The following is a 60,948-nucleotide window of genomic DNA, read 5'->3' as shown; positions in this document are numbered from 1 at the left end:
TGTCCCTCTGACTCTGTGACCCCTCTCATTTCAATAGGCCTGCACCTCTCCCCCTGAGTTCCTTCTTCCTGCTCTCAGTGATGAGGAGAGTGGCAGTGTGGAAGACCCGGTGACTCCTCATGACAGCAGCTGTCAGTCTCTCATATCAATTACACAGAGGGAAAGAAACTCTCCTCAACCCTATTTGTTGCTCTTATTCACCCTCTGGGAATTACCCTCCCCTGACAGCAGCACCAAACCTTTGCTCAAACCAAAACAATCTTTCCATTTCCAATTTTCCCTTAGTGGTAAAAGGGTTTCTTGGATTGTTACTGTATTCATCTTGTTCTCTGGACAGTGCAATGTGAAGGTGACTTGTCTTGGGGGTTTAGACCAAATCTCCCATTAAAAAGTCTGTTTAGCTTTAATTCTTCTCTGATCCCAGCTTTGCCAGATTTCATTTGAGTCCACCCGAAGGGGCAGTCAATGGCGTGCAGTCTCAGAGACGGGATGTCTGGCTTGGGTTGGAGATTAAAGAAGCCTCCCTCTGGCTAGCTAGAGTCTTCAACTATCTGAGAGACTCTTGAATGTGTGTGTGTGCTCTCATGCAAGTTTATGAAGCAATGTGTAGCTTTAGATCAGACAAATGGAGACAAGTACCTACTTGTCTAGGGGGCACTGGCCTTTTTTATTTTTTAGATTTATACACTTTGCTTTTACTTATTAAAAGTCTAGCAAGTAGCAAATATTATTAATCTTCAATTTGCTTTGCAATAGTATTCATGCCTTTAAAAAAAGGAAGAAAAAAAGAAACCTTTTTAAAATGTGTTGTTCCCAATGTCAACTGGGAAAGACTCCAGCAAACCCTGTGACCATATACGGCAAAGGTGTACAACTTAAGGCTCAGGGGTCAAAATCAGCCCATCATTAGGCCCCTACCAAGTGACCGCTTTCTCCGCTGGAACTGATGAGAACTGACAGGTGAAACAAAATCTGTAAATACTACTCGTAAATGTTGCAAATATTGGCTGTTCAACTAACGAGTAAAATTATGGTATGTTCACACCAAACACGCTTCTGGCATCAAAATCGTGCCTCATGCACATAGTTGGACACTTGTGGTCATTGAATCGGTCGCTTTCAGCGTTACTTCCTTCTCTCCCGTGAACAGTGTGACGACCTGCTGACCCGCATCGGTGCTCGCTTCTTCCAGAACACCAACTACAGTCTCTCTATGCCCCCAGAAGAGTGCCTGTTCATCTGTCTCTGCCTCCGGTTAATGTTTTTTTCTCATTATTCTGGCCACATTGGAAGTTCCAATTGCATGTCAAAAGCATCCGCCGAGTGAAAAGCTTCAAAACGCACCGCACAGGAGGTGCGGGACACGCAGCGGGACCTTTGACGCTCCCTAGAAGTGCGTCCACCATATATTGTCTATGTTAACCTGATGCTGTTGATGCTTTGGATGCGTTTGGTGTGAATTACACACATAAAGATAATACAGTGCCTTGACACAACTATACATTCACATACAGAGTTAAGGGGGGATACAGTTATTAGCAACTATCATATTACTATATAACTATCAATATGTCAGTCAACATCCTCCTGAAGCATACAAGTCTCACAATCTAAATGTTTGGCTTTGTTACCATGTTACTATTTACCAATAGCTGCTATCTTATTAGCCTTGGGTCACCTGAAGGTTTTTCTAGCTAGCTAATGTAACAGTTTGTTTTATTAAGATCCCTATTAGCTGTGGTAACGCTCTTATAGCTTGAGAAGAATACAAACTATATAATATAAGACAACTTACCCAGCAGTGCAGGAGCATGACTGGTCCAGTATGTTTTCGCTTTGATAGTTGTAATGTCCCCTTCCTTGTTTATTTAATATCCCCCCACGGCATATTGTAACCCCTCTTGCCTGGATCTGGAGGATGTCGCGCTGGTAATGCTCCAAAAAGAGTCACTAACACACACCGGTAGACTTCACCCAGCCATTACAGACCAGACCAACTCAGGAACATGACGGACATAGCAAAAGTAAATAAGGGGGTGGGGCTTTTGCGAAAGAACAATTAATGCTGTAAAAAATCATGACTGACACAATTAGTTTAATTGCATATATGGAACATTTAGTTTTCAATATCTAATCTAATTAAAGTTGTATATCATCACCTTGTGTTCCTTTCTTGATTTTTTACCATCTCTTATATTGGGTTTCTCGTCAAGAACAATTACAGCATAATTGATCAATGGTCAGCTTGAAGAGAATAACAGAAGCCATTTAACTTTGTGAAACCTTTTATTCAGAATAATGGATCATCCACCACTCCCTCTCCGCCCCCTCCTCTACTGGTTGCGTAATAGGCCGTACCTTGTGAGTCAGCCATGGCGAGGGGAACACTTTGTCCGGAAAGAAGGTCACTGCCACAGTGTAGAAATCAGTTTCAATCCAGGCTCAAGATACAATACACCACTGTTCACCCTCATACAAAAGGTCTCCACGGGTCAACTTTGTGCAAACAAGAATACAAGTTTCAGCTGAACATGTCACACCTGTCTGCACAAAATATTAACCATTTGTAAAATCATTACTTGCTTATTATCTTGTCTTCCTTTTCGTGTGAGAACTTCTACTTCCCTGTGTTATTGATGCCGCTCCAAGTTACATAACCGCACCTTATGCCACAATAAAGGATAAGACCAACTTTGAGAAGATAAGCCTTTGTCTTAATAATAAGCGGTTTTGGCACAGAGCTACTTTTCTACAAAGTGGCTTTTTCCTTTATGTATCTCAGTCACTTCCCTTAACTGTCACACCAGGCAGATGGAAGTGCTTGTTCTTTGACAAGTAATCTGAAATAGTCTTAAAGTTTTGTATTTATTTATTAGATACTTGTCCTTGTATTATACTTTGATCAAGTTACCATCACACTTCAGGTCCCTCTATTTTCTTACGAAATCTTGTTTTCCTCAGCAGATATCCTGTTTATACGGCACACAGTGGTAGAAATGTTGCGGAAACCTAAATACAAAACACACTTGAGCCATGTAAGAAATGATTAGTTCTCATAAATAATATGTAAATATCACTTATATCAAGCTTTTCTTCAGTTTGCACTGCTTGGATGTTTTTGTTTCCCTGAGGTGTCTATTTTTTCCTCTTCTATTGTTCTATCTGTGTGAGTACACTTGCAATCACATGTTTCTCTCTCTGTATCTGTGTGTACACAGTGTAAGTCGGAAAAGGGTAGGACCCTGGTGGTTTAGGGAACTGGGAAGGAGTCTGGAGGGAAAGGCGTAACTGCAAGCTTGTCAGCCTCTACTTCCACTGCCCTTGCCAGGGCTTCCATAAAACATAGGCTGGACACAATTTCCAAGTCACACACATCAGACACACTTAAGGCTGACAAATCAACACAGAAACCGCTAGTGATACAGTTCAGATCTGACAACGGCTGGAGCTACACTTACCTCCTCTTGCAAAATTTACAGCTAAAAACCCTCGAGATATTGGCCTAATTTTTACACAAAATGGGAGAAAGAAACAAACCGAAATTTTAATCAGACTGCCAATTCGTTTTGGTGTTTGTGGTTCAAGAATAAAATCATATTCAGCACACTATATTTGCATTTAGAACACCCTATTAGTGTAGATTAACCCATTTAGAAACATGATTAATAAAGCAATGTATTTCTAATGCTTGGGCCTCAAATTGTGGTTACTGTTTTAACATCTAAGATGATTACTTTACCCTTGCACTTTGTGCCAGTTCCTGGGCCATACTGAGTGGGCAGTTAAATAAAGAAGACAGTGCAGATAATTCAGGATGCAATATTTGGAATGAAAGGAAGAAAGGGAAGGAATTTAAGACAACGACTGCTTGATATCATCCTCTTTTTGGGATCTTTTTGTGTTGTAAGAGAGCCACAGTGTTCATTTTGACAAGAAATTTTAATTTTGTTTTAGTCTTAGTCTTTTGACTAAAATTCCTTTTTAGTTTTAGTCAAGATTTATTCATCTGATTTGTTTTTATTTTAGTCGACTAAAATACCAAGCAATTTTAGTCGACTAAATCAATAACAGATTTACTAGACTAGGAAACAAACTAAACCTACTGTTCACATCACAGAGATGGTACTTCATTGACAGACATTTATTTGACATTTATCAGCAAACTTGACAACGAAAACTACATCCCTTAGTTTCTCCCAATGTTATCTCTTCTAATACAATTACAGGAACGTGTGCCTGTGTTGACTCTGAGTGACAAGTGAAAACAGGAGTAATCTTGAGCTGCTACTTAGAGGTCATGGACTCCAAAGTTTTCAAGGAAAGATCAATGGTTTTATGTAAATGAAGACACAGAAATTGGATGTATACATTCTATGTATAATACTATTTTCTCACCTCAAGGTTTTTCAAACAGCAGTGAACAAAGATGAAATAAATTGTTGGTGTGTGCAAGTTTCAAGTAGCAATGGTTGACAAAGCTACAGTTTTGAAACTGGATTTTTCATTGTACAGCTTGTGTAATAATATATGCCTTATTGTGGATCTAAACTGGCATTGACATTAATATGTTTCCAAAAAAGAAGTGCCAACACTGATCCACTCTTTTTGAAGCACTTTATGAACACTTAATACTTCTTAAATACGTTTGTATCATTCTCACTTCTGATCATGAATGAAGTATAGTCCAAAATATGCAATTATATGTATATACACAACATTGCTTTGACTGCGTCATCTCTGACGGGAAAGCTTTGAAATGATGTCTGTCTGAATATTATGCTGTGTTGCATAGCAGCATAATGCAGCTGTTCAGGCATTGATAGTTACAATTTATTCATTACTTTTAATTGTAATGTTTGGTACAGATCGTTCCAGTGAAATTGAGGAAATAGCAAATAGAAAGAGGATGGCAGGATAATACTTTATGTGGGTTTTGTGAATGTGAGTTATTATTGCTAAATGTATAGACCATTACAGTTCTGGAATTAAACTGCAGTAGATGTTGAAATCATTAGTTGTTTTAATGTTCTTCAGCAGAGTTAGACTAAGCCTTCGACAATGAGCATTATCATTGCTGTCAGCTTCATTGAGCACCTTCACCTTATCTGATGTTTCTTTGGGAGCACTATGTTGTTAGTTCCCCTGCTGAGCTTTGACCCTCCCATGTTTTTGCATTGATATGTCAAGCACCTGGTGAGAAATTGGTTAAGCATTACAGACTCAAACATGTCATTTAAATTTAACTCACAATCCCTCCCCCCCGGATACTGCTCACTTTGATCAGTTAAACATGGCGCCACAGGGAAAATGTCTTCTGTTTAGCCATATGTGAAATTGGTGTGGATACCGTAAGAGATCACTGCATGAAAACAATGGATCCATTTCAATGACCTGCTTCAGATTTTAGGGCCAAGCCATCAACACATCAAAGGAAAGTGTTTATTTATAAAAGACCCACTCTGTGCCCCTGGACCCTTCAGTTCTGATCTACCGCACAGTGGCACCCTTCCTCTCTTTGATACCCACATTGTCACTGTGTCCTATGGAAGTAATCAGGCATGCTCTGTCCATGCCTGATCACAGCAACAGTGGGAGTTTACATTATGACCGCCATGTCATGTACGCCAATGCTTTGTGGGTCATTGGAGACGACTGAGTTCATTCAGAGATTCACACAATTCACTGTTGGGGCTCCTACAAGAACCAAAACATTGATGCTTGTTGAGACAGTACTCTGAGAAATTCTGTATTTTACAAATGTATGTGCTATTTAGAGCACTTTCCAACAACCTGTATACAAAAATGTAATATTGTAGTCATTAATTAATTAAAGAATACAAATAAATAGGTGAAAATATGTTGGATATGATGCATGCAATTTCTTAATTTCTAAAGCTTTTGCCCAGTCTTCCTCTCCCCTCTGTCTCCTCCCCCTCTCCTCTGCCCTCATACCTTTTGCTCAAGTCACACTTGGAAGATCGTTAAGAATGTCTTCAGTACAACCTCCAGTTGAATGAAGGAGAGCTCTAACATTACACTTATAATCATTCCATGCTTGTGGATATGGAGTGCAGATCGGAGGGATTGAATCTGTTGGTTGTAAATCAATGTTCTCAGCCAAACCCATACGCCAGCCAAAAACAACCTTTTTCCATGTTGTGTTTCTACTCAATAATTAACTGGGTGCCCAATGGTAAAAGTTTCATTATACAAACATTTCAGCCCCTGCTAATTCTTCACGCTCTCTGGGAAAAAGGAGCAGGTGTGACCAGTAACAACAGGATGACAGGGTTCAACACCTCTGCTCTCCACAGACTTCCTCTCACACCCCTGCTACACATTCAACCACACCCAGACAGGCCGCAGATACCATCCCTAACTCTAGAGTGTGCTGAACAATGATGAGTGTGTTTTCTGTGTGTTGGTGGTTTCTTGCACTGTTTTTTTTCTACTCCTGGATACCTCCACTGGATTTATCAGTTTAACTGTGGTACTGCTCATGTTGTCAGACCATTGTAGTTAACCCCAAACAGCCACTGATAACCTCACAGCCTAACCTGTGACTTATGACCCCAAGCTTGGGGCCCTTCAAACAACACATTGGCCTCAAGGGATTCAACTCACATATCTCAATGGCTTTCTTTTTTTCTTAAATGTTTTTGCTTGGAGCTTTGCTGGGTTTCTCTTTGCCATTTCATTGCCACTTTATCTTGTTCACCTCTCCTTCTCTGGTTTCTGTTTAGGACAAGCCCAAGAGCCCAAGGTAATCCTATGAGTCAGTTCCCTTAATGCCTCTGACTTTTGACAACACAGTACAGGCTGATGAAGCGTTCACTTGAGGTGTAAACATTGTTCTGTCTGTCACTCAAAAATCCTACTAGTTTACATTCATGTACGGTATGCATAAAACGTGTTATTTTACTTCATTTTTTGTTTTAAATGTGAAGAAAGTGAGCTAAATATTGAAATTATCTTAGCCAGAATATTGTTACTGAATTTCTACATTCGGTACTTCATACGTGAACTGTTTTGTGGCTAAGATGTTCTTATGTCAAGGACGTCTTGTACAGAAAAATACATGTATGACCACGTGGCTTATTGAACTTAACTCTGACTTGTGAGTACTTAACTTTACAATCCCTTAGAGTCAAAGAGATTGTGACAAAAATAAGCCTGTTTGGATAACGTGTTGGCTTTTGTGTGTTTTGGTGTGCATGTGCAATGTTCAGATTATTCAGACCAGAGAGTTTATACAGGTTGTTTGAGCAGAATGCTTTAACCTTTGATCCTATGTAAATGCTGTTTCAGAGTAATACGTTGTATCACGTTTTCGATGTGGAAAACACAGACAGCAGCTCTAGAAGATATGTGGACTGTGTATGACACCCTATCAAACACAGTGTGTAACATTACATTTTAGGATATAGTGTTGTTATGGATATTAATCAAATACAGCCTTTATTCTTAAATGATTGTCCACAAAACTCCAGTTTGGCTTTTGCTTTCTCGGTGCCTTTGAGGCCTTTAAGTAGTTTGAGTGTGTATTAAAGGGTCAAACAGAGTGATAGGAGGTAACAGTGGTAATAATACTAATTGGTGGTAATCAAAGTGCTTCTAAAGTGGTCCATCTTTGTGAGTAAACAGAGGCTTCGTTCTTCTCAATGAGCTCAGCCAGAGTGTTCTTTCTTTCTCACAGCAGAGCCTAGCAACAGTCTGTCCTTCCATTTTACTGAGTTTTGACCAAATAACTCAGCTGGCTATCCCAACTCCTCAATGGTCACTCATCCCTTTGTCCTTTTTCTTTTCTCCGTCTGCCAAACATGCCAAATCTGCATGTGGTAGGGAGAGGGGAGTTGCACGTGACTGTCAAAGAGTAGAATAAACTCATGCTGCCTTAAAATGATCTTCTCCAAATTGTCCTTTCAGCTCTTTTTTTGCTCTTGCTTTTGAATTATATTTAATAGAAATGCTACATCAATTACTATTGAGAAAGGTCATTTTGTTGTTTTTAGTTGAATGACTAAAGACAACTTTATCAGTTCTAAAAAAAAAAAGGTAACATACATTTGGAGGGGATCATCTGATGAAATTCCTACAAATTTAGGACCTCCAATTTTCCGTGTTTTTGGAAAATCGATGAAGCAAACGGAATTGATATTCTGAAATTGAAAAAAAACTGACAAGTTTCTTTTTCTCTCTCTCTTTATTTTGTAAATCATCTGAAGCATATAAAATCATTTAGCATGTTTGGTACGATTCGGGAAGTTTAATGGCCAGTAAAGTCATCTAAACAGGGAAAGATGATGAAACAGGAAGTAGGAGGAAAAGTGAATTGATGTGGATGTGACATGGAAATTGGTAAAACCTGAAAAGTCTCCATGTTAATGAGCTTGTTCAAAATACAACCCAAATCAATTTCTTGGCGACTACATTAATGAATTGTTATATTTAGAGCTATAGTTCCAACTGTGATCATTTCGTGGATGTTCTTTGAATCCTGGAGAACGTTCATGCCTTAGAAATGCTCCCACAAAAAGTCAACCAATTACATCAATATATTGACATAAAACACATTTTTTTCAGCCAACAATACATGTCTTTGGACTAGGAAAAACTATTATGCTTGCAGTCTCTTCTGTCTGTGTTGATAATCACAGTGCTTTGAAATCAAATCCGTAAGAGTTGAACATTTACAGCAATCATCACATCAAACTAATCATACTTCACACATGTATCTCATATAGAGACAAAAGTATTCCCAACGTGTTCCCAATTATGTTAGTTTAATCACCCATTTAAAATATTGCTCAATATGCATGCTGCTCATTATTCCTAATTTCAGATATGACGTGCGGCCCAAATGCCACACACAAGAGCGTCAGTCTCCAAAGGTTCCCCAATAACACAAGAAACTAGGCCTTGGCTCAATGGTTTTTGGGGCCCATGGGTGCCTTGTTTAACCAACAGCTTCAGTGCTGCAGGGTAAGGCAGGATGCATTGTTATGCAACATTTTGGTGAGAATGAATAGGCTTCAGCACAGGGTTGGGGGCTGCTGGTGAAAATGATGGGAATGGAGAAGCGGCGAGGTTAATCCGAGATGGAGTCCCCTGAGGACCTTGCCCTCACAGCCCATCCATGTCTTCTTTTCAGTCCTAAATGTGCATCTTAAATGTGTTTTGAAGACAATGGAAAATTAGAAAGCTGGGTTATGTGCATTCAACAGGAAGGCATGCAGCTTAATCCTTGCAGCTCCAATTTGACAAAATTGGGGGTGTTTATGCTTTTTCCCCTCAACCTTTCAACTTGTCGTCTTTTTAGTAACATTTTTCCCTTCCTTTTTTCCCTCTCCTCCACTCTTCTTTTCTCCTCTGCTCTCCTCTTTCCTTTCTCATCTCCTTTCTGCAGGCATGCCTGTGGGCAGTGAGCCAACCGCTCCACTGTTTCACAGTGGGTGACATCACTAGTTGGCATTGGCAAGTTCAAGGGAGGAGGGAGTAATTAGGTTTGGATTATTGTAGGTGTGTGCGTGCGTGTGTGTGTGTGTGTGTGTGTGTGTGTGTGTGTGTGTGTGTGTGTGTGTGTGTGTGTGTGTGTGTGTGTGTGTGCGCATTTGTGCGTGTGTGTGTGTTGTATGTGTTGAATGTGTGGTTGGTTAGTTGTACTCAACATGCAGCACGTAGACAATAACCATTTGCAGCTCAATTTAATTGTTTACGAGTAGTTGTTTTTTACATTTTGTTTTACAAAATAAGTAACCTGAAGTTCATTTTACAATGATACAATGGAAACACAATAACTTGGAGAGAGAAATAAAGCTCAAATGTGATGTATTATGGGGCTTGGAGCTCAGTGTTCTTGAGTGAAGATGAAAAGCTGGAGGCCATGCTTTAATAACTCACCACAGACTCCATACATGACCACCCCAGCAAAACCCATTCGTTCACGGCTTTGTGTACTACATACACAGCCTATTCAGGGTGCGGGCTTTGTCTGAAAGACACACTTTGTCAGCTTCTATTTAGTGGCTTCTTCACGACAGACTCGGCCCTTTGAATATTAACTGTGTGATCACTCTTGCCACACAGGCAGCCACTCGGGACCCCCTGTCAGCATAACCCAGATCCCCTGCACTCTGCTCCAGAGCTTTCAGTCACAACCAGGGATCCTTAATCTACCACAGAGAAACACTTTGTTGACATCAATGCAACAAACTTGATTCTATTTGTTAGAATGTTTTTACAGGAGATGAATCATCAAATGTATGATTATGGACAGATGAATGGGAAGATTGGTTGATATGTCAGTTTCATTCCGTCACAATGCCATTGAGAACTTCTTGCAAAAAGCGACTGCAGCTTAGACCCGAGTAATGACCGTAGCAGCTGGGACAGGAAGGCGACAGAGGGTGGGATAGTCTTCCCTTGGTGTTTTTGTAGGTCCATAATCCCTTTTATTGAGCCTCAGGAAATCCTAATTGGAGTCGGAAGTAGCTCTTGTGGCCAGATGTGCTAGAAATTAACTCCACCCCCAAGTAACTGACCAAAAGCACCTCAGTCTTTTCTTCATGCTACTAAGATGAATTAAGTCTTGGTCTTGACTAGTTCTCAGTGCATTCTGGTCTCGAGCAAGTCTTAGTCTCGGATATTGTGGTCATGAGTATAACACTAGGATGCACTGACAAATGGAGTAGATTTATTGTATTGCTTGCACAGAAAGTTTGTGTATATAGGACAAAAGGAAGTAGATAATGATGATGAGGGGAATACTGGAGGAAAGACTGATTACCTAACTGAAGTGTAATGTACAAAGAAGCACCTTTACTTTGTAGGGTAGGTCAGCTTCTGATTTCAAGTAAGCATTCTGTTAGAGAAAGATTGAATGAAAGGTCATACATTGAGAAAAGGCTGTCTTCAAGGGTGCTTTCTGTGCATAAATCTGTGCTCTTCCAGAAGGTTATTGGTTTTTTCTGAGTATCTCTGGTTTTCCTCAACAGTACAGACAATGTGAATATTTGCTTCTGGTTCAGGATTAAGCATAAGTGAGCTTGCCGACCCTGCTACCTAACAGGTTCATAGGGGGCAGACCTGCAACTACTCTAATGTGAAAGCATGTTTAACAAGACTCATTATCTTAAGGCTCAAACATACTGGGGCAGCAACGAGGCCAATTAAATGCAAAGCTCAACAGAAATGCAAAGCGGACTTCTCCACGTTGTTGGTGTCACACAAAACACTGCTCGGCATTGTATCGACCGGCATTAAATGTAACACCGACCTGCATTTCACCCTCCTGGTGAAACAGAGCAGGAGAGATGAGCACAAGCTTAGAGGAGAGGGTGGCAGGCAAGCTACGAAAGTAGTGACACCTTTAAAACATGTCCTAGAAGAACAAGGACTACAGAGAAGCGCTAAAGATTCATGGGACATGTAGGATTTTAATGGAAACTACTACGCGTTGGTGCGCCCGGGTATGTAAGCTCTGAGGAGAGCGGACAATCTGTGCAGAACCCGGGCGGACCCCGGGCATGTTTGAGCCTTTACACATCACAGCGATGTAGTCCTCTGTGTGAGTGCTATCAGTAATCTATCAGCTCTATCACAGCTAGAATGATGATGTCATGGTGACCGTGGCCCAGGTGGTAGAGAGGTAGTCTTCTGAACGAGAAGCTGAGAGTTCGATTCTAAGGGTACCTGTCTAGGTGACGAAAGTTCTTGGAGAAGACAGCAGTAGATTACCACATAGGGTGGAAGCTTTGTTCCATGAGTGGGTAAATGTGTAAATCACTTTGGGAATAAATAGAATCCTAAGCTACTGCACACTGGGGCTGAAGGGTGATGTCAAGGGTCAAGGAGTCATTTGTGATAAAAACAAGCTTGAAGGGCTGCCTACTATAGACTTGTTCCAAGAGAGCACCTGTACGTAGAAAGTGAGTTCCATCTAATCATTTACTCTGTTTGCTGTTGACTGAGAATGACAGTTCGTCATCTCAGCAGTTCCTGCATTAAAGGATTTTCTTCAAAAACAAAACCTAAAGGTGACACAAAGGAAAGACAAACGCGTCGCCATTGTGTTTGCTTTGTTGCAGCACCCTGAACTTGTTACTAGCCCGACATCGACATCTCAAGCTGCGAGAGAAGGGAAGACACCAGACTCCCTGAAAACAAGTGCCGGAGATCTTTGTGCACTTGCAACATGGCCGTTTTACTGTACGAGTCTAATTGTATGATGACAGATGATAAGAGCTGCGACACATACGACTTGACTTACGCAGTATCAGAAGTTATGACATCACGGTTTTGTGTTTATTGCCATTATATTTGTGGATCAAATATACTTTTCCTTTCTTTTCTGACTGCATCCAGTCATAAGCCTGATATATGGTTCCGCGTCAAATCGATACTGTAGCCGCACGTAGCGTTCTACGTAGACCCCCTTGCTGTAATCTGACGCTCGCCTCCCAAAAATCCTGACTACACGTTGAGGCGACGTGGAAAGTAAGGGCTGTGATTGGGCCGCCTCAAACCTCAGGCCCGGTCACTGCCTTTTCCAGTCAACACCGCCATGTTTTAACTTTGACGGCGTGATACAAGAGTTGTTTCTACAGTGGAATGAGTCAAAGAGAGAACCGAGCTGGACAAAAAGTGCCAGAGTTTTATTATTTCCATTCATTGCTGCAGCGCACGTAAAGCACCGCCAAACGGAGTCAATCATAGACAAAAGGTGTGTGTTTACGATCATTTTTACTACTCTGCCTTGTCTCTGTACCGTATGTATGTGGTGTTTCATGAACAGTATAGATACCGACATGCTGCGGAGGCTGCCAGTGGAGCAGACATGACATTTTCTTTAAAGCGAGTTTTACACCGCTGCCCCACTCTCAACTCACCACTTCCCGGGGCCGTAGACCAGGTTACTTCACTGCTCTCATTCTGCTCTATGGCAGGGTCGGAGCCCCTGGCCCTCACCCCCCGCGTGACTGTCGACCGCTCACCTGCACGTTTTGACATGGTTATGTAGGTAAGTAATAATCCAGAAATAAATAACATTTAAGATGCTTAAAAAACTGTGACCGGAAGATAAACAAGTGCTTTTTAACACCCTTCTGAAACCACACACACAACCCTCTAGTCTAGCGGCATAGCAGCCAATTGCATGGCGATGCGTTTCCTTGACGCCGAAGTACAGTTGACCAAAGGCATAGGTCCTGACGCAGAACCATATACCAGGCTATAGTCAGAGGGTCACTGTTTATCACAAATGACCCCGTGACCAATTACTTGCAATTGCAAAATTGTTTATTTGGGGTTAATTAAAGTTCCATCATAATATATGTCCCTTTACCGTTTACCAAGTTAGACCCTGATAATTGAAAAATGGTACAAGAGGAGGAATATGGGCTCAACTTGACCTGAGATACAGGGATAGTATTCCCATGTTTATGTTAACCCTAAATTAGACTGGCACAAGTATCCAAAGTTTATACTGCCTTTGATCTTAAGTCTACTTAGGCTGCTGTTGTCTATGACTCTAAGCATGTGGCTGGAATATCCAATAATTTCAGAGACTTTAAAATACAGAACAATTAAGACTAAAATAATCCCCCAACAAAAATGCAATGTCCAAATAGGCCAACTTTAACTACCAGCTAATCTAGGCAAGTTGAAATGTCTTGTGCAATGGGTATCCCCACCGTGTTTGCGCTAATATACCCAAAATAATACATTGTGAGGCACAATGACGAAGCGCTCTCAAATATGTGAAAGTAGCACGTGATTAAATATCAGTCAACATTGTAGTTTTTAAAGAGAGAAAAAACAAAACAGGTTAAGAGTTTCCTGTCTGCTGGCTTCATGTGATCTCAGTGCAGCTGGACCTCTGAGAAAGGTCTGAGGATGCTGGGTTTGATTAGGAAAACCTCCTCAGACTTACTGTCCCTGTTTGGAATCCGACCATGGTTGTGTGTGCGTGTGTGCAGTTTTCCTCTGCGCACACACACACGCACACGCACACGCACACACACACACACACGCATGCACACAGTGTGCTACTACCTACTTTCATGTTTGTGAGTCCCCTGCACAGCCAGTCACACTGACCTATTTACTTCAGCATTGAAAGGACCAAGACCCACGAGGCAAACCCCAGAGGATGAATACCATTAGACCCCCTTTCAACAACATCAATATTTCCACATCAAATACTTTTCCTGACTTTTTTTTTTACACGCTCCATAAATGGGACATCTGGGCAAAGAATCAAATATATTGATTTCTTTACATCGGTTTTTTTCTAGATTTGTATTCCTGTGGTGTGAAAAAAATACCCCGATTGCAACATTGGCTCCTGCATAAATTGTGATCCAAGTAACATGAGCACCCTGTGAAATTACATGTCGGCTTTACATATATTCTTTGTGGTGTTTTGTGATGGACTTAATGGGGCTTATACATATGATGTGATTTATAATTACAGAGCAGAGTTTGGCCATTGATAGTCAGAAAAAGACCTGTTCAGTCAGTTGGACGAGAATAACATATTTACCTTAACAACATCTCTACCTTTGTATTGTATACGCTTTCTCAGCTTATAAACAATGAAGTAGCTACATAGCATTTATACAATTTAGTATATTTGCCAACTCCCCATCAAATTACCTACTTTTTCTGGGAAAAAAGAAAGTGTTTAAGTCAAGAGAGGAGGGAGTTATTATCCCTCAACTTTATGTAATTCCTTGGGGACTTCAAAGCAAGATTAGGAAGGGAAAGGCCAATGGCTAACACTTGGCCGCATGGTGCCAGGAATTATGTCCTGAACTTCAATTCTCCTTTTAGAGGAAAAATATTGAATATTTTGTTGAGGAACGTCCCATTGATCATCAGACACATTTGAAACATTATTGTAGCTACCTGATTAAAGAAAAACACTACTTAGCAAAATTGAAGGTTATGTGTCGAGACTTAGTGAGACTGGCACGCCTGGTATACATGAACACTTTCATGCACGCTCTGTAAGCAATGGATCAAGCAAAACACATGTTTTGAGGCTCAGTGTGGACAAACAAGGAGTAACACTTTAGCAGGCTAAAACATACAAAATAACCTGAATTAACCTTTTACACTTACTTTAATCACCTCCAATGACAATGCTGATGGTTTATATGGGAAACTGTGCATGGCTGCGCAAGCCCTCTGTGGACTATTGAAGTCCTCAACAGTGGCATTTCCTTGTATTCTGAGGGGTACTGTACTCTGAGAAGTGAGTCACTGAATAGAAAGAGAAGTTTCCGGAGAAAGGTTTATTCTGTCAGAGTATGCTGTAACATGCCTCAGTGCTCGAGCACAACAAGAAGTCCAAACTCCGGGGTCATAGCCTCCTAATTACTGCAACACCAGATGTGATGATGAGCGCCTGTCAGCATGGCCTGAGAAGGAGGCCACCTGAGCCGAACCAGGGAGCACCAGGTGACAAGGGGCTGGAGTGCTCCAGCACCTCACATCAAAGGTCTGTGTTATAACTCTGCATCCCTGAACCTTGGCCTTTTCAGCACCTGAGATGAACTTCTAGCCTCTTGGTTTTCACCTGTGCTGTGCTTTTGGTTCAGGGAGGAGATGCAGACATCATTTCCCATGTCTGATATCCATCTGCTCCCCCTCTCAGGTTCTCAGGAGCATGATCCTCTGAGGATGATCAAGGCCTTCTGCACCAATCACAGATCAGACCTGACCAGGTTGATGATAAGTCTGAAACTGAGACTTTTCAAGTTTTCTGCACTGCTCAGGTCAGAGGACAAGCTCTCATGTACAATCTTGACTTTGCAAGCACAGTTGTTAAACCACAATGTAAGACATCATGCCTGGTAAAACAAGCCCATCCTATGTAAGAGGTGTGCATGGCTGAATGAAAATATACATTTTTTTTATCATTATTTTCTGTTATTTCATTATTACTAAACATTTCATGATACTCTTACACGGGAACATGACCGCAAGGTTGAAAAACCCTGGTTTGGGGCACAGAAAAGGGAATCTTATAAGTGCATGTTGTACACTTTTTACCATAGAGCCATATGCCTGGTCGAAGCCAACATCCTATAATGTGTTTGTTTTGAGATCCCCCACTTTATTCACTTTCTATACATTATCTGCTCATATTATTTGAATTGTAACAGTGGTGCCAAAGTTATTTTTTACCAAGAACTTTTTAAACGTCATTTGATAGAATATATATATATATAAAGAATGATTTAAATAAAATTTCTGATAAATGTGATGTATGCACTTTTTTTGGTGAGAATAATATGGAGGTAGATTTGTGTCTTTATTATTAAATTTAAAAAAAAACAAAAAACTTAAAATAAAAAATAAAAAATCACTTCAATAAAAAACCCATTCCAATCAAAAATGAATATTCTCAACCAAAGGAAAAAAAGACATGTATAATACAAAAAAAAAAAAAAAAAATTGAGATCCCAAATAAATGCATTTTGAACACTTTTTTTCTTTGATTTAAGATATCATTTTTGATTGATTTTTTTTTTCTGTGATTGAAATGTTTTTTGTTTTTTTAATTTAATAATAAAGACACACATTTACTACCCATAATATGGCCCAAATACAAAAAAAAAAGAAAAGAAAAAAGAAATAAAGAAATCAAATCAATCAAAATTAACATTTTCAATCAAACAAAATGTTGAAATTGAATATATATTTTTTTAACTGAAGTAAACTTTTTTTTGTTATTGAAGTGTTGTTTTTTTCAACTGCATTTAAAAAATAAAAATAGAATATTAAAGACACAAATCTACTTTCATAGAAAAACGTGTAGGAAGTAATGTTTATCATTTTGATTTTCTTTCTCCCTGAATAAGCAAATCCGCCCATGGGAAAACTGGGAGGGAACAACTGCGGCATATCAGCGTGGGGTTGCGCGCCTGCGCGTTCACGTCGATTAGTGTGAGCAAGTTTCCCTGTAAGTGGAAGAAGGTCAGGACAGAGACTTGTTCTAAGTGAAGTCATTTCAACCAAGGAAAGTAAGTTGTGGACGTGAAGGGGAGCGGGTTTGTTGGAGTTTAATTAGAGAGGAGCAGCGGCTGGTGTCAGCAGGTGAGTGGGAGGAGGATCCGATTAGAACAGGAGTCAGCGGAGCATCTTTAACACACGACCACTGTTATACATGTAAACTGTATTAAAGCGGGTTCAGCTGCTCCTATTGCCACACAAAGGAGGGTGTGAAGATATTAAAATGTAATTTAAGCAGCTCTGATATTGATTTAACTTTTTTTTTCCTTGTAATTTTTTTTATTTTTATTTATTTATTTATTTATTTTTTATTTTATTCATTCAGTTTATTTCCGACATGGTTACATTCACTTTTTTTTTTTTTTTTTTTTTTTTTTTTTTTTTTTTTTTTTTTTTTTTTTGTACATGCCGAAAAAGGAGACGAGAGAAGCAGTTTGCTTTATGATTAATTTTTAATTTTTTCAATGATTAATTTTTGCAGCTGTGATTTTTCTTGAAATGTTGCAGATGTAATGAAACGACCCTGCAGGGTGTGTTTGTGACAGCCAAGTGCAAAGTAGTAATCATTAGGTAGTTCTACTGTATAGCCTCTGACTCACACACACACACTGCACAATACTAATCCTGCTCCAAACCTGCCAGTGCAAGTGTGTTTTCAAACCCGTTTTCAAGTCGTCATCCTTCCACAATCAAAGCAGGGATTTCTGAAGGTGGGCAGCCTCATAGTTCAACCACTGTGAGTGACTCTGCGTCATTGTGTGAGAGGATGCAGTGATGAGTGTGTGTGTGTCTGTGTGTGTGAGTCAGAAGCTACTGGTTCATCTTGGCTTGAACTTTTCTGAAAAGTTAAACTAGAGGTGTGCTGTGGTGTCTGCCCAATGAAAGGAAATAAGGCTGTTTGTCAAATGGGTAAAGGCGAGGCTCTCTGATTGCTTAACTCAGGGGTGTCCAACTCATTTTGGCTCAAGGGCCAAATACGGTACAGTTGAGCTCAAGTGAGCTGCAGATTAGTAAGAAATAAAGTGCAATTTTAACACTTCAAAATGGGCTCCAGTCTTCACCTCTATGTATAAATGTAATACAGTTTGAAAGGTGCCGACAATATGGAAAGCAACAACTGACGGATATCAGTCCCTGCAAGATCAACACTTCAAAAATATTTTATTTTGTGGCCATTTTTTGTTAATTTAGAAGAGTTTTATGGGAATATGCTGGATTTCAGAAAGTTATGTCCAGAATTTGCAATGGAATACCGCAGTCATGTGATATAGGCACAAACGCCCCTGCAATAATTGTGTATTTAAAGGGACATGTAAAGCACATTGAGTTTCCTTGTGTATGAAATGTTATACAAATACATTTGCCTTGCCTTGCTGCTAATTACAGAGTTTTTGTTTCTTTATCTTTTCCAGATGAGAATCACAGATTGATCTTCAAAACTACAAATGCCATCAGCCAGCGGTCGCCCCGGGTCACCTCTGCATTAATCACCTGGGCTTTATGCACATCACCCTGACCTTAAAGGAATCTTGTGCCTTTCATGGAACCAAACCCGCACACTTCCACACGGCTGCACCTGATGCTGTGGAAGTGACATCCATGGAGTCCCACCAGGTGCTGGTCACTCCTCCACCACCTCCCTTGGCACCACCGCCCCCTCCACCACCTCCACCTCCCCCACCGCCTCCACCTCCACCTTCTTCCTCGCCTTTCAGCCGCACAGACAGCACTCGTCGGAGCCGCCTGAGGAAGCTGAACTGGGAGAGCATCCCCAAGGAGAAGGTGGAGGGGAGGAAGAGTGTGTGGAGTGGGGCGGCCCCCGGTGAGGACGAGTTCCCCATAGACCTCCACTCGCTGGACGAGCTCTTTGGTCAGAAAGACAGCAAACCCCAGGACAGAGCCAGTACTTTGAGACGCCGCTCTGCTCTGCTCAGATGTAGATCTCCACAAAACAACGTGGAAGAGGTAAAGTAGTTCAAATATCAAAGTGGTTTCCAAGTTTTTTGGCCTTTTATGTTTGAGAGTTTTTCTATTACTCTTTACAGGTCTCCATTTTGGACTCAAAGCGGTGTATGAACATTGGGATATTTTTGCGTCAATTTAAGATGTAAGTCACATGTTTTTTCTACAAGTGTTTATAAGATAATGTCAAGTGCAGAGCAAGCATTTGCCTTTATGCTCTTCAAGCATGTGCCATAAAACCACAATGTATTTACTGTCAGAGATTAAGTCATAGATTGACAAAATACTGAATTATGGGTTGTTGTGCTCTTATGCAACTGGAGTGTGTGTCACGTTTTGCATCACATGTGCTGTAACTCAGAGCGGTGAATAAGTATAACAGGATCTATGTGTGGGATTTTACAACACTGATAATTGAATGTAAATGGTAAAGATGAATGGACTGTAGAAACACCAGAAGAAGGCATTCATACATGGAAGTAGTGATTGCATCTCTGGTTCAGGAGGGCAGCAGTCCTGCACGCTGTACGCCAGGTTGGCAAACCTAGCTTGAAAGATAAAACTAAAGCAAAACAAATATTTTAACTTGGGATGGACATTTAAAAAAAAAAAAAAGAAAAAAAAAAAAAATTGTGACCAATAACTAACACTCATTAATAATAATTAATAGGGCCTTGGATTATCCGCTTCTAAACTTGCCTCCATTCCGTTTCATTGTATACCTAGTTCTGTATTTTCTGCGCAGTTTACCCAAATTTAGTTTCTTTTACTCTTACTTTTATGACTTTACTGGCTATTAAACACGCCAAAATCATGCCAACCATGCTTAATAGGGGTAATCGAGTCAGCTACTCTTATTATTTCTATGTTTTATGTGCTTCAGATGACGCTACGGAAGCTCAGAATTCCAATCGAAGTCACAGCTCTGACGTAGACCTGAGTAAAAGTTTAAAAAAAAGTCCCTCAAACATTATGAATGGCTCATATGCAGACAGAAAGCTGTTAATACGGGCAGACGTGTGGATGTTTGAGGAAACTCACCAAAATAACGAGGTTTTAGTCTGTTTAACGCAGACGACGATGACGCTGCCTCGCAGTGACGACGATCTGTGTTGAAGCACAGTTGTGTGACAACAAGTGCTTCACACAGTCTGTTGTTTTTATGGAAACATACCATGGAAATTAAATGGGATTAATAAGTTTTATTTGCCATTTGGTGATTGTGAAACCTTTAACTACCGTCACCCAGTGAATCACCCTCAAGTTTTGCACAAAATCCCGCACAGCTGTGTGATTAAAGTGATGGATTAATCCGCGTACCCTTCGTTCTTTGGTTATTCCCTTTTAAAACCAAATCAAGAAAACAAACAAACGGTGTTGTTATTCTGCTTTACTGACTTAAAATCTAAATTATTATTATCAGTTTGTGTGATAATTGGATATTTACGGGAAACTACGATGAGAGCCCCATGTTTCAAGCTCACCACACAGAGAGGACCCACAGGCGGACTTTTACTGCAGGATGAAAAAAGGAGCAATAAGTCACATTACTGGTGAATTGAAATGTTATTAATACATTAATAAATCAAAACAAAAACTGGATGTTACAAAAAGCATGCACATGATACGTGATTAAAGAAACTAGAGGTGGTATAATGCTGGTGCTACTCACGTCTTTGTTAACGGCTGCCGTTAGTGGCTCACGGTATTATAGTTTTATGACGAGCGAAATAAACATTTTTACTGCCCTCAAAAAAGCAGTAATTTTTTTTGCAAAAATGTCAAATCGTAGAAGTAACATCTATTGTTCTTCACACCAGCCTCACAGTCAAAAGTCCACCTGTTTATTTGGATACTGTTTGGACCGTAACACTGTTAAGATCGCCTACACCATGAACGAAAACTACAGCGTGAGCAGATTTTTATGAGCTAAAACATCCACAGACTGCATGAAAACAGGAGCAGGACCTGTTGAAAACTGCTGAAGTATATCCTATTGTGTGCAGAGACCTGGTCCAGGACCTGGGGCGGGAAACCAGGTGCAGCGAACTTCAATTCTCGCTCTAATTTCCCCGTAAATATCCAAATATCTCACAAACAAAACAAGATTTTTTTTTTTTTTAAACAGAAAATCGCTGCTTATCTGGTTTTTGTTTTTTCTGTATTTCTGTTTTGGTTGTAAGTCAGTAGAACAAAATAACCACACTGTTTATTTGTTATTTTGTTTTAAAACGGAATAACCAAAGAACGAAGGATACACGGATTTGGATTCTCAACGGAATTATGAGCAAGGTTTGACATATTTGTCTTGTTTGGTACATTTATTAAACATTCAGTCACCTGTTTTCAGGGAGAAAATGGCATGTAAATACGTGATATTGTCCCAAAACATTCATGTGAGGTATTGCTGTATCATATTGGCGTGTGATTTATGAAATCAGTACACTGACATATGTAGCTAACTAAAAAAAAAAAAAGTTATTTACAGTGGAAACTTTTTTTTAAACTTAGTCAGCTTAACTGATTGGTATTTTGACACCTGACCTCCAACAAAATTATTCTAAACTACAATAAAGACGTTTAACAATAAAATATAATTCTTAGGATAAATATGATTAATCTCACGGCAACAATAACAAAAAACAGAGACTATGATTGACTGATTCTGTAAGCACAGTTTGATTTGCTTATATCTACAAAATGTTTTGTGAAAAGCTGTATGTGGCTTGTTAGCCGCAGGTTAGTCACGCCTGCTTCAGGGGTAGATGCAGGACTTTTACCATCCTTGTGGTTGAAAAACTCTCGTTCTGTTTATCTTTACTGCTATTGGTAACACCACAAAGCATGGTTAGGATGACTCCAGCAAAGGTGTAACATTTACACCCGTACATTAAATAGTGTGACTGTAAGTAATGAGGAAATATCAACCTGTAAACATGGAAGATATAAAAGACATTTTTAGGACATTTAAATCAACGGGATGATAAAAGTCATGAGCAGAACTGATTTTTACAAATTGATTGATGAGTTCTTTTAGAAAAAACCTTTTCTGTTTGTGTTATTCACAATTTAAAAGATTTATATTTTATGCCATAATTGTGTTATTTTTGGCTAATATGATCACCTTGGACTGGATTTTCTGCCTTTTTATGAATTATTATTTTTTAAACTACAATGTTAATTGATTATGTTGACAGGTCATGAAGTCACCATTCACAAAGGATCTAAAATTTATTGCTGACACTCCTTAGTGCTACAGTCTACCACCAGCAGCAGCTCTGTTATATGCTTTTTGTCAAGAGGTCACTGTCAGTCAAAAGTGGGGCCAGTGTTAATAGCAGGAAACTCTCAGTGAGGCCAAAAGAGCAGTATTTCACTTTTTCACTGGAGTTCAACGGGAGAGTCTGTCCATATGTCAGAAGTAGACGGGTGTTGGTTTCAGGAGTGTGAAGCCTCGTGTCATTAGGTGAGGGAGGTGATATCTGGTGTCAAGGAAGGGACAGCGTCCATTGTGGGTGGGGGTGGGCGGTGGGGGGCACGGCGGACCCTGGGCAGCTGGGTGGACTCTTGCAGGGGCTCAGTATAGATCTTTAGGAGTCAGAGTGGACACCTGCTGATGGCCTTAAAGAGCGTCTAATCTTAAAGCTTACCACCCACAGAGAGGAACCCCACTAGAGGCCTGTCATTTTTGTTATCTTTAAAAGCCCCTCTTCCCAGTTTGCCCAACCTAAACAAGGCAGCACCTTTTCTTAATTATAAAAGGCTGCTTTAGAACAGTTTAAACACACATCTACATACTGATTAACATCTGAAACACTTGTCACATGTGCAACGTTTACTAGCAGTGAGACAACATGCATGCAGACAAAAGAGGAGGAGGGAGGAGGGGGTGCTGAGCAGTCATATTGCCAGCATTGGACTCAAAAGATGAGTCGTTTTTTTAAATCCAGATTTGTCAAGACTTGCAGATGAAGCTCTAAAATGAAAACATGTCTTTCATCGATGTCTCGTTCACTGGGTTTCAAGCTTGTTTGCTTTCTGTTTTAAAAGAAGAGCTTTTCTTAAAGCTTGGGTGAAGTTTAAACTAAACCATGCTTTTGTGTTATCAAGTGTATTTAAATAAACATGTTTTGTATCCCTATTTTTAAAGGATTTACTAGAAGTAACAAAGAGTGCATCCGTTTTGGAAGGAGTTTCCCAGAAGATGATTAACTTACAGCTGTGTGAGATGTTTTAACAGGTAGAATCTTTAATGGTGTATGTTAAACAGGAAGATGTGGAAATGAATAGGGCTAAATTTGTTTTTGAACAAGGAGTGCACATTGAGGTATGATGGACTATGAGGCGAGTGGGGGGGGATTTTAATAGAGGACAGATGTGTCACTCAAAGAAAGTAAGTCGGAGGTCAAACAACCAGTCAGCTCAGTTTCTTCCTTTTCACCTTCAGAGTGCATGTCTGGCTTTTATTTGCCCGGTGGATTATTGTGTTGCAGCGTGGCATCAACTTACCCTTCCTTCCTGACACACAGACTGATAAGAGTGTGGTAAGCTTTGTTATTGTATGATCATAGCAAAGCTAGAGCTAATAATACTCTGAATGGGTTTTATTAGCCAAACCTTGTTTAGCTGGATGTTGACTCATTGGACCCCACTAGCTTGTAGTTTATATGTTGTGACACAGGTTGTTTTTTTTGGTTTTTTTGCGCTAGATGGCAGTATTGCAGCTCAACTATTGACTGTGTAAACTGATTTGACAGTTTCTAAATGTATAAATCAATCTTAGTGGCCAAGGGGCAACACCAAACATAGTATACCAGAGAAGCTGAATTAATAATCCCATTTCCCTAAAATATCTGTGCCTTTTTGACAGTTAACCGCAATACAGTTTGGAAGTTGGTCACAAGCACTAACGTAAACCAGTCAAACCACAATTTTGTGAACAATAAATAAGCTAACATTAAAGGGGAAGTACACACTCCAACAAGCACCCTTGATTAGGACCATTGGGGTCATTGTTATTAGGCTTTACATTGATCTGATTGGCTATATCGGATCGGCCGATATTTTCCATTTTATGCAATTAACGTGATTGGCTCTAATGTCTTAATTCGCCAATCCGATTAATGACCTCATTGTCGTGATGAAACTTTCTGTAGATGCTCCCACGACATTGTTTTATTGTCTCATTTACACTGAAGAGCAAAAATGTCTCCGTTAGATCGGAGCGGCTGAGCGCCGGACTTCTTCCCCAATCTACGGCTCTGAAAGCGGGAGCAGCATCTGCTGTTAGCGCCTGTGTGTTTGTATGTTTGCACGCTTGTTTTGTTTATTCTCCCGTTTACTTTTGCTTTCATACCAGAGACTTCTGTCCGTTTCAGCTGGTGGACACAGAAGCGTGTGCGCGCTTGTGTGTGCGCCCCACCTCCGCTGTGCACCGGTGAATACAGACTATAAGCAACAGTGGGTTTTGTGATGCCAAAGTCAGGAAAAATGTCTTTACTCCACAAATGCTAATGCTGATAGAGGCTTCACGTAGTTCCATTGTGGTCGGCCTCCCCAGCTTCATCTCCAACTCTCTTGTAGTTGCTCCACAGCAGTCATTGAGTATGATGACATGGGACTTCGGTTCACTTCAACAGCTGCACGTTTATTTTTGCCAATCACTAAAAACGGCGTACAGCTTATAATTCATCTACTCCAGTCTCACACGCTCCCTCACTCAGGGCATTTGTTCGCACTCACACAGGTCCTACATGGAGATTCTTCAACTCTTCAACTCTCTCACAGTCACAAGGCTGCGTTTAGGTCCTGAACATGGTGCTGTTTGATTTTCCGTGAATCTGTATCAGGTAGTACCAAAGGAATTAGGTCGGTACCTAATAAAAACCAACCTAATTGTTTTTTAACTCACAAATCGGTGATCGGCCCAAAAATCCTGATCGTGTAAAACCTATTTGTTATACAAAATGTGTAAGTATTTCCTTCATATAAAATATATATATATAAATTACCACTAATAATCTGTACACCGTTCTGCCATCTTGACAGTGAAGTCATTAGATACTGTTATTTCTAAGAAGCATTGCACCGCACTGTTCCAAGTGTGTGTGGGCCTCCATTATCCCTTTTGTAGCAGTCACATGACCCAGCGATTTCCCCCCACTCGCTCCCCAGCTCTCCATGCTCACCTCGAGCACACATGAGCGATGGGCAGCATCCATAAAGCGGCATTCCCTGCGCTCTGCCCAGTGCACCGTTTACAGAGTCTCTGCCCTGGTGATCAACAAAAACGCGTAACAATGACACAGTTGTTGACGCCACACACAAAATGGTGGATTGCAGGCTAGAAAATTACAATTTTCAATAAGCTAACATCAAAGCATAAAGCAAGGTGTGTGTGTCTGTGGCTCAAATATATTTGTGGTTCAGGGACAGACGGAACTCTTTCAACATGGCTGCCTTTTGGTTCAAAGGTGTGCAACGTCGGATTTGTTTGGACTGCAATAGTATCGTTGATTAATTATTTCATAAAATTGTCCACTGGAGCTAGTCACGTGTGTGTCAGAGCCAATCGCTGCACGCGGTAGCCACATGCGCGGCCGAGCAAATTTCTGGAGAGCCCACCCCCACTTCCTGGTTTTGAGCGGAGCAGCGACCCTGTGTGGGTGTAATTTAGAATTGAATTACATATATGAAAACACAACAGTTATCACTCTACACATTTCACAATGAACCTAAATGTCCCTGACGTCCCACCTTCAAACACAACTTCATTTGGCCATCCATGAAAAAGCTACTTAACCTCCCACTTTTCTGTAGCAATACATACTGTACGTACTTCCTACGGGCACTGCACTAGTTGCTCTAATTAACAAAAAACACAAAACTGACAAGTGGACAAGTGTTTTGTGTTTCACTCTCTTTTAAAGGACTGTCTTATCAAAACGGTGCCAAATTGCTATTTGTGATATTTTCTATAACATCACCTCTCGACTATTAGTTATTAGTTAAAAGTCAGTTAACCCAAATTGAACTCGAATGCAGCCCATACAAACTCTGCCATTAGACGTCTCCCGAGACCTCCTTTACACTAGTAGCCTACTATCTACAAAAAACAATTAATCTTAAGATGGACATCAGACTGGCAACACAGGAGGGAATCAAGGCCCTATTTGTTGGAGTTACTGTCTCAACTCTAAATTAAGCTAATGATAACTGGGTCAGACTAAAAATAGTCCCCCAATACCAATACTACTTTATATTAACCATTATATGTTTAATACCAATTCCATATTCTATAAATGATTTGATGGTGTAAGTCCAACCATTTTCCCCAATAGTTTTAAACAAATGTGTTGATGTTTCTGCCTGGCAGTGAGCTTTTTTTGCTTTAATCTTTTTGCAATTTTGGCAGTCAGTGATATTTTCATTTGAAATTCCAGCTGCATATGTATTTTTAACAAAAACAATGCAAAATTTCACAGCTTTATTGATTCATTGATTGTTGAAGTATGAAAGAGAATGTGTTTGTATTTCCACAGGCCTGCTAAAGACATAGTTTCGGATATCAGACATGGTGCTGGAGATCGTTACAGTGCAGAGAAGCTCACAGAGCTTTGCAAACTGCTGCCTGACAATGAGGAGGTAAAGCCTCTTTTCTGGCATCCAAATGTAACTTTGACAAGCTCCTGCTTTTCTTCCTCATCCCCTCCTTCACTTACTTATCATCTGGCCCTGGTTAGTGTGATCAAAACTTTGCCATTACACCGTGACATATGATGTGGTGTGTTTCCAGAGAATGATCCCGCTGAAAGATATTGGGCTTGACTCTTAATGGCATGCTTTTTTCCTTCAAAGCTGCTCTCAAGAATTCACTTAGACTCTTTTGTCTCACAGGAGTCTCGCCTGAAAAAGTTCAGTGGGGAGCGGAGCTGGCTCGGAGAGCCTGATCTTTTCATGCTGCTTTTGGTTGAAGTGCCCAGGTAACCTTTTGTCTCAAGCAACAAAAAAGCACAAAAATCAATGATAACATGATTAACATATTTGTGATTAGCTTTAAAACGCCTTCTGTTTTTTTTGTTGTCCTCTGGCACCAGTTTTGCTTAAATTTCTGATGGACTGTTTAACTGATGGCTGATGTGGATTGTCTTTTTGTTTCCATCATCACTCAAACACGTCCAATCTTTTGACGTCCTACCCCGTTCTTTTTTGTAGATTTCGACTACGTCTGGATGCCATGATTCTGGAACAAGAGTTTGACCCTGCTCTGACCTCTCTGTGTATGGCAGCCAGATGTCTGAGGGAGGCGGCCAGAGGTAAAGTAACAGCAGGGATGTGTTTACTCAATTGTGCTATAAAGATCTAGCTCCGTTTCCTTTTTAAGTTATTGTATTTACACTTGTGTGGTGATGTTATGAGTTTAAATGTGAATGAAATGCGTTGGTAGGCATTGAAGTATAACTTTTTTAGAGGTGAGTTTGTTATTTAGATCAAATAATCTGGTTCAATCAATCTGTTCCCTATATGTTGGCTATACATTTATGTTAATGGTGTTAGCCTGAAGCAAATATTGAATATTTTTCCCTCCTAGAGCTGGTGAGCTGCCCAGAGTTACACTCCATTCTTCGTTTGGTGCTTAAAGCAGGAAACTATATGAATGCTGTGAGTTCTTTTTTGTTGATTTATTCTCTCACAGATTCAGACCTTTTATCAGTGCATATAATAACAGTTACCAGCTCTGACTGTGCACCTGGGTCTTGAATCCTAGTTTGTGAAAAATTGTCACATTGTACCTGGTTATTGTTATTGACCTTGCACATGGCTTCTCAGGGTGGATACACCGGGAATGCTGCTGGTTTTCGAATCTCATCACTTCTTAAACTGGCCGACACCAAAGCCAACAAGCCCGGCATGAATTTGCTACATTTTGTGGCTATGGTAAGAGTTGAATCAATAACGCTAACACATAATATCCTTTACCACCCAATAAGTGTGAAAGATAGTTTTGAACCAATTGAGATAAAAGGTTGCTGTCACTGCTATTAATATATATATTTTATAGGGAAACATATAGTGGCTCTGAAACATTTTTAAGAATGAAATCAGCCTAAATAAAATGAAGCTGTGAATGCTTCAAACTGTGATTTGTATTTGTCTCTACAGGAAGCTGTGAAGAAAGACCAGAGTTTACTGTCGTTTCCTACCCAACTAGGCCATGTAGCCTCTGCTTCCAGGTCCGTCACTTTTAAAACCTGCAAATCATTCTCTTTGCATCCAATACAGGATCTGTGAAGCTATACAAAATGAATGTAAAACAAATGCAAGGAGGATTTTGTTACATCTTTGTATCAGACTAAAGCACAAACTGCTTTGTGAAAGTGAGATTTATGCCATATCATCTCTCCACTCCATTGTCTAAGCTAACAACTGGGGACTTTTATATTTGTTAATAATCACACTGCTTGACAGTTCCTACTCTGCATCATGTGTTTGCCTCATGGATATTTTGCATTATCCCTTTTTTTTTTTTTTAACATGTTAGAGCATATAATATTTCAAAAACAGTTATGTTTTTATAAACTGTTAAATGCACATTCTTGTTTTCTGAATAAAGGTTATGTGAGGAATCTGTGCTGGATGACTTATCCAAGCTGCAAAGCAGAGTGGTGTCTCTTGAAGCAAATATACAGACTGCACCAGAGATTCAGCAGCACGTACAACCATTTTTAGAGGTACACTACTTTAATGTCTTAATGCCTTCAATCTAACATTGACATTTAGTGAGTTGAAACCAAAAAAGTAGCCAAATGCCAATAGATAAAGTGTCTCTCCACACCTTCCAGGTGGCTAAGGAGCGTTTGAAGAATGTGGACGATGAAGTAGAGCGTATGAGGATGTCGAGTCAGGCACTGTTGGAGTTCTTCTGTGAAGATGACAGAACTTTTAAACTAGAGGAGGCTTGCAGAGTCTTCAATTTGTTCTGTCACCGTTTCCAAAGAGCTGTCCAGGTAAAGCACTGCAGAGATGTCTGTACTCATTGAGTTAAGCAATATAATACATTGACCTTTTATTCTTACTTCATTGCAGGAAAATGCAGAACGCGATCTGAAGGAACAGAAACGTTTGGAGCGTCAGCGTGAAATCGGAGAAAAGCGTCGCTCTCTGGCTGTGTGTACAGGCCTGGATGTGAGCCTGGCCAGAGATTCCCACACTCAAGAGAATAGCGACGAACTCGAGAAACTCCTGGAGAAGAATCTGAGGCACACATGGAGTCGTCGAAGTCTGAGAAGCTCTGATCCCCGCAGATACAGTCACTTTTTTGATAACTCGTCAGCAAATAAGATTTTTCCTGAACTCGGCAGCAGCCCAACTTCTAACATTTGTCACTCAAGCAGCTCTTCTGATAATGAGACCCCAGCTGTACTTTGCAGCTCATCGGACACTGATGGCACATGTTCTCCATCTTTTCAGGAAACCTTTGCATGCAGAATGAACAGGAATTGTCACAAAACATCTACAGTTCTATGTAACAAAGCAGTTCAAGACTCAAATATTGTGAGCCTTGGTCAAGGTAGACAGGGCTACACAGTGAAGAATCATGAACCCGAAAGAATTTCTTACACCATGCAAGACCAATCAAAGACAACAGAATGTGAAAAACAAGCTGATTTCTTAGATAAACAAATGTCTTTGAGAAATGACTCTTGTACAGACTCTGCTGCTATTACAACACAAAATATTTGTGTGGAAAACCCGGTCTCCGATTACAGACAGAAATCTGGATTGCCAGTCCCAGGCAGTGATTGTAGTCTTCAAAGTATTTCTGATGATTTTGGTTGCTCTGCACAATCATTTATTTATAAAACTGGAGTATCTTCTCTCAGTGACCCTACATCGAGGCCTTTAAGTTCCCAGAAATCTGAGACCAAATTACAATCATCTGCAAAGATTTCCAATATAGTCCCACAGCCAAGAGATGCCCCTGCCGTTAAAGCAAGCGGGTTATTGTTACCTAATGCAGGTTTAGCAGGACAGAGGGACACAGAAGTGGCTTCTACACCAGTGGAGCACTGGATGCCATCCAGTCTACCAGAATTGCGCCAACTCCTGCCAGATGAGATTTCTGACCTCCCATGTCCGCAAACGCCAAGGTCATTTAACAGAGTAGGTGGAACACTACAGTGTCACACTCTGGTTAAAGGACTTCGATCCTATGACGTGTTGTCCTCCCAAACTACCCCACTAACAAGACCATCGCCAAGCCTCTGCTCCAAGTGGAGAAAAGAAAGGAAGGTGGACCTTCCAGCGGTGGAACGTGCAGGCTCTCCAACATCACAGGAGGAGGCCAGAGGCTTGAAGATCCCTGTACGTAGTCGGACTGGGGCTAAGAGAGGATTTGTGTCACGTACAAGTCCTTCTAATAGCACAAACATACCAAGGGTCCGGACTTTACCAGAGCCTTTACATGGATCCAACAACTTAACTCTCTCCAGGCAATCCACTCCTCGTAGCAACTCCGTGCGGTCACCTCTTGCCAATCAGCTGTCTGATGCACAAGCTGTAGGGAAGCGAAGCAATGGGCTACGAGAGAGAAGATTAAGTGAGCCCCCGATTCCCGAAAAGCCCAACATGACACGTAAGACATCAGACAGATCTGTAGCAGAGAAACCAGCATTCATCAGAGGCAGCCCTTTCCGTGTGTCCAAAAGACTCGCCCCAAATTCCGAAACCCCCCTTCCTTCTCAGTCTCGCACCAACCACAGTTCATCTTCTTCTACAGCCAAGACCATACGCAGTGCAGTTATATCAGCGGCTCGAACTAAAACATCTAAGACAACAGCCTCAAATGTCTCACCTGTGAACCCAAAGATCCCAACAGGTTCACGAATTCCAGGTCCTAAAATGTCTCGGGCTACAGCAGCTCAGCCTCTGTGGAGGTGATGGAAAGCTCTAAGCTTAATGCGTACAGTGTGGGCATTCAGTGAGTGTAAGAATCCTTTTTTAAGCTGTTTTTCACCTTTAGTTTACATCAAGAACACTGTTATATAGTCTTAGTACAGTGGATAGCAGTATAAAGCATCTTCATTACACCTCCTTTACACTATTTGGTGTCCTCTGCAGGCAATAGGACTGTTAAAGGAGGCACACATGACAGTAGTTATACACATGTAGAGCAGGGTATTGCCTAATTTCAGTTATTCTTCAAAGTGAAGACCCCTTTGTGCCTTGTATGTGTATTTCGGACGGACTATCTCTTTTCGTTTCAACAGGAATATGTTTATTTTAAGGACTTGTGTGAAAGTTGTGGATGCTTTGACCCTTTGAGGGAGTGATCCATGTTTTTTTTCAAACTTGGTACATTTTTGAACTTCTTGTTTTGAGGCCTGGTTCTCTCTGATGCACTTTCTCTCTGAAGAAAAGGCCTTACAGTGATTATTTGTAAACTGTCCTTTTTTATTTTACATCAAAATAATTAGAAATTTTATTGAATAGCATTTGTTGGTATTCACTGTATCATGTGAACTGATAAATAAGATAATAATAAAAAGACAGTAATGTTAATGAGTTGTCTGTCTGAGAAAATGTCCCATCAGTTCAGCCAATATGAGGCTATGTAAATGATAAAATGTCTTGTTTCAAGCTGCTCCCACTTCTCAAGGCCACACGCACTACCATCCTGTCATTAGTTTTCCTCTCCCCCACGTCGTAACTCCTTCTTCCTACATCTCTTGACACACTCTCCCTCAATGCTGTCACAGACTGTTGTCATGGAAATGCGGCTGGCGTCCCGGGGAATCTCTGGGCAAAATAGTTGAGTGCAAAAGGTTGGGCTAGAGGGTAAATGGGTGTTGGGTCTCAGTGGGAATTCACTCTTTATAGGCTGCAATGACGCCAGAACCTCTTGGGAAAGGCAATAAACTGGTGTCTCTTTGTGCTTTTGAGTGTCCAGTTGTTGGTCAGCGTTGGCCTTTTAACCTGTCTGGTGTAAAGAAGTGACATCAGACAGATCTCCAGGGGTGCAGGAAAGAGCGGTCTAAAGTCGTCCTCTTTTATTTGCTTCAAACTGAATTTATGTGAATGACTTCTCCAAAGATGCACAAGTGATGCAAGCTTTAAATGAGAGCGGGCACACTTGTTTGTGCCTTGCACAGGCAAGCTGTTAGTAGCAGGTTAGTAGGGAATTAAAACAAAACGTTTAGTCTTCAAAGTAAAACTAAAATGCTGAAAGGAAAGTTATTTTCTTTGATTTTGTATTTTTAATCTCTTAGAAAATTTCCACTATGATACAATAACATAATAATGAAATGTCGCATTTCAAGAATGAGAAACACCTACACCAGTTGGCAATCCACTGTAGTGTTCTTATGCATTCAGAAATTCTAGAGTAAATATTTGTCCAATGGGAGACATTTGTTTTGCAAACTCTAAAACCAGAGACAATTTACATCATCAGTTTAATTAAAAGGCTGTGAATGAAAGGAGAAGATCAATTAAAGCTGCTTTAACTGTGTTTGATCCTTCCATCCATCCCTCAGAGAGACAGGAACATAAAACACATTAAACTGCCTAACTGCGCCATCTAGCGTTCAACAAACGACAATTACACTTTCTAACTGCAACTACCAGCATGCATTGCTTCCGCACGTCAGTGTTTTACGTAAGGGACAGCTCCCCGGATACGTCTGTGATTGAACTAGACGAGGCTGCCGAAGATCGAAAGCCAAGTGGCGGTAAGTTACAAAACCCTTACATTTTCTCTCATGCGGGACGTGTTCGGGGGGCGACGACGACTAAAACAGGGTTTAGAGCTTGTAGTGATTTGTACCTGTCGGATTTCCATCAAACCGCCTTTGTTTCGGAGCTTTGTGAATAAATGTCTGGCTTGTTTGCTAACGAGCTAGCTCATTAGCAACAAAAAGCGCTAGTTCCCTAGCTCGATGCTAATCAGCAGGGGAACGCCTAGAGTTATAAGTTTTCACTGTAAAGCAGGGTACGCCTTGAAAAACCAAACACTGTTTTTTATATTTAATTAATTGACTGGTATTTGGTCTGAAACGACCTTTTTTGTTTTAAACGGAAACCTGGAGTTTGTAGTTAACCTGTAATAGTCAGACCCTCGTTACGCAGACAAGCTAACTATAATTAGCTCGTCTGCTAACTGGGTGGAAAGTTTTTAAAAGCCTAATTGCTATGGTTTAGGACAGGATTTTTAACCACGATCAGACAGTGAATATGTATATGTCTTACTGGCTGTTTGACGTTGTCCATGACTCTATTTGAATTCATTCAGAGCTGTAGAAGTGTCAGACTGACATGGTACTTATAATGTTATATTAATAAAAGCAACTTTGATCACAGTGGGGGCCACGAAAAGGAGACTTTCCCATCCAAGGGCCACAATATCAGAATATCATCTCAGCAGTTAGAATAATGACCAATCTGAAGATAATTACTGGTAACAATGAGAGGTTTAGTCAATTGTTTTGTATATATTTTTTGTGTGTTTTCATTTTTTATATATTTCTCTCATTTTGTGTAGTTTTGGAATCTTTATTAATATTATGAAATAATAAAATCAAATAGAAACAGCTTCTTTTGAACAAAGCAAAATAACATTTATTTTGTAAATAATATTTTTATTTATTTGTGTTTATTCATGCAATTAAGATTCTGTTTTTATTTACATTTTTATTGTTTTTTTATATGTCAACATATAATTATGTTTTGAAATATTTAAAATAACGGGGTACATGGAGCAGCTCACAAAGTGCCTGTAACCATGGAAACGGTTCTATAGTACAATTGAGTGCAGTGGTGGATCAAGGAAATCAGTCTGGGTAGAGCGCTTTTCGTCGGGTAAGAAAATCACACCCAGTGGCTCCAGTAACACGAATAAAATGAGGCATCGACTCAGATAATTTGATAATTTATATCAGCTAATTTTCTTAATCGAATCTTTTCGGTTTTAGGATTATTCACATGAAAAAAATGGGTAAATTCTTGTGCAGCTGTTGACGTAAACAAATTTGTGCCGGCCAAGTCAGACTGCCGGGAAATAGACATGACTGATTTAGAAACTGTGTAATTTTAGCTGAGTTTGACTTCAGTCCGTTCCTCTTTTTAGACAAATCCTCTCGAGCTTCACGACAATCTGTTTTAAAAAAATCAATCGGCAAAAGCCGTGTTTCAGCATACTGAGGAGAGAAACATTGATTATAGGAGGAAGGGGTAGAGATAGGATATAAGGGGTCACATTATATTACCTTCTACTACCTACTCAAGCCTGAACTCACTGGTTTACCCATAGTTGTCATTTAATAAAACTCTCACAGTAAAAACCTTATTTCTAACCCCAGTTTGAAGTTTTTCCCCCCCCATTTATAAACAATATGAGAATGAAAGCCTCTTCCTGAATTCAAATTGGAGAAACATATTAGTGGTCTGCTCATGAAGTAAGTGCTTTTGAGGAAGTCACGAGGTTTACACACAAAAACGAACATTTTGAGACATCTTGCTGCAATATTTCTGTTTCAAAAGATCAATACTGTGTGGAATCTTCTGCTCTAAATGGGTTGGGTGGGGGAATCAATAAAATACATGTATGGATAGGAATTACATAGTAATGGCTTAATTAATAAATACAGTGTGAAGGATTAATATAATGCTAAATAAATTGTGGTTGTTATGGCCTGATAGAATATAACTATCTTAAAATGTAGGTTTTCGTCTATGTTCACTTTTAACAAAGGTTTGGTAAGAATGCCTTCATAAAAATAAGTAAATTAAAAAATATTTGAAATAAAAAGCTTGTTTTTTATATACATGATTTCAAGATACTCAACTCAGTGACTTCAGGAAAGTTGTCCAACAGTCATGGGCCTTAATACCAAGAAGCCTCACTAATGTCAAAAAGCATTTCTTCTGAAAGATCTGTAAGTCTTGACCTGAGGTGTATTTGTTATTTTTCTCTTTTGCTGCTGACCTTTACTTTGGTTTAACCATCCAGTAGAAAGAGTCGCTGTATTTTTATCAGCAGCAGTCTGCCAAACGTCTGACGTCTGATATGAGTGTGACTTTAAGAAGTTATACTGTAAGAGTTTATTGAAACACCATTGAGTTTATTCATGTTTATTAGTCTAGAACTCCTGTGCCTGTATTCACAAAGCATCCTAAAGGTGCGTTCACACCAAACCCGACTGAAGTGCCTGAAGCGACTAGATTACATTAAAATCAATGTAAATGACGCTACCTCAATTTATCTTCCCTCAAGCGAGGGGAGATAAATTGAGGTCGTGAAGGAGGAAAACTTGCGTGATTTGAGCGACTAATTCAAGTGCGACCTTGTCGCTCAAAGTTGAAAAATTTGAACTCTTTGAGCAACAACTCCCCTGTCCTTCACTGTCTGGAGAGCCGAGGCTGTAGCCCCTCCCTGCTCCGCTTCAGTGCAGATGTCTGCAGCGGAGGGCTGTACAACTTCCTCAATTTATCGGGGCAAAGTTTAAGCGGTTACCTTCTGGAAAACCACAGTAACTACTGTAACTACTAAGCGGAGCAAGAAGGAAAATAAGTGATCAACCCTCTCGCTCTTTCTCTCTTCCCTGTCACCGACTCAACACACACACACACACACACACACACACACACACACAGACACACACACATTGTTTCTTGGTGATCGCACCACTGGAGCGATGGAGTGACCAAAAAGCACCACTATGTGCAAGCGACTCATCGGGGGCGATTTAAATGACTCGTCGCTACAGTCGCGTTTGGTGTGAAAGTGCTACTTTTAGCACCTTAAGGCTAAAAGTAGCTCTTCATTAGGATAAAAGTAATTCACAATGCATCGTATGCCCTAAGAGAGCTCTTAAGGTGAAAAACTGCTTAGATGAGTGAGGAGGACTTTCAAGAAGCTGGCAGAAAAACAGAGGAAGGAGAGTTATTTTTCACATGTTTAATGACAGTGATTTTATAACACGCTACCGGCTTGATCGTGCAGGGATAATGTTTTTGGTTGACTTTATCAGAGATGAGTGTACCTTTCCCACCCAGCGTAGCAACAGAATTGAGCCTGAGATGAAGGTCACCGCAGCATTTCGATATGGAAAAAATGCAACATGGTAGCAGTGATGACTTGGGTTTGCTCAGTCAGTCCTTTAAGACACGATCACAGCCTCTGCTTGGATTGTTGTGTAATTTGTTCTCTCCCCGCGACCCTGAAAAGAAGCGAGCGGGTCAGAAAATGGATGATCTGTTCACTTTCCGCTGGATTCTCGATCGTTTCAGGCCAACAAACGGGCATTCATGGGCATAGCTGGCGTTGTTGGTGTTATTGATGTCATTGTCGTTTGCATAAATGCACCATCACAAGACAAAGCCATTTACGTGAACAAAAAGCCGGTGATCCACCCCCTAAACAGTTCAGTAAATGAGAAACCGTAACTCTAAAACATTCAGACAATTATTAATACCAAAAGTAAGTGATTTCAGCAGCCATAGCCTTTATAGTAGATACTTAAGACCCAGTTTCCCACTTTACTGTGTACTCTTTTTTTTCACTTTTCATAAGAGTGCCATCAATCACAGGAATTGTGGGCAGCACTGTCTGCGTCCATTAATATTAACTACATTAAGGGGTAAAATTACCTGCATGGACATAAGTAAACATAACAATAACTGAATCACTCTAAAACAAGATTCCTTGCAAGGAATTTTTTAGGTTAAGCTAGGAGCTCTCTGAGAAACTTTGGGAATAAGTACACTGGTGTTTAAGGCAGCAGTTTGTTTGCTGGGTTAAGGACAGGTCACCTGCACAGAGAGTATCATTAGCATAATGCTGAAACTGATGACTTATTACGATGCATACGGGCTGCTTCCTGGGTTATTCTATAGATATGATTGCTGCTTCTCTGAATAGATGATTATTCCTACCAGTCTGGTAAAGTGAGCTAATATATCCCTCATTTGAAATCAATAAAATGACTCCTCACACTTTTCTTCCACTCACCAGGTGCTGGAGCCCCAGTGGTCGTATGATGCAGACCATTAAGTGTGTGGTGGTGGGTGATGGGGCAGTGGGTAAAACCTGCCTGCTGATCGCCTATACAACAAACGCCTTCCCTGAGGAGTACATCCCCACTGTGTTTGATAATTACAGCGCTCAGATCAGCGTCGATAACCGCACCGTGAGTCTCAACCTGTGGGACACGGCGGGCCAGGAGGAGTACGATCGCCTGCGCACCCTTTCCTACCCACAGACCAACGTTTTCATCATCTGTTTTTCCATCGGCAGCCCCTCCTCCCACGCCAATGTTAGGCACAAATGGCACCCCGAGGTGTCCCACCACTGCCCCAGTGTTCCCATTCTGCTGGTAGGCACGAAGCAGGACCTCCGAGGCGACGCAGATACGGTGAAGAAGCTGAAGGAGCAGGGTCTCGCTCCAACCACCCAGCAGCAGGGCAACTCTTTGGCCAAGCAGATCGGAGCAGTTAAATACATGGAGTGTTCTGCGTTGCTACATGGTGGTGTCAGGGAGGTTTTTGCTGAAGCTGTCAGGGCAGTGTTGTATCCCGTCACAAAAAAGAATACCAAGAAGTGTGTGCTCTTGTAATAAATGGTTCCCATGGCTAAACTGTGGAGCGGAATGATGGTCTGTGGATGCAAAGGAAGGCTGAGAAACAGGTCAACATTGTAAGACATCTAGTAGCTCTCCTGTTACTCCTTTCCTAATTTTTCATCTCCTGGAGGATCTCATCACGTCATCGCCAAAGTGACTATGCCTAACTGGCGGCTACCGACAGTATCTCCTCTTTTTTTTTTCTTACATTTTAACTTTTGATATTTACACATTTTCAGTTTTACGTCTGTTCCAATTTCATAGTTGCTCTGCTTTGCCTTGAAAATGCTGATTGTTGTTGCTACAAGCCATAACATTCAAATCATTTTAACAAGCATCCCTGTTTGACTGGAGAAAAGAGATCTGCCTATGTTCAGGTAGACAGCTAATGACTACCTCAAGTTCTCACCTAGGTTGCATCTCATTAATCCCAAGTGGCAGTCTCATCAAGTGGCTTTGACTTTCCTATGTATTGAAATGAAAAGCCATGAGAAAGGTGAACAAGTTTGTATTTTAAGTCTCTCGAGTCCAGACAAAACATAACAACTCCTGGGCAAATGCCAGTATCCCATGTAACCAGAATACACAAAAGAAAGTTTAAATTCCCAAGTTGAAAGTTCCCTTGTGCTGGATGTGATGTGCCGTCTGCAAGGCTTTCCTCCTCCAGCTTGCTGCCCAACAGTTAACAGACCCTTGAAGATAAACCGGACCCATTAAAAGCAGCCAAGCATTTGCAGAGGAGTGCTCATAAGTCTTCTGCCAAATTACCGTTCACTGGAATGAGACTTCTTGAGCCAGCAGATTGTAGTTCAAGTCTACGTCTAAGCTCCAAGTGCTACCAGAAACGTGCCTAAAAATCACCTTTACAGGGTGAGGCCATGGAGACGGTTTTGTCTATTTAGTGTTTTTTAAACCTTCAGTTGCGGTTGTGGTCAAATTTGAATATATTTTTTAAAAGGCTTTTCTCTATTAGATCAATAAGTTGTGTTAAAAATACTCAAATTTAAAACCACACCGTTATTACACGTCCCTTTTTATTAATGACATTATTGTCTTCAATTTTTGAATGTCAGGCTTTGACCACTGTGTAACTTATATTCTTTACCTTTTTATCCTGTGTAGTCTTGGTTTAAGGAACAATCATTTCAGTGGAGTACTGCCAAAGCCAGGCCTTTTGTCAACCAGTAAATTGCAATATTCTCGGTGCACGCCGAGAGAGCCTTCCATTTGGTCAGGTGCCTTATCTCTACCAAAGACCATAGCAGCAATTATGTCAAACCCAAAGCGTCTCACTAAAGTGCCACGAAGTCTCAGGCAGAGATTGGAGTGCGGATCAGGTTGACTATTTTTATTCTAACTTTCAGAAGCTTCCTGGCTCACTTACTGTACATTTCCTACTATGACTGTTTGTATTTATGTGCTGCGCACTAGTGACCCACAGCTGATTGTGGCTCACACCTGTGCGCCAGTGGAAGGCAAGACATTTTTAAATACAATTTTTGTAACAAATGGTTGCTCATTTTTCAAACAGCTGCCAGCAATAACATTTGCAAACTGTAGTTTATTGACCTGTGGGTGTAGTTAATGTGCTTCAGTTTGAACTAGGGCCAGTGGAAAGTCAGTATAGCTCAAGAGAAATACAAGCAGTGATTGTGACAGCAGCGATACGGTGTGAAAACGGCCAAAAAAAAGATGTGTGAAGATGTCCAAGATAGATATGAGAAGGGATGAATGTAAGTGCATGACATGGATGCTACCGGTCCAAGGTTTGGACACAGACTCAAAAAAAGGAAATGAGAAGGTGTAGTCCAACTTTTAACTGGTAGGGTATGTTTGTCATCTGCAGAGAGCTTGTGTATTTTTTTTCTTTATTTTTTTAACTTGCCATGACCAACTTCACTCCGATAAATGCTGTTCATGTGGGCTCTCTGTCTGTGTTTTGAAGCTGTGTGCTGCAGTGTGCGTGGTACTACGCTTTTACACTGGGAACTTGATGTGTAGAAATCTGTAATTTTATAAATAACAAAAGCATATTTGTATAAAATGAACTAACAGTGAGATGATTTTAAATTATGCCAAATAAAATGGAGGTTAAAACCCAACACTGACTTCTGCTTGTATTTTTATTTCTTTCTTATGCTTCTGCTGCTGTTTGCTAAACTTTGATGTGTTGGTGATTACTCTGTAACTGAACAGTGTTAAGCAGGATACTATTGGTTAGTTGGGTAACAGGTACTTCCTTTATTTCACATATGTCCATCTCATGGCCCGGGGGCCAAATTCGGCCCTTTGGAGCATCCAATTTGGCCCACAGAATAAAATAGAAATGACAGAGAAAACTTGCATCATTGTGAGTGAAACTCAAAAATATTTGCAGGGGCTCACAGTTTCCCGGTGCTTATATTGTATGATTGCAGTCATTTTAATGTTAAACAATGGGGGAAAAAAAACCCCTCAAAATTCATACAAAAGCCTTCAGTTTTCCTGAAATTATGACATATTTTCTTTAAATAGAAATTGGTCACAACATTTAGGAAATGTAAAGTAAAGACCCTGTTGGGACTAATATGTCACTTTTTGCTTGGATATTGTTTTTTTTTTTTTTTTACATATTTTGTATTTAATGTATACAAAGAAATGCAAACCAAAGGGCACACACTAATGTTGAAATTACTCAGGTTTTTTTTTTTTGCAAAAAAATCTGGCACACTTGAGATCAAACTGCCCTGTATTTGTCGCCTGAAGTAAAATGAGTTTGACTCCCCTGTTTTATTCCCTCACACTGATATTGCTTCAGTTACAAAGTCCCAACACTAGATGGACACGGACTTCCAGCTCAGCCTCAGTGTTACCCATTCCATTCTTCAGGCTGTGGTGTTTCCTCCTCCATACATTCAGAGTTAATGGTCTATGCCCATCTGCCTCCCAAAGCCATCATTCAACTTAGCAGACAGTGACAAGTTCTATGGGTCTCAGGAGGCTGAAACCCCAGCAGGCTCCTCAATCTAAGAAATTTCTGTGACCTTTATGCGTAGCGGCTCTGACAAATGAAAGCTGTGTTGAACTCACAAAGTCACTGCAGCAAAATGGAAAGGCTTATTCCTCTCTATAAAAGTCACAATTGTGGGAAACTTTTGCTATTGCACAAATATTTTTGTGTGAATTCCTAAACAAGATGAAAGGCTAAGCTTGTGTCTGCAATACACCAAACAGAGGCCTGAGGTGACCTGGGTCATGTAGGCCATCCATTTATTTTGTGCTCATACATTGTGAAGCTCGATGTGGTAACTGCACGTAGTTCCATTATTTAAAGAAATGCTCTTCCTTCTGTGTTTTACTTTTATTTGTAAATGTGCACGATAACAATAGATGGGTCCTCATTTCTTTTAGACCATAACACGTTTGTTTGCTCTGTGATATTTTTACCCCATAAGTTTGACAAAGCTGCTTTAAAATTATCTAACGCTTGAGTGAGCAATCACATTAACAGGTTTGAGGTCAAAGTATCACAGCAGATAAGCAGGTAATTACATGTAGTATATGGAATTATTCTTATACGTTTAGGAAAACGATAAGGGTTAAAAATGTATAATACCCTTTAGATGAAATTTACATCACCCATGCGTGTGCGTATGTGTGGGGCAGTATAGAAGGGACTAATGTAATGGTAATGTTTTCTATTAATAAAATAAGAAAAACAAATAACAAAATGCATAATAATAAAAAAAAAAAGGCAAATCATTCACAATTAAATACAATAATAGAAATAAAGGAATACAAAAACAAACCCACCCATTGACTGCATCTGAACTGGCAGCCCCACCACCCAAATAAACAGCAGAGACATTTCTAAAGTTTGAGACCTGGGAGGAAAATTGTACACGAGTCAGAGCCGAGGTGTTGTCATTCTATCTATCATCTACCGTCCTGTTTGCTCCTTTTCAGGGTCACGGGGTCTGCTGGCACCTAGCGCCCCATCTGTCATTGGGCACTTTAGGACAGGGCAGGGCAACATACACACTAACTTTGATTCACTCCTACAGGCCTAGACCTAGAGACTCTAATCAATCCAACAGTCAGATTTTTGGATTGTGGGAGGAAGCCAAAGTAACCAGAGAAACCCCACGCAGGAACTCAGAACACGCAAACTCCACACAGGAAGGACAAAAGTGTCCACCTCAGGGCTCGAACCCAAGACCTTCCTGCTGTGAGGCAGATGTCATTTGGTCAAAAATCCATAATCACCTTTGAGTATGTAATTCAAAGTTTTCTGAAAGGACACTGGACGTGTGCACTTTCTCTAGAAATCCAGGAGCTTGATGCAACTTTTCAGCCAGAACTTTTCAGATCTTTTTACAGAGTGCTCCATGAGCTGTTTTGGGGGGGTTACTATTGGCTGCGCGACTGAAGTTGATGCACGTTCACGTCCTCTGTATTAAAGTACAATCCAGAAGGAGAATTCCCCATCATGGGATTAGGCACACACTGCTCAGGGCAGTAACTATAGAGTGATACGTGCATTCATGTCAGAGTCTCAGTCTAAAACATCAGAAAACTCTCCAATAACACAATATAAAGTCCCTACATTTGTCACTAGTTGAGAAAAAAGTAGCTAAGAGCTCCACAGTTGTGCGTGTTCATGAGGATATTGGTAAGGGACGATAGGTTTCAAAACAGAGACGGTGAGGGTGAGTGTGGTTGTTTCTATACAAGTCTCATGATTCTACATACTGCAGCTTTAGGTCACCTGTAAGTATTAAAGAAGTTTGAGTGACTTTTGAAATTCTAACAATGCTTGAGTTTTTTTTGTCGGAAGTGAGATGACAATGGCCATACTTGTTTGTGTTAACTCGAAAAAATACCCATTCAACCACAGTATCAGAAGACAATGGTGACTATACTGCATGTTAAAACAGATGAACTAACTCGATGTAACTCCAGTCAAAGAAAAGAAAGAACCGGAGGAAACAGTTCAATCAGGCTTGACAAAATCGATCAAATGATCAATTTAAATACACAACTAAAGGTTTGATACGTCTCAAATGTAGCTACTGTCTTTGTGAGACTCAGATGTGAGGCTCAGGAATCACATGAATGTATAGATCCATCCTGCCATGATCAATCAATCAATCAATCAATCAATCAATCAATCAATCTTTATTTGTATAGCGCCAAATCATAACCAATGGTATCTCAAGGCACTTTACAGTAGAGCAGTCTTAAGGACGGACTCTTCATTTTATGGATACACACATATGCATATATACATATATACACATACATATGTATCCCACACCCAACAAGAATTCATCATGATGGATCTTTGACATGATTCCAGCCTATTATCACCAAACATAAGATTTAAATGTCCCAGCCCGTCTGAGTGTTATTACTGACCATGTCCATCATGACCACACTGCTCTCTCCTTCTGAGCATTAAAAACCACACATTGTAACATGTGTTTGTGTGTCTGCTCTCTTCACAACAGGCTGGGAGAGTTTTCAGCTCTCAGCCAGAGATGACTGCTGCCTTCCAACATATACAAACCAAACAGAGAAGTGCTTTGCATCTTAATAGATTTGCTGCAAAGACCATAAACACAGTCAGCATTCAGTTCACAAACTGAAGTAGATGTTTTTGTTCTCATCACAATGCCACAGAGCTTCACTGTATATTCAAACACAACTAATTTTGCTTAGGGTGTCTCAGTGAATCATGTGTGAGTAGGAGTTTATGGCCCCATGAACCGGACTCCACAGTCTATCTTTCTTTATGGAAAAATCGCAAGGCCTTCATCCAAAAAAAAGGCAGCCTGCAGCTAGACAAAGTGAGGGAATGAGACTAAGAAAGGTAGAGTTGTGTATGCAAAGTCAACTGTTCTGGGAAAGGGAGAAAGAAAATCGGATCAAAAGGGAGCACAGTGCAGAGCCAAGGCTGATGGCATTGTTCAGTGAAAAATAGCATCAGAGCAGCATAGCTTTAGTGCAGAAAGAGATGGAGAATTAGCATAAATAATGATGGAGTGAAAGAAGCAAATATTGATTTGAAAATGTCATGTGATGTAACAGGTAGTTCAAAAGTGTAATATTTAATAGTTAAGGGAAAGTCATTCCTGCAGATAAGAGTTTGATACCAACCGGCAGCTACCATAGTTAGCACGTCGTCATTAAGAAAACTAAGATTAATATCAATCATGCCAGATGCAGGATCGCTAAATGGGTCAAGATTGTCAAACACTGGTTCAGATAGTCAGTTGAAGAAAATTAGATTAAAGTACTTTATTTTATGGTATAAATATATATTTGCAGTGGATATCTGTACGGTTGCCGTATCAATATATGAACATTCTATCCTTACGCAGCGCCCCTATTTGGCCAGTTTAGGTCACGTGATATAGGTCAGTCATTGGCCAGTTTAGATTGCGTGACTAAGACTAAACCTAATTCTAACCCTAAGACGGTAACCATACCAATAGCACCGGGGGTTGTCTGTACGGCAACCGTACAAATAGACACATTCATATATATTTATACCATAGCTATGGGCTATACAATCAGAATAAAAACACCCCAAAAATGGGGCTATATTAAGGTGTGGAATACATTTACATTATGATAGAATAACTTATGGATTTTAAAAAGAAGCCTCTAACTAGCACTATGTGCGCTTCCTAGTGGCTGTGGGGCTTAATGTGCCCATATGATCAACTTATAGCAAGAAACGGTTACATCAGTGATTACGTCCAACTGTTGCCCTTTGACCTCCTGAAAATAAACAACATGGAAACAAAGCAGAATACATATTTTTTAGATATGATGCAATATTAGTTTGACGCTAGCATTTCTCTATTCCTTTCAATCATTACTAATCTTTGAACAAGCCTATATATATATACTTGTATATATTAGCGATACAAAAATCTTGCACACATTGGAAAATTATCTTTGCGTTAAAAGTGATTAAAGTAGGGGAAGTAATTTCCTCCTGATTTTATGCTAAGTGAGATAAGATGTTTGGCTGCAAGCTATTGTATTTTAACAGACAATGATGTGCGGGACTTATGTGTCAGCAAGTAATGCAGTATTAGATTTCAAAGTAATGTCAGACGTCTATTTTTAAAGTAAGTTTGAAAAGTTTTTTTTTATCATTATAGGCATGCCAATAGAGACAAACCAGCCTGAAGCAAAGGACGTTAGGCCCTGAACTATTATTAGGGTGAATAGAGAGAAGTAAACAGAGACAGGGGGAGATCAGACGCACAGGTCTCCAACAGTATTAATTATATTGGCTTGAAGGTCAGGGGTTGAAATCAATAAGCTAAGCTAACGGACAAGCTAAAAGTCCTCAAGTGCCCTCCTGTCAGTCTTTCCACTGAACAGACTACAAAAAGTGTTCTTGTAATAAAACAAAAAAACATTTCTCAAGGATTGTGGGATTATGTGGCTGCAAATTGTTGATGCTGAACCAATTTAGATCCACAAGACGCTGTCATTCAGAGACATCTTTATCCCCACTGTGAGCTGATGCCAGATGGCAGGAGTAGATGGAGCATATCAACCTCTACACTGTTTAGAGGCGTGCTCACACCTCTGCACGGTCGGCCTGATCAAGTGACAGACTGTTGCTGTCCTTCTTTTTTGATTGGATGTGGCAGACCACATAGAAAGGTCATCATAGGTGCAAACTCACTGTATTTAAACAGGCAAGGACAGATAATTTGCCCATAACCATGTCAGTTTAATCAGTGAGTGCTTGTAGAAGCTTCCCCATAAATCACATCTAAATGCTGAGAACATGAACATGAAGAAGCAGTTGCTGCTCATGCCTCATTTTGAAGATTTCAGCCCATAGGAAACTGTTTGTAGTAGAACTGCAACCTGTGCGTGTATTGAGACAGAACATCTTGTGCCGCCACACTCACTGTGTAGCTCTTAGCCGTCTTTGATCTGACTCATCTTTGAAGAGCAGATTTTACCGTTCTGCTCACTTCGGAATAAATTGTGTGGCTTAACCAGGTGGAAAGTACTTTCCAGAGGAGTGGGAATCTATTTTTCATCCTTTTCTATCATTCTCCCATGTGCACGGTCAATTTCTTTTCGCTGCTGTATGCTACGTTTTGAAATATTCTCTTTTTGGGGGGCTATTTTTGGCTTCTTTTATCATGGTTTTGCTATTGAAGAGAACACTAGCACTGGTGCACTCTCAGGTGCTTCAGGCTGTGGAGGAAAGAGCTCTAGTCAAAGCGTTAATCCAATTATCTTTAGTGACATGTAAGTAGGGGATTGGGTTAACGGTGTATACGTTTTTGCACGCCTGTTCGTGTGACCTTGTCATAACAAAAGTGAGGTCAGTTTCGTCTCGAATTGACTCATCAGAGGCTGTTGTTGCATACAATACAAGAAGTACTTTATTCCTGCTTAAGCTTTACTTTGTTAGCCAGTGATTCAGAGAAAAAAAAAAAAAAACTCTCCAGAGAAGTAACTTCCCTTTAAGTAAGTATTTTCTGCTTCCTCCCTTTGTCCCAAGATCTCCAGTTCCTCTCATGCTTTTGTTTTTGTGTGAGCATCCACAGAGGAATATTGTGTTTATGGCTCATGTCTCTATGCAGATTTTATTTCTTTTGTCCTAATTTTTCTAAATTTAAAAACCCAAAGGACTCAATCTGGAGGGAAGCTTTTGGTTATCCTCTTCATCAGACTTAGATTCATGCTTTAATATGTTTAAGCAAAGCACAAATATGGCAGGGTACATTTTAATAAAATGTGTGCACTTATGTAAAATGATAATACATACATGTTAACAGTTTGAGTTTTAAGGAGCAATCTTTATAGATTAGACTTGCTTTGGCTGAGATCTCCAAAATTTGGGAGCAAATCAACTCCTCAAAAAGAGTTGGTCTGACTTAAATAAACAGACACTGAATATAAACAAAACTAAATAAACAATATTTGGAAATCGGACAAATAACTCAGAAAATACTCAATAAATATGATAGAAATAGAGAGAGTAGATTAAATAAAATGTATTGGAGTAATAATTAATAACAAATTATCCTGTAAGTCACATATACAGTACATTACAACGAAAATAACGAATGCTACTGCAAAATTACAAAAAGTCAAGTATTTTTTAAATCAGTCAACACCGTACACCTTGTACTGTTCCCCCATTCTTCTATACATTGCTTACTGTGTGGAAGTATAAAACAAATACAGTCCTATAATTCAAACTTCAAAAAAGAGCAATAAACACTAAATAAAAGCACCTGGAGAGAAGCATCAAATCCACTCTTTATCAAACTAAAGGCAATGAAATTCAAGGATTTTGTCAACCTCTAAACAACTCAGATCGTCCACAAAGCAAATCAGAATTAGCTACCAAGGGAAATCCAAAAGCTGTTTCAAATAAAACAAAATAAACTCAATCTAAGGGAATATGCATTTTCAATAAAATAAAACATCCAACCAACACAAAAATACAAAGTATATCAGTCAAAGGAGTTCATCTATGGAACACTTGCAGTGAAGAAATGGAATCCTGCAGATCACTAAAAACGTTCAATGTGTACAAATCACTTTCTGAAAGGATAAAAGTCAGAAGTGATGTATCATGTGCCTTTTTTTCCCCGATAGACTTTCTTTACTATTCTACTGATGTTGGTTTTTCATACATTTGCTCTGATTGATTAAAGAGGAAAATCGTCATTGCAGGGGTAGGGCAAAATATGTTTTATTACCTTCATCCTTTACCCTTTTCCAACAAGTTCTGATTATCTATGTAGTTATTGAGTTCTCTTTTTTTTTCCTTATATATATATATATATATATATATATAGTAATGGCGAGCCTCCAGCCATAATCCAAGTTTTGTAGCCTTTAATGAAGGATGTTAAAACCCGACTATTGTGGGCCGTAGTCGATGCCAAAAAAGAAAAGAAAACAGAACACAGCCACAAAGTACCGTCTTACTCTGTCGTTTACTCACAACGTCTCAGGACCGAATTTTTCCACGTTTACACACCTCCTCCCCTCAGCCTCCCAGCCAATCACCACTTAGAACACACGCAAACAAAGCTGCACGTAACGATGATGCCTTCAAAGCCATTGACATCTCAACATTAGTGAATCATTGAATACCAACAAGTCGAACAACATAAACATAGGACCCAGTCAGTTACAATATATTTGTTGCCTGAGTACTAAGTATACAGTAATTAATTTGTTTGTATTCATTCAACTGGTTTAAATAAATAAGTAGATAAATACCTGTAAACATTCCTGAACAATGTTTGTGTGGAATGTACTTTCTGTTGTACACAACATCAACCTGGGGGCACTACAGATGAAAACTAGCCTGTGGCTACAATCTGGCACATTTATATACTGTATTTGTCCATTAATGTGCATTGTCCCTTGTCATAAGTACATAAATAAAGGGTGAAGTGTAAATACTGTACTACTGCCACAGTGCAAATGGTTCATGTTAGATTCCAGAGCCCTATGAAGCCTCTACAGAAATGCCTGTATTACAAAGTGCATCCTGATGCCTTCACATTCCTGGATAAAGAGGAACATGATCCAACCAGTTTGCTCTGGACCAGAAAAATCCCATCATTTTTAATAATTACTTATAAAGGACCACATTTGGGTCCCAGGCCTTGATTTGACCCATGTGTTTAATAGTGGGGGTGTATTGTAGTACCTGATGTATTGGGAGGCTGAATAACTGATATGAGCACAAAAAGTATTCACTTCCTCTATCCATGCAGCTGAGTAGACCTATGCATGGGTGAGTGTCTCATTGGAGGCTTTGCTTTCATAACATCTGAGACTGACAGCTTTTTGGTGACCATGGTAACAGGAAATCAGCCTGTTCATAGGCTCAGGTAGAACTGAAGCTGACACTAGACTGAAGAGTGCCACAGACTACAATAGAGAGTGGATGTAGAGCAAATCAGTGGACATCCACTTGACATGGTGATATTACCATGTTTGTCCCATTTTTCATTATGAAACCTGAAACAAAACACACAACAGGCTGAGTATATGAGGCACATCTGTGGAAGCTCTCTGCCTCTTAGCTGAAGTCTGTCTGATGACTGGTTGGATCAAAGGAAGAGATGTCTCTTCCTGATGCGATTTAGCAGCCTGTTGGCAGGCACCGTGGCACTGGAGCTGAAGGTTTGCAGAACAAGCTGTGTGCAGTAATTGAAGCTGACTCCCCTTGAAGCTTTGCACCAATCGTTAATAAAGTCTACTCCCCCTGCACAAAGTGTTTGACCCCATATTGCCTCCTCAGTGTGGTGCCAAGGTCAGTCTAGCTATAGACACACCCAAACACAAATTCACACACACGTTAAACTAATACAGGCAATTACTTGGTTTTATTATTATTTGGCAATTATTTGAACTTTTAAAGCAATAGGTTGGACTGAACCTTTTTGTCTTCTCTGTGTTATATTGAAAACAATGCAGGAAACATTCTTTAAAGATTATAATTAAGGGCCATACAACCTAAGCTGCTGGGAACTTATTGTTATCCTGCATGTTCCGTCGTTCTTTCCCATGCACAAACAATCACCACATCTTGCACAAATGTCCAGTCCTATGCCAGATTGTTTCAGCTTCAAAAACAGGCCAATAGTCCTAATGGCGGCGCAACAGCAAGGATCGAAATTCAACATTTTGAAAATTCACAACACATCAACCATATGTGCAACAGATTTGAACAATACTGAAGTAATTTTGGACATTAAAACCTATTGAAAATTGTGGTCAATCACAGTTTTTTCCCCAAATCTTCTCCCAGAATTTTTGCTCAATTGACTAAACTTCCTACAGTGCATCAACTATTTTTGACTTTAAGCACTAATATAAAAACATACTGGGAAATTCTTGCTGAATACATTTTGATTGTTCATCCCAAAAAAAGACAAATTTGGAATCATGTTAGATAATTTTATCTCAAAAACTGAATTTTTTACGTTTTTAAATTTTGTTATCTTGTGAACTGTTGGAGTCAATGAAAATGAGCTTTTTTAAGCATCACTTTTTTACTTATGGAGCCAACAAATCATTGTTAAAAACAAATAATCAATCTTCATGCTGTCTAGAAGCAGTTTATGCATTTTTTTGTCTTATTTAATTTTTTGACAGTTTGACAATTTGAAATCTGCCTTTAAACACTAACAGCTGTTGTCTTTGGCTGGCCCCAACTGCTGCCGCGTAGCAGCTCTAATCATAAATATATATATATATATATATATATATATATATATATATATATTTTTTTTTACTTTAACTAAGAGAAAACCAAACACACAGAAAACACCTTGGAGGAGGACTGAGATAATGCAGAATTTGAAATCTGACTGTAGAAGAGCTGAGCGTAAATGGAGATCAACAAAACTCCAAATTCATCTAGAACTGTACAAAATAAGTCTGCGAAAATTAAATGATGGCTTGTTCAAAGCAAGGCAGCAATACTTTTCTGAAATTATTGCCAAAAATGTCAACAACTCTCGCACGTTGTTTTCTGTAATTGAAAAGCTTACAACCCCCCCAGATCAGATAGCCCCTGAATTACTGTCAGCTGGAAAATGCAATGAATTTGCTGTATATTTCAATGAAAAAATACAATCAATAAGGTCAAACATCAGAACAAACCAGCAAAATCACAAAAAGCTTGAACAGCTTCAACCACTGAGGGATGAGTCAACTACAATGTTAGAGTTTATTACAGTGAACCCAAAAACAATAGAGGAGACTGTTCAGCAGCTGAATCCATCAACGTGTTGCCTTGACACAATACCCTCAAACTTCTTTAAAACTGTTATAAAGTCAATTGTCACTGATTTGTGTCAGATAATTAACTGCTCATTCCAATCAGGCACCGTACCAAAATCCATGAAAGTAGCTGCTGTGAAACCTCTGTTAAAAAAGAGAACACTGGATGCCTCTATACTGGCTAACTATAGACCAATCAGCAACCTTCCATTCATGGCCAAGATCATTGAGAAGGTGGTCTTCAACCAACTGAGTAAATTCTTAACATTCAACAAAATATTTGATAAATTTCAGTCAGGTTTTTGTTCTCATCACAGCACTGAAACTGCTCTTATCAAAGTGATCAATGACATAAGGTTGAACACTGATTCAGGAAAAGTATCTGTTCTCAATCTGTTGGATCTAAGTGCTGCATTTGACACTGTAGATCATACAATTTTGTTGCACAGATTGCAAACATGGGTTGGACTAAATGGAAAAGTAATGCAATGGTTTAAGTCATACTTGGAGGAGCGAAGCTATTTTGTAAGCATTGGAAACTTTGAATCTGACAGATTACCAATGTCCTGTGGGGTTCCTCAGGGATCTGTTCTTGGACCTCTTCTGTTTAGCCTTTATATGCTTCCTTTAGGACAAATTTTACAGAACTGTAAGGTTGATTATCAGAGCTACGCAGATGACACAACTATATCTATCACTGAACCCAGATGACCATGGTCCCATTGAGGTGTTGTGTGACTGTTTAGAAAAAGTAAACAGCTGGATGAGTGAAAACTTCCTTCAACTAAACCATGACAAGATGGAGGTGATTGTCATTGGTAACAAGGAAAAGAGGACTGCTGTCAGCAATTATCTTGAGTCTCGATCTTTAAAAGCTAAAGACCAAGTCAAAAACCTTGGTGTTCTGATTGACTCAGATCTTACATTCAGCAGTCAGATCAAATCTATCACAAAAACAGCCTTCTACCACCTAAAGAACATCTCCAGAGTGAAAGGTTTAATGGCTCAGAAAGATCAGGAGAAACTGGTCCATGCTTTTATATCCAGCAGACTGGACTATTGTAATGGTCTTCTGACAGGAATCCCCCAAAAGAGTATCAAACAGCTACAGCTGGTTCAGAACGCTGCAGCTCGGGTCTTAACCAGAACAAAGAGGTCAGAGCACATTACTCCAGTTTTAAAGTCTTTACACTGGCTCCCAGTCAGCCTCAGAATAGACTTTAAAGTTCTGCTGCTGGTGTATAAATCTGTGAATGGGTTTGGTCCAGAATACATCAGTGAGATGTTAGTCAGGTATGAACCCAGCAGGTCTCTCAGATCTATGGACACAGGTCAGATAGTGGAGCCCAGAGCTCACAGTAAACATGGTGATGCTGCTTTTAGTTGTTATGCTGCAAAGAAGTGGAACAAACTGCCAGCAGAGCTGAAGTCAGCATCCAATGTGAACATTTTTAAATCAAAGTTAAAGGTACTTTTTTTCTCTACTGCATATGATTGAGAGAGAGATTTTTTGTCATGTTGTTGATGTCATGATGATTTTACTGATGATTTTAATTGATTTTACTGATGATTTTAATTGATTTTACTGATGATTTTAAATGTTCTTATTGATTTTAAACAATTGAATGTTTTATCATGTAAAGTACATTGAGTTGCCTTGAGTATGAAATGCGCTATACAAATAAATTTGCCTTGCCTTGCCTTACTTTGCACAAGCTGTCGAAGGTAAACAATACAAGAAGTGTAATCCTTTTAAGACAGTAATGCATGTTTTGTTATTGCAATTAAATAAATAAATACATTTAATTTATTTATAAGAGTGGATAGTGTTACACCTAGGTGAGGGGGAAGGGAACAGGGAAGAGGAAGTCAGGGTAAGAAAATAGGCAGCATTCCATCTAGGTGAGGGGGAAGGGAACAGGGAAGAGGAAGTCAGGGTAAGAAAATAGGCAGCATTCCATCTAGGTGAGGGGGAAGGGAACAGGGAAGAGGAAGTCAGGGTAGGAAATGGAAGGGGTGGGGAAGAGTTGACTGTTTTAAGGTGAGAGTGAAATGTGATGTTATAGTTGTGCGTATTGTGTTGTGTAATCAGTTCAGCCAGTCTGGTGGCAAGTGTGAAGCTTAGGTATAATGGTGGTGGCCGTGAACAGAGGGAAGGAGTAAGTGGTAATACCTAAAACTGGTATTTGGGATCAACATTTCTAAGGTTAAGCACAGCACAAGCTTATCCCACAGCCCAAGACATGCCAGTGCATCCATGACCAATGTCATGGGCCGCCCTGGGCCCGAAGATGCAGCCAGGCCGGCAGAAACGATGGGATCCAAGGATCCCCAGGCCACACCCCACAACCGAACAGCCCCCCCCCAGAGATCCCAGGCCGAGAGGCCACCACCGACCCCAAACACACACCCGAGAAAGCAGCGCACTCCGCCACCGATCCCAACTCCAAGGCCCCCGCCAACACCCACCCACGCCCCGTCACCCAACCCCCGATGGGAGGTTCCAGAAAGCCGCCGCCCGAGATCCCAGCGGAGGAGCAAAGGACGGCCAGGACCACGCCGGACAGGCAGCCAGCACCCACTGGTGGGCCCAGAGTCAGCAGAGACCAGACACCAGGCGAGAAGGAACCGCAAAAAAAGCAGCACCGGCAGCAGTGCGCCCCAGGACGACAGCCACATCCCCAGCCTCCTCTTCACTGATTTTGCCTGCACGATGAGCGTTAGTTATTGTCAAAGTAAGGACCCCCTCAAGGGCCTCAGTCAGACCGTCATACCATTATGCGGTGCGCACAGCCCAAAAACGGCAGAGCCGCAGACCCCAGCCCCGCAGGGGCCATCCTACGCCACACCCACAGACATGCAAGGGCGCGGCCTGCGCCGCTCGACCCAGAAGATCCTTGCCAAGAGCTTCCCAGCCAGAAGGCCGAGCCCTCTGGACCCCAAGGGCACCCCCTGGCACCAGGAACCCCCGAGGACGAGCCTCCAAGCGAAGTCCCCGGGGAGAGCCACCCCCGCAGCCCTGGAACCAGCCACCATCCAGCAGGACCGCACAGCTCCAGACGGCACAGCTATAATTATTGACATCCTACCATCTGCACACCTATGATTTGAAAATGTCCCAAATACATCCTAAAGTTTTTCTATTGCTGTGATTTCCAACCTTCCATATTTTGCACATCTACAGAGTCAGACCTTTATTTCAGCTTCAGTTGACTGTAGTAGACCAGAATTGTGTCCAAATATTATTCCCCAACACCAGTCTGATCTATCAGTACAGGGGAGATCATTGCTGTCGTCTTTTTAATGCATAATTCTGACCATCTGAATATCCCAGAAAACATCTCAAATCATCAGAATTGTCTTTCAGACCTTTGATTTTCTAATTTAAGTATCATTGTGAACTGATATTTTATATTATTTTTTACCTGACCACAGTGGAGCCCATGTGGTGCTCTGGTGCTGTAACCCATCTGTTAAACGGTTGGCTTGTTTCACACTCTGATTTCATCTTCTGCAACCTTTGGTTGTAACAAACGATTATTTGAGCTGCTGTCACATCTCTCCCATTTGAAAACAGTCATAAGACATTATCTCAGAGAGGTGCCACCTTTTGATTAACTTCACTTTTTCAAATTCCTTTCAATTTAAAGATATGGCTGTGTTTAGTATTCTAAGAGTAACTTTGGTGTGTCATCTTGTCCATTGATGTTTTACCATGTCAGTGGCTACTTTGTGGAACAGCTGGACCTTATATAATGGTAGTTCTGTTTCATAATATTTCGTGAGATGTCTCACTATGGGATGCACAGTCCATCTGCAGCCCTCAATCTGCCAATCCTGATTGGTTGGTGAAACGTGTCTGTCCGCCAGGGACACTCTCACCTCCTATAAGAGGAGGATTTGGACGACACACATCATTTCAAACACCACTTCTCACTCTTAAGCATATCCTAGCAGCTCAACTGTACACAGATGGATCTTTTTTAGCCTTGATTGACGGAGACTGATAACATTTTGGAAGCACTTGCTTTTTTGTGAACCTGACAGCGGCCTCATGTACTGTGTCCGGTTTGTACGTTACGCACTTATATGGACATGGCAAGGAGCCGCGATCAACTGTCCATCCCCTGGGCTAATCCCCGTAAGAGAAAGCCTGTTACTAAGCAACGCCTGGCACACTGGGTTGTGGAGGCATTTGCTTTGGCTTATACGAGTTAAAATCTGCAGCTGCCTGAGGGTCTACGCGCACACTTGACTGGGTCTCGCCACATCTTGGGCTTTGTTCAGGGTAGTGTCTGTTCAGGAATGTGCATGGCACTAGCATTTTACTGTCCTGATTTGTACAGACTTCTGCCCTGCAGGCTGGTGTACGCTCAATAAGCATGTCTGCAATATGGGAACTACCACATCCTATAGTGAGACATCTCACAAAATATTATGAAAAGAACTTTCGGTTACTTATATAACCCCAGTTCTATGAGTATCATGAGTGAGATGTCTCACCAGATAACTGGTGAGCACCTCTTCTCACTTGCTTGGGCAAGTGAGAAGAGGTGCTTATTTTGAATGATGTGTGTCATCCGCCTCCCCCTCTTATAGGAGGTGGGAGTGTCCCGGGCGGACGGACACATTTCACCAGCAAATCACGATTGGCAGATTGAGAAAAATGCTTCTGAGGACTGCAGATGGAGTGTGCATCCCATAGTGAGACATCTCACTCATAGAACCGGGGCTATGTAAATAACCTAAAGTTAAATGTATATCTCAAGAGCTTTTGTAAACAAGATGCTACAAGACAGAGTCACAGTCCTCATTGTGTGCTGTAATTACAGCCACGAATCATGGGTCTAACATTATTGCATGCTCGAACGTGTTCTTTGTTCATGCATCATTGCACACAAACATGGGCATGGAGATTTAAGGTCAATAACATGCTGGAAATGCTCCCATTTCCCAAGGTTTTAATTTCATAAAGCAGTAGAGTACACACAGCTTTACCTGCCTGGCACAAGCTCAATACATATACCCACAATGCAATAAAAAAAAACCTTGGACTTTAAAAAAAACAGTTGAACTGCAGACTTCATTAGGACTGTTTAAGTTGATTGCATAACCTATAAGACACTGTCTATTCCTGTGATATACGTAGATTTTAAGGGTGGGATGATGGACCGAGTTCACGATACACAATAAAAGGCTCACGACAATGATACAGTATAATATTTTGAAAAGAGAAAATGACCCCAAAAACTGCAGTTAGAAAAATTACCATGTCAATAGGAATATATTGAAAATTATTCCAAGCAGCACAAAAAGATTGAGGAAATTGTGTTGTCACACAAAACAAGTTTAATTTACGTGATGGTTTCACAATCCCGTTAAACAATAACACATTTTTTTTCCCTATTTATTGCAAAAAGTATCACTCTGCAAATAGAACCCAACGACAGAGAATGACACTTAATGCCATTCAAAAATTAAAGCTACATCATGTCATCGTGACATTCTTCAAAAAAAAATATTTCGATATGTGGATGAAATTTAGTTTTTTTTTTTAAACACCAAACTTGGACAGTCTACACAGCCCAGAATTAAGATATGGACATGTTTTCTTCTTCCCCCTAACAATCCCGCCACGATACTCCCTTTGTGATGTTTTAATATCATAATATATCATCACATGATATCATCCCATCTTTAGTAGATACACGTTTCACTTTCTATTTCGGACAAAACCTTTATCTATATGGATCTGAAACATTTTGATGATGACTTTATGACACGAGTGAACTAATTTAAATCAAATCTTGGATTTTGTAAAAACAACACATTTACAACAAGCACAACACTTGGATGTACAAATATATGCCAAGCACAATGATGGAAAACATTTACAAACTAAATGAATATATGGAATATATGGATGTATAGCAGAGTTGACCGAACTATATGCTTCAGTTAGCAGGTTGTACGATGGATGGATTGAGTGTTGTTTTCTATTTACTCTTATTAATGATACTCATACACTCCTCTTGAACACGCTCATTTAATAGGTCTGAAACAGTTGTCAGGTCCACCGACACCATGAAAATGGCTGACATTGGTTCCTGAAAAGCAAACCACAAATAATATGCAAAGCACCTTGTTTACTTTTACTTGACATTCCCTTCAAATCCCAGAGGAGCAGATCCTTAAAATGAGTTTGAACTCCAGGTGTCTCAATGCACATTGTGTTTGAGAATTAATGGCTACTCTGTGTCTTTGTATTATATTTCAATCAACCTGCAGGAGCCATTGTGTCCGCGTCTCACTGAAAGGAATGACTGTAATCATATGCTTAGATATTCTCCAAGCCTAAAATTAGATTCACTAGATACACAAACACAATGAGGACATAGAGGCAAACATCTGCATGCATCTTCTCTGATAATCACCCCTGATAGAACACAATTAATATCCAATTCAACCATCCTTTGTTTACCGCTCCAGTGGGAACTCCATTAGGAAAACTGATATTAAGCACGCCGACATTGTCTGCTTGGGGTCAGGGATAAAAGACTAGAAGGCTCAGGTTTAATCTGTCTTTGAGAAGCAACAAGGACTGAATGCATTAAGAATTAATAAATGCACCGAAGCTTGCAGCAGGTATCCTCTGTGGTTTCTATTGAGGTGGTGAGAATTCTTTAGTATGCTGGAGGTCTCAGCTGTAGAGAGAAACACATGATTCCCATCTTAAGCCTGGTCCCTAATGACAAATCAGGGGATACCAACTGGTCTCATTCCCTGTGCAAGTCTTCAATCAATAGCACATATAGCAAAGGAAGGTATCTAACATCTTACACTTTCCCTTTTTAAAATCAGACTTAATGTGGAATGTATCAAGACAATGCCTGCATCCTTTTTGTATGCATTAAAGACAAGAAGAGTTAAAGGCAACTCTCTCTTTGAGAAAGTAAATCTGAAAACATATGACATGTATATGAATTTTTTTTATAGAGAAGATGTCCAACATGTTCCCCCACCTTCTGGCATTTTATTTCACGAGTCATCAAAGAGTAAATAGTTTTCCTTAAAAAGTGACATGTTTATCTCTGAAATACATGTAATCCGGTAACACAACCTCTAAAGTTTATCGAGAACCATTTGAAGCACAGTTTTGACTGTTTTTTGCTCAAAAGCTTCAAAACTTTTTCCTAAATAACATCATGGGGCTCAATGTGTTGCGGCTCTAAATTAGCTCTATTTTCTAATGTCGTCGGACTGACCCAGCATTGCATGGCGATTCATTCTCCTTTTCACGGTAATCCCATACAATAGGCAGCAGCACCTTTTCTCCATGGTTACATCTCTCCTTTGTTGAGTAATTTCCCATAATTATATCTTTTGTCCCAAAACTTGTTGCTCTATGTCTGTGTCCAATTGGATCAAAATTGCTCTTGACACTGGGTAGACATCTAAACAGAGAAACAAAGAGTGAAAGAGAAGGATTAAAGAAGTACACTGTAAAAAAAAATCGTCAAATTACGGTAAAATACTGGCAGCTGCGGTTGCCACGAATGTACCGTGAAAAAAATGGGGATTCTGTAAAAAAACAGTATACTAGTTTTGCAATCCTAAATTTTACAGTAGAGAACATGTTTTACTGAAATCACGGTAGAAAAAATCTATTATAGTTTATTGTACTGTAATTTGCTGTAAAAAAATGTGCAACTTTCCACAGTTAGTTGCTGTTAAAACAAGTTATAATAATTTTTACAGTAATTTGTTGTTAATATAACAGTAATAGGATAAACGCTATTATGGTAAATAACTGTAAAAATAACAGAAATATGGTAAACCTTAATAAAACCTTAGACAGTAAAAAAACACAGTGAAGTTGTATATCAAATTACAACAATTTATTTTGACCAGATACATTTTACGGTAAAATCCTGGCAAATACAGCTGCCAGTATTTTACCGTTAAAAATACAGTATAATACATGAGGAACATAAATTGTTTACCATACAGTTTACATAAACAACCATTAAATCTAGAACAATCTAAAGATTCTCATAAATAACCACGGTAGTGAATATTACTGATAAACAATAAGAAAATTGACAGACTGTACAGATCATGTGTTTTGTTTCTATATCACAAAGCAGCATAGATCTTGAAAATACAGCATGTGTCCATATATATATGGCTGGTAATCCATGATGGAATGAATAAACAAAACAAAAACACACTTGCCCCTGACTGATCAAGAGTAATGAGTCACTGGGTCCTGCCTTAGTTAAGGAAAGCACTCAAACGTGTAGTGGAGTTTCTAGATACAAGCTCTGCTGGAGTACCGAGATGTCCATCGGGAGTTCACTTTGGACTGGCAGGATCCCCTCTGCAGAAAAACATAGACAATGTTTCAAAAGTTTGATCAGTGCTTGAACAAGATGTACAGTAATGAACAAAACCCGTTGTCAAGAACAGGTCTAATGATAAATGATTTAAGTAGTAAGTTTGCAGTTCTTAAATCTATTTATGTAAAAATGATACATACACAACACAGCCCTAATTATAATCATGATGTGTTAGTGTATTTAAGTTTCCCATTGATTTATCACAGAACTTGAAGTTAATGACTCAATGTGACGGTGATAAGACCTGTCATTTTATAGTGTCAGTTTCCTTCATTGTATGAAACTCCTCACCTGGACAATGAACCTGAGCTACAGTAGACTGATTAAGATTTGCGTTTTCAGTCCATATTTTGTTAAACTGAACAATACCCTTGCTTACCTCTTATTGAGTCTTTAGGTGCAGACTTAATTGAAGATGGTGAGAGCCTCGTACAGACAGGGTGCCATGTTTAGGGAAACCAAAGAATTCATACAGGCGTCATCATTTCTGCCAGAAGACTCACGGCAACGTTGGCAATGAAGCCTTCATTGTGGACTGGTTAGATCCCTTCTGCATTCAGAAAAAAAAAACAACAAAAAGGTCAATACACCATAAATAACTATGACAAAAATAATGAGACAAGAAATAAAAGAAAAGTGCAAAACAAGTTTCCCAATATTGACACTGTGCAGGTTTGTGCTGCTTTCCATACTAGTGATAGACCGATACATTGGCCAGCAGATATTATTGGCCGATACGGGCTGGTACGCTCGCCGATCTGCATTATTTACAAAGAGCAGAAATATTTTTTTTACTTGTTCTACATCACCTGTTTTTAATATCTGTTAAATATTTTTTACTTGTCTTTCTACATCACCTTTGTTAATATCAATAAACATTTGTTCTTTTAAAATTGAGACTCATACCATTTGTCATCATCATTGTGTAATTTTCATGATGTAAATCCCTAGGGATGTAACGATTCACTCATCTCCCGATACGATTCGATTCACGATACTGGGTTCACGATACGATTCTCTCACGATTTATTTTACAAAATGGAACAGTAGACAAATTTTTTTTGGGGGGGAAAAAAAACTAGAAAATACTGTACTATTTTCCTTTTATTTTTCATTGTCAAAAGAATTCCTTGATAAACAATTCAAAACAATGCAATTTAACTAAAAATAAATCTTGAATGAAATAAATAAAGGAATAATACAAATGAAAATGAAGCCTATTAATTTAAATTCTGGTTCTATAATAAACAATGCAAAACTGCAAAATAGTTCTTTTTCTTTTAAAAGTGCAACTGAAAATGTATTTTGTGCCTTAACAATTGGACTTTAAAAAAAACAAAAAAAAAAACGTGATTACACTGATTTACGTCATATTTGTTTGGACCAGCAGAGGGCGCTGGTAACACAGTGGTCGGTTGGCATGCAGATATCTTGCAGTGAAGAAGAGAAGCTATGCTAGCAGACAGAGCTAATAGAAAAACGTGACTTTTACAGATATTCAAGTAATATTACAGATATTCTTTCGGTGCTAAAGGGGCAATGAATCATTTAATAACATATTTAAGAGTAGAAGGTGGCCAGAAAGAAAGTATTAGCAGACTCCGCCCGCCGCCTACACTTGTGGATAGCGCCCTCTGCTGGTTAAAAAAGTACTGCGACTCAATTTTCAGAAAATTGATATCAACCGTGATACCTATGAATCGATTTTTAACTGCCTTACGATTAATCGTTACATCCCTATAAATCCCTATTTCATACTAGGGATTGACCAATATGGGTTTTTTAGGGCCGATGCTGATACAGATTTTTCTTTCCATCAGCCTGAGCCGATGACCGATACGGACTGCTGATTTTCTTGAGCCGATATTTGGAGCCAATACTACTTTTGCTTCCTCAATTTACATCATAAAAATTACACAATGATAACAAAAGAACATTTATTAAAATTAACAAAAGAGAGTTAGAACGACACCAAGTAAACAATATTTAACAAATAATAAAAACAGATAATGTAGAACAAGAAGTACAAATAATTTCTGCTCTCTGTAAGTAAGGCAATAATGTCGATACACGTAAAAAACGGCCAATGTGTCGGTCTATTACTAATCCATACCCCCCTACAACACTGACAGAACATTCGGAACCAAGCCAGTTGACTTCCACAC

At 39.9% G+C, this 60,948-nt stretch overlaps 2 protein-coding genes and 1 long non-coding RNA gene across 4 annotated transcripts in view; 2 read left to right on the top strand and 1 right to left on the bottom strand.

Annotated features, from left to right (window-relative positions):
• The first annotated feature begins 16,955 nt into the window (after window positions 1–16,955).
• fhdc2 (FH2 domain containing 2) lies at window positions 16,956–31,301 on the top strand. Of its 2 annotated transcripts, none has more exons than XM_028459250.1 (12): window positions 16,956–17,030; window positions 18,432–18,984; window positions 19,065–19,126; window positions 26,523–26,625; window positions 26,878–26,963; window positions 27,196–27,296; window positions 27,572–27,642; window positions 27,811–27,918; window positions 28,144–28,214; window positions 28,595–28,712; window positions 28,824–28,988; window positions 29,068–31,301. In XM_028459250.1, exons 2-12 carry the CDS (start codon window positions 18,520–18,522, stop codon window positions 30,919–30,921), a joined length of 3,204 nt encoding a protein of 1,067 aa, XP_028315051.1. In that variant the 5' UTR covers window positions 16,956–17,030; window positions 18,432–18,519; the 3' UTR covers window positions 30,922–31,301. The 2 variants fall into 2 exon arrangements, with proteins under 2 accessions (XP_028315051.1, XP_028315050.1); XM_028459249.1 differs by having other exon boundaries at window positions 16,958–17,103.
• Window positions 31,302–32,625: 1,324 nt separating this feature from the next.
• rhogd (ras homolog gene family, member Gd) lies at window positions 32,626–39,276 on the top strand. The gene is made up of 2 exons (XM_028459251.1): window positions 32,626–32,711; window positions 36,992–39,276. The coding sequence occupies exon 2, from the start codon at window positions 37,014–37,016 to the stop codon at window positions 37,590–37,592; it is 579 nt and encodes a 192-aa protein (XP_028315052.1). The 5' UTR covers window positions 32,626–32,711; window positions 36,992–37,013; the 3' UTR covers window positions 37,593–39,276.
• A 19,183-nt stretch (window positions 39,277–58,459) lies between these two features.
• LOC114471269 (uncharacterized) overlaps window positions 58,460–60,948 on the bottom strand; it is a 4,156-nt gene continuing 1,667 nt past the window's right edge. Inside the window, exons 2-3 of the long non-coding RNA XR_003674956.1 lie at window positions 59,163–59,333; window positions 58,460–58,764 (exon numbers count right to left, since the gene is read on the bottom strand). This is a non-coding gene — a long non-coding RNA (uncharacterized LOC114471269). The remainder of the gene's footprint in view (window positions 58,765–59,162; window positions 59,334–60,948) is intronic.

This window comes from Gouania willdenowi, chromosome 10 (genome assembly GCF_900634775.1).
Source record: "Gouania willdenowi chromosome 10, fGouWil2.1, whole genome shotgun sequence".
In the NCBI taxonomy this organism is placed as follows: Eukaryota; Metazoa; Chordata; class Actinopteri; order Blenniiformes; family Gobiesocidae; genus Gouania; species Gouania willdenowi.
Note: the sequence above shows the minus strand (reverse complement) of the source record. Positions and strands in the feature narration are given on the sequence as shown.

Bases quoted from the DNA above. Each gene is read 5' to 3' on its own strand.
- rhogd (XM_028459251.1), top strand. From the start codon at position 37,014: ATGATGCAGACCATTAAGTGTGTGGTGGTGGGTGATGGGGCAGTGGGT.
- fhdc2 (XM_028459250.1), top strand. From the start codon at position 18,520: ATGCACATCACCCTGACCTTAAAGGAATCTTGTGCCTTTCATGGAACC. The intron at 26,964-27,195 runs GTAACCTTTTGT...TCTTTTTTGTAG, and splicing joins CTTTTGGTTGAAGTGCCCAG to ATTTCGACTACGTCTGGATG. The intron at 27,919-28,143 runs GTAAGAGTTGAA...TTGTCTCTACAG, and splicing joins TGCTACATTTTGTGGCTATG to GAAGCTGTGAAGAAAGACCA.